Source organism: Haliotis rubra, unplaced genomic scaffold, assembly GCF_003918875.1.
Source record: "Haliotis rubra isolate DU_JTF1 unplaced genomic scaffold, ASM391887v1 Scf1561, whole genome shotgun sequence".
Lineage (NCBI taxonomy): Eukaryota > Metazoa > Mollusca > Gastropoda > Lepetellida > Haliotidae > Haliotis > Haliotis rubra.
The window spans coordinates 43,461-115,549 of NW_025765516.1; the positions used below are offsets into that span (position 1 = coordinate 43,461).

Below are 72,089 nucleotides of genomic sequence, written 5' to 3' on the forward strand. Positions count from 1 at the left end.
TATTTCACAATAAGGAAAACCTCTGCAAGCAAAAAGTACTTTAATCAACTTATTTTGATATACAATTTAATAGGGCTGGCTAAAATGATTGATAAAAGGAAATACCGTGGATAGGAAAAAATATTTATGATTATCGTTATGAAAATTGTGTTATCAAATATATCGTATATTAACTTTTGTGATGGAAAAAAAGGTTTAATTTTCTCACACAGTATGCAATTTTAGGACTTTATTCTAAATCATCTTCTTGAAGTTGTTTTGTTAATAATCCGTGCAAAACATGTTGCCACTCACGAGTGATGTGACATATATTCAGTTGAAATACATGACATTTTTTCTCAAAGTTACATCACCAATAATTATTGATAATCGATCAATATGTAGTTAACAATTATCAATATCTATCATCTCTATCCATAGCCAGCCCTACAATTTAATATCAAATGACACAAGTGTTATTTTCTAGCCACTGACAGTGAACTTAACTCTGAAAACCATGTGTCATGACGTATTTGCATATGAAGGAGTGGTCTATTGACATTTGCTATAGCTTCAGACATGTGATATATTCAATCCACTGATAAAACATTTTGACCAAAACTTGTTTGTCACAAGAATGTTTGAGTGAAATTGAGTGAAGTTTTAAGTGTGTAAAAGTTTTCGATCTATTGTTTCTTACAATATGTTTTACTTCATTTTTCGCAGTTAGTAACTCACTAAATGCAAAATATGAACATCGCCTGTAAAGTGGAAACATATCAATAGGTATCAGACATGACCTTTGCATGAAGGATGTTTTCTCACTGAAATGAGCTCCTCCTACAACCAGTTTGAAGTAAATAAAACAAACACTATGCCTTGTTGTAGCCATTGATAGGCAGAGAATATTGAAACCAGTTTCATTTGTTCAGCAATTACAAAGAGATATCAAATTTCAGTGCTAATGGATGCCAGCTGATCAATACCATCACACTGTGCAGGTCAATATGAGTCCAAAACGCACACTAAGGACTTCCAGCACATTCTGACCCAAAGATATATTAGCAGCCTCAGAATGATAAAGTTCTTGGTTTAAGTTATCAGCTGTTATGTCTGTATACTGCATATTGAAATTTCTTCTAAATGAAAGCTGGTCTTGTCAACCTAACAATGAGCAGGTGAGAGAGTGATTTGTGTTAAAGGCTGCTGCAAACACTATTACAGTTATAACATGGCCTGTCACTTGAAAGTTGGAGGTGCAAAGTGATACAACATTCACCACTCACAGTCCCTGAACCACATTATTTTCCCTACTGCCTCGCCTCCCCTGCAATGCTTTAAGCCCTAAATGAAGCAAGTGGATTTCCCCAGGTTCTCCCAACTCACTGAGGCTCCTTTTCAATTTAAATGGGTTTATTTGTTACTATCAAAATTTAATATATTTAGGGACTAGTCTAGGTTAAACCCTTCAGCTCAGATATGGTGTTGACAAAGCCAGAAACATGATCTGGACAAACTGGGTTGCAATCCCACGACCACAGGTTTCTGGCATGCCAAAGGGACGTAACTCCGCATGGCTTACTGCAGCACTCCAGAAAACTGACATATACGCCACAGGAGAAAGAAATTTAGTTTACATTTACGGCGCTTTTAGCAATATTCCAGGAATAGCACACCATAAAAGGGCTTCACACACTGTACCCATGTTGGGAATCGAACCCAGGTCTTTGGCGTGACAAGACAATGATTCATCCACTAGGCTACCTCATCACCCTTCAGGAGAAAGCAAAGCGAAATGGGGTAGAAGTATGCTCAAACATATTACACTTATACAGTAGTTGTGCATGTGTGTGGCTGCTTGCATTAGTCCAGAATGTATAGGTTCTATAGTGTTGAGATACCATGCCACAGTTTAACATGGACACCATACTCATAGTACACAGGACTTCCCTTCAACTGACTGACTGAGTTTGGTTTTACGCCGCTTTTAGCAATATTCCAGCAACATCACGGCGGGGAGCAGAAATGGGGTTCACACATTGTACCCATGCGGGGATTCGAACCCGGGTCTATGGCGTGACGAGCCAACGCTTTAACCACTAGGCTACCCCACCGCCCCTCATACAATGGAGGTGGTCATGGCCGAAACAAAAAACGTTTCACTGTCCTGGGAGATGCTCTATTCCATGGAGGGGTCCCAACATCTACAAAAGTGTTTGCATTATATTCAAATTTCATCCTCACATCCTAAAACATGCATTGAGTCATGGTGACTTTAACAAATCAGGTTACAATGCAATATGCAGTTCAGCAGTCATACAGAAAGTCTGCTGGATACCCGAGTAACAGTCACAATAGCTTCCAGAATTATTGTGACCTTAACTCTTAGCCATGAACAGTCCATATATCATGCATAAATAATTTCATCAAGCTACCATAAAGATTCAAGATACTGTGTGCACAGGCTTGTACTTCACAGAGCTGTCAATGCCATCCAATTACAGAATTTGATGCTAACCTGGGTGCTGTCATAAGTAGGAGATCCCAATATGATCATACAGCCATTTTTCATGAATGAAACTATGACGGAATAAAATTCAACATGTACAGAGAGATATCTGATGTGACCATTACCATGATTACATGACAGGTATTGAGTAAATCATTAAGACTCAGTCATAGTGGAAAATGTTCAGAATGTTTCAGTTATTAATCAATTTCTTGAAATTGAACAAAATTTCACTTGACATCTACTCATCTTAAGGGAGGTCACCAAAGAACTGATCACATCAATACTCCAATTTCAAGATCTCTGATTACAGGCCATTCATAACTTATCAAATTCAGAGCTATTTTGTCCCACTGACCCACAATCATAGATTTCTGGTATGTCCAAGAGATGTGACTCTGTACTCTGAACCACCATTGGTGACTGGGGTACCCAGCACCCTCAGAAGTTAAGAGAAATACAGAAACAAATAGTCATCTTCAAGATATTTTTTGGACAGACTGTATGAGATGGGTTGGGTTGATTATGATTTGAAAATACTTTTTATCATGGCATGGCAGCTCATTTTGGGGGGAGACTTGAAGGGAGAGTGTTACGTCAATCTGGCAAAACCCATGAGCAAGAAGACAGTGCACAAACCAACCATCACAAACAGGCTCACAATCTGGTTTTCAAAAGTTGATATGTCTAATGAGTGAGTGAGTTGGATTTTAGGCCGCTTTTAGCAATATTCCAGCAATATCATGGCAGGGGACACCAGAAATGGGCTTCACACATTGTACCCATGTGGGGAATCAAACCCGGGCCTTCGGGGTGACGAGCGACTAGGCTACACCACCACTCCGATATGTCTGACTCGGATAAAATCAACTTGGCACCAAAATTGTGGCTTCATCAACAACTGTGGGCTTTGCCAGACTACATCAAATAAGAACCAGGCTTGGAAACAAGAAGTTCCATCTTAAACATTTTTTGGCCTGACGCAGACAGGAATCGAACCACCATCCATTAACTCTACAGGCCGACATTCTATCCACTTTACCACTGAAGCAGTTGAGGTAAGGTGAAATTGGGTTTAATGCAGTGCTTGAGAATATTTCGCTCATATGACGGCGTGCATTTGTGTGTATGTGCAGGGGTGGAAATAACTTTAAAATTGCTAGTGTACTCCGGTACAGTGGCACATGTAAAATCACTTGCCCTGATAATTTTTCTACTATAACGGACGTTTCTTGTTGATTTTTAAATAAACAACATAATTAACATTGGAAAGTCAACTGGACACTGGTACAGTGTGATATACAAATTTGCTTGCCCGACAGAAAAAAAACACTGGACTCGGACGTCGGGCAATGGGTTATTTTCACCCCTGCTGTGGGGTTACACAGTTACAGTCAACTCAGTCATGGTCGGATCCAGGAATTTTGAAAGGTGTGTGTGTGTGTGTGTGTGTTTTGAACTTTTCAGGGGTTCAAACCCCCTAAACCCCTCCAATAGCCCCGCAAATGCAAAATAAAATTTCAATGTGGTCTTAATTTATTTCCACACCCCCCCCCTCTGGATCCGCCAATGTCAGTCATACACTTTGAACTCACAAAATTTGGCTGACCCCATTCACAATCGAGCTGACACACACAATAATCCAGTATCTATTAATTGGCTGACACAATTATGTAAAAAAAATAACATACTGATCAAGAGTCAACATCTTTATGAAAATATTAATGACTAAGTCAACTGAAAATGGCTGCTTCTGCCAATTGGTAATTCATCACAACTGTGTACATGATGAACAGGTGATCCCATAAAACAAGAAAAAAACAAGACGTTTTCAACAGTTTACGGGTTTTGCTGTGGAAACATGCACAAAAACAAGTCAGCAAGAGAAAACAATCCCCCTTGACCTTGGCAAAGCATATATCACCTTTGGCTATTATCACTGGATATCTTCAAATTAGTCATGAAAATAATGATTTTCAGAATTTTTTAAATTCCCAAATCAACAAAAGGCACTAGTGCATCACTCGACTCAACTGTATAACAAGTTTTATAAAGAAATATAACAGCCTTCCTATTTTCCCCCAGAAACAACTGTACTCTGAAGTCCAACTTATAAAAAATCAGTTTACCACTGCACTGAAAATTACATAAATAATTAAATATGAAAAAATTACTATTTGTGTGTTCATCTAACATGAACCTTAAGGCCAAAAACTCTTTTACACACTGGAAGGGAAACAAACTGTCATATGTCATGTGATGAACATGGGAGGAAATACCAGGGCCTTTGAAACAGCTGTTTAACCACAGGTCATTCATGGATTTGAACACCTGTGATAAGTGCCGATGTGGAGTCAATACATGAATGTGGTGATCCAAACTTCCAGGAACATGAAAATTGAAAAGTACTTGCTTTAGATGTGTGCTCATACAGTATTTAGTCAACTGTAACTTACTGTAAGGGTTGTCTTGTGACCACATGTGTAATGCGGTCATTAGTAATAAATAAACTGTATATTTAACTCCCGAAACAATAGTCGAGCAACTATATTGTGGCAGGGACATCAGAAACGGGCTTCATGCTGTATTCATGTGCAGAATCGAACTTGGAGGAGCAAACACGTTAATCATGAGGCTACCCCACCACCCCTCAACTCCCTGAAGAATATACCCAAGGAAAGGAACGTAGAACAGCCATATTCTGTTGTTCAAACCTGAACATGCTGAAACGCTCAATAAACAGGTGTGAGTGGAGCATATGATCAATCAACAGATCTCCCCTAACCCTGACAGCCATAATTTGTCTTATGAAACAGCAGACAAATCAGTCAGTAAGCACCTGTCATCAAATACATACTTGTCAAATGTGCTCCTCGGGTGTGATTTTGCCTGTCCATCAGAATAAAAGAAATCAAGTCATATTGTGTCCAGTGTACAAAACATATTGCTGTCCATGGAGCAACAACTGTGTATATTTGTTGTGTGTACTTAGGGCACAGTGTCCAACACCAATCCTTGTGGACAGGAAGATTAAATACGTGTAACCTTGTGCACAATGGTGACATGGAAATGATTGTAGGGCCCGATTGTAGTCTCTGTTCCCATACTTTGTCCCACCAAATATACCATGCCAGACATATATACCACGTATAAGACACCAAGACCCATTCGCACCCAATTTAATAATAAAAATAACGGGACTTGGCATTTTACCAATAACCCGTCTTCAAGATACACAAAACTGATATCAGTATCTTACCAAATCATTGATTTATTGAGTCATGTGGCTCATTTCAAAAAGTACAGGACATTATTTAAACGCAGAGACCTTCAGTTATGACAATAGGATAAATAAGTTACTGTTACTCATTTTATAACTGTTGATAAGATCATGATTCTTTAAATACAATGATCATACGACATGAACGTTTATTAACTTAGCAAAAGTTCACAGTCCTGGTTGATATCGTCCTCGGATGTTCAACACGCCTACCAGTCACAAATTCGCCGAACAATGGATTCTTCTGATTGATTTTCTTATCAACGTCATGATATCTTCATCCTTAACACAAAACCTTTACAAATAAATATCAATCGAAAGTTGAATGATTGTATCCAGTCCAAAATTGCAGTCCACATGCTTAAACACAAAACAAATTGTCGACGAAAGAATCAGCTTCACATAAAAATCACCCGACACCCGGTCGACCACGTGGTAACCCAAAGGGCCGACTTCCGGTTTACGTTTTAGACAGTGTCACGTTTAACTCGTGTAAAAGGATCTGAATTGTTCATGTCCATCTTGGCAATAATATTCTTATTCCTTTCCTGATTTGACACCGATAACAACCTCTTCGTCCATTGCCTTGAGTACAACAGCTATAGTAGGAATTTCATCCTTCATTCTAGTTTCAAACTCTTTCCTCATATCGACATCTTTGTCACTGATCTTCATGTCGTCGCGTGTGCCATTCTTGTCGTCCATAAGAGTCAAGTACCCATCACTATCCATATCAATCACCTGATATTCTATTCTGCTCACGTGCGGGACATTCATGTTGTGTGTGGACGGGCAGACATCTTCAAATTTTTTACTAGTAAACAAGTCAGTACCTACTATATGCACCTTAGCGTGGCCATGTTTCCCGGTCTTTGATGTAGACAAGTCCACTATCTTGCAGGGACGATTTTTAATGAGAACGTATTCGTTCTTCCTCAGGGCAGAACACTGTTTAGGATAAGATGCCGATGCTCCGCTCCCCGCTTGTTCAAAAGTCTCGTCCGCTGCGTCCGCCATCTTGTTTTACGTGGATTGGCCTGCTTGACAAACTTGAGACTGTCGTCAGCGAGAGTGGTGGATGTGTAGCGATACCGTCTTCCTTTCTACTTACAAAGAAGCAATCGATCGACCCGCACTTTTCGTACCGTGAGACAGAATTTCCTTGCTGCACACTTTGGCTGAACACATCTACGCCGAAACACACGTTAGCTGAGGCTGTGCGAACACGAGGTCTTGTGAAAAGTAGGTCGACAAAAGTAGTTCAGGTGGAGGCGGTACGTGGACTGTTACAGTGCGACAGGCGCGACATGGACAATATCCTTATTTGTGGCTCTGGGTTGATAAGGCAGGGCCCAGGACAAGCTTAATGATTTCCACGCTGCGGTGAACATGTATGGGTAGGGCACTGCTTTGGTGATAAAAGTTTGGTGAGTCGATCCTGCTGTATGGATAATATTGCGCGCGCCGATCTATGTCGCGTGATATTTTTAGGAAACGACCATATATGACATGAGTCATATATTCTTGTAATGGAGACCTGTATAGGTAATATCACTTGAATGTAGAACGTACAGTTTAACAAAGGTCCAAGGAATTTTCAATACGAACTTATTTTGAGCTAGTGTAGAAATATTTCACTCAGTGAAGTAAGAACACACAAAGTTCTGCACCTACAAATAGCATATCCTTTTCAAAATTGTAACAGCTGTCAAAATAGAATTTAAAATGTCTTGTAATTTAGAAGTATATATTGCAACAAACACACTCCATAATAAAGCATTTATTTGTATTGTTTTGACTAACTGTTATATATATTTTTTAAATACAATTTTGGAGATATTTCAATTAACTATTGAACTTGCCGATGTTTATGTCAGCAGGAGAAATTAAATGAAATATCATATATAGAGAAGCAATTAAAACTGCGGGGCCCACCGTTGGTTATTTATATAAACATGTCAAGACATACGTGTATTCCTCCCCACCCCCGACAAAGAAATTTAAAAAAAATAACAACAGGAAAACAAAAAAAAAACACAAGAAGAAAAAAATACAAAAAAAACCCTGTCCTCCATTTGAGGGCCCATGGATATTTTTTTATGTCGATTTATTCGACAAAACCAACATTTATACACACGCTGTACATAACAAGGTAGCCCTAAATAAGTGATTGCGGGTTGAAATACAATGATTAAAACGAGTCGATTCTAAATCTAAATAGAATTAATAACCGATGTTTTGATTATGGAAATAACCTCACTCTCCCCCAGTGAGTGAGTGAGTTTAGTTTTACGCCGCACTCAGCAATATTCCAGCTATATGGCGGCGGTCTGTAAATAATCGAGTCTGGACCAACCAGACAATCCAGTGATCAACAGCATGAGCAACGATCTGCGCAATTGGGATACAATGACATTTGTCAACCAAGTCCACACGACCACACGATCCCGTTAGTCGCCTCTCACGACAAGCATGGGTTACTGAAGGTCCATTCTAACCCAGACCTTCACGGGTAGACTCTCCCCAATGGTTTCAGGCATCGAAGTGTGTTTCAGTGGCATATAGAGGTAAGTGATGTCATTTGATTGTGACGACATGGGGTACCATACCAAGTTAGAAACCGATTTTCGAATCCTAGCCCATATATAGGCGGGTCCAGAAGGGTTGGTGGGTAGGGTGAGGGTGGAAACGCTTGATTCCAGGAAGAATTGTGTTTTGACATATACGTTCTCTGAAGACACCATTTCTCATGTTAAGAAAACCCCGTAAAATATAAAAAATAAGCCATGGAAACTAAAACGCAAAAAAGTCCGACATAAAAAGAAAGGGTCAATGAAAGGTATTGAACGTGAAAACGAACCATTGGCATGTTCAAATACGTGGATCGATGCACATGATGTAGACTAACAACTAGTCTCTGAAATGAACATATTTTACTGAAAAAAGTTCATAGTAAAAAAAAATATAATATAATGAAAAGGAGCCCTGAGACTTTCTTCATTTTCAGAAGCTGAGGAAATCTAGACTTGCCACATTTTCTAGACTTGTGTGGGCTTTCTTGGATATATTTACTTCAGGGTCTGTACGACAGACTACACATGATGTTGACCACCGGATTGTCTGGTCCAGACGAGATTGTTTACAGACCGCCGCCTTATAGCTGTAATATTGCTGAGTGCGGCGTTAACAACAACTAAACCAAAATCATGTACATGTAATATGTGCAATACAGTGCAATAATAAGATTGGAAAGATATTAATGCATTTATTCAAGCCCAGAAGTTATCACATTTAAGAAGATGCATTCAAAGTCCTCATTTCAAGAACCCAAGTTACTTTCCTATAGATGAATTATTCACACTGGTTGCCAATGTTGATACGTATATTCACTGTCAGAACCCTTATTGTCAAAGTGTCTTGAAGGCGTTGACAAACTAGGTAAGAAAAGAACAAGAAATTTCCCTTAATATTAATGACATTTTGTCACAATCACTATGGCACAATCATCATTTTAAACATAAATATTTTTTGATTAAACATTGGCACAGTAAAGGAATTTATTTTGTAAAAGATATATGTATCAAAAATGGTTTTATGATTATTGCTTAACTGATGAATATTTATGATATTGGCGGAACGTTTTTAGATTATCTTAAGTTACTATGTTGCATTCCTTCTAGTTGGAAACACTGTAATAATGAACAAATATGTATCAATAATTCAAATTTGGTGGATAGTGATAAGTTACTTGACATTCTCAAACCTGGTAAGGGGTCTAGATATTTCTATGATAACAGTATTGCTTGTGACGAATTTCCACATGTGTGTAACAAATGGGTTGAAAACTTTAAAGTGGTATTTCCACCCTGGAAAGATATATTTCTTCATTATAGGTATTGCACAGAGGATGTAAGACTATTAGAACTCCAATTTATATTCTTACATCGTATAGTCTAAACCAAGTCGCAACTAAAACATATGAAACTAGTGAATGATATATTTGCTCTTTCTGTAAAACTGATAGTGAAAGCTTATCGCATGTTTTTCTAGAATGTGAGCATGTCAAAGAATTCTGGTTGAGTGTGGAATTATATACTTGAAGTCTCTTTTCAATCTTCAAACAGATATATTCTTTTAAAAAATCATTGCCGGCAAGAATAATAGAGGGGCTGCGTTTGAATAAAAATGGCTTCCTCTGTCAGATCTTTATGAACAAGTCTCTTGACTTCATGTTTCTCAAAAACACTATACATATCTCGGTTTGATTATATCTATATTATGCTTTGTGTCTACAGTATATGCCCTGGGTGTATAGGCACTAACCATTTATTTATTTTTCTTATTATCTCCCTTACATTTCATGATTTCTGTGTCCTTCGCTTTGAACATTTTTGCCATAACTTTGTAACATTATTCATATACTTTGACAGCGATTTGTTATGCAATCTTAATTTAAGCCTACTAGTAAGGCCAACTGTGTTAATGCCTAATTTTATGAGAATACTGTCATTGATTGTTTCTCTGTACCTGAGAAATATTGCTTATACACTACTCATTTGACAGTCATTGTTACCATTGTCTCTGAATACAACCATGCTTGGTTGGCAAGCTTGTAATGTGATTTTGCTGGAACAAAAACGAAAAGATTGAAAATTGGCTTTTCTCTCATAAGAACCCACAATATTCTCAGAGAGGCGTCACTGTATTAAACATTAATATTAAGTGCGCCCGTAGTGATTTGCAGTTAAGAATATATATGTCAGTAACTACTTTTGTTTGTAGTAAGGGGCTATACTAAATGACTGGATCACTTGGTTGATTGCAAGTCACCGCGTATTTCCAACTGCGTTGATCGATGCTCATTATATCCATCACAGGATTGGCTGTACTAGATTTGATTATCTGGAGGCCACCGTCTCACATTTGTTGTACTGGTGATTTGCACAATTAATAGTTTAAATGATAATTTCTAAAAAATATAAATATCCCCCTAACAAACTGGCGTCCTTGGAACTGTCCCCTTATCGATAATTCCCTCTTCATTGGATAGAACTACTATACATCAATGGGCTTAATATTCAGTACAGCTTGTAGCAAGGCTAGCGATTGTTGGATGATGAGACACTTGCCCACAGAGTAGTATTATTCTCAACGAATAACTTGGTTAGGAGACATCTGTTCCCAACAGATATGGAAAAGCACAAATGTACACATTTCAGGCAATCATTTTACTGTATATTTTATCTTAGAAACTCTATTATAGTCCGTTTGGCTCAAAATCGGACCGATGAATGGCAACCTAACTCGAAATATATATTAAACATAATATACTAGATGAAACACTGATCATAATCAAAACATCAGACCAACTCTGTGATTTTTTTTGTGCAGAATTTGTGTCCTAAAAATAAAAAAAGTTGTTTAAGAAACTATCATTAAAATTTTGACACTTGTCACTATTTGTTACGAGGGAGGGGTGCAAAGGGAGGAACAGCCAGGTGTGCGAGAAAGGATGGAGACAGCACAGGTAAATGATTCAATAACTTTGTCAGCACGTGCTCCGCGCACACCTGGCTGTTTCACTCTTTGCTGTCCCCCCTCGTAACAAATAGTGACGTGTCAAAATTATAATAACTGTTAATAATAGTTTGTTAAACAACATATTTTTTTTTAGGACATAAATTCTGAGAAAGAATCACAGAGTTGGTCTGATGTTTTGATTATGATCAGTGTTTCATTGAGTATAATATGTTTAGTAGTTTTCGAGATAGACTGCAATTCATCGGTCCGATTTTGAGCCAAACTGACTATACGAACAGTTCCCAAATGCCTCTAAACTATTTCACGACTATAGCCATTTTGTATTTCAGCCGTTGTTAATGTAATGTACAGGTTTCCATCGGGATGATAGAGAATTGTGTTTCCTTTACCTCAGTGTGTGTGTGTGTGTGTGTGTGTGTGTGTCAGCGTGTGTGTATGTCTGTGTGTCAGCGTGTGTGTGCGCGCGTGCATATATACACAACTGGGCGATCATCACACCAGAATCATATATGGAGATGTGAAGTCATTTATGGGAGAATTTCCGTGCCGCCATAATTAATGAGCACTGCTGTATTATAAGCGACATATGACCTATAGTCTGTCTCACAGTCCCGGAAGCACATATTTTCCCTACTGCATAGCCCTCCCTGCAATGGTGAAGCTCTAAATGAAGCAAGTCTAGATTCCCTCAGGTTCTGAATTTCCCAGCAGGGCTCCTTTTCAATTTAAATATTCAGAGACTAAGCTAGTCTACATATGACCCTGCTATACAGCCACCTGGCCGATCACATCATTTGACAAGTCAACAGTATAGGCTATAGTTTGATGGTGTTCATATATCAGATAATACGTGTAAACCGTGGTCGGAATACACCTGTTTGTTCGTGTGTTTTATATAAAGAGTGAGTGTGTATGGTTTTACGCCGGTTTATGCGATATTAGGCAATATCCCGGCCTGGGACACCAGAAATGGGCTTCACACATATACCCATGTGGGGTTTACATGCAAGAAAGTATGGGCGACATAAATCACTCTCTCATTCAAACACCCAGCAACCCTCACTAACTCGGTACACATCTGTTTGTTGTTGGGGATTTGTACTTGTAAGAAAGTCTGGTCGACGTATTTCACACGCTCACTCAAACATCCACCAACCCAAACTCACTCACTCACTCAATAATTCAATCAGTATACACGTTTGTTGTTGTGATTTTCACTAACTCACTCAAACTAACTCATTCACTCGGCATACACCTGTTTGTTGTTTGGACTTTTAACATGTAAGAAAGTACGGTCAACTTATTTCACTCGCCCACTCAAACACCCGCCAATCCAAACTCACCCATTCATTCGCTGACTCATTGGCTCAGTCAAAATAAACGAATGATTAAACTCCGCTGTGGATAACATTCTCTATGATCGATCAGACCATTCAGTTATTAACGTTGACACATTAAAAAGCTTGGATTGAAACCTTCTCGGCTTGTAACAACGTTGGCGGCGATTTGTTTGTTAGTTTGTTTGTTTGAACATATATGTATGTGTTGAAAGGGTTTGGGGCACAAGTTATGATGTAACTTATTACCGCCCGCTCCCATCAGAAACATGAACTATAATGAATGGACGTAACAATATTAAGACATATTATTCATTAATCGAAGCGCTTACTTCAAAAATGTATTTATGCACATGTCGCGCTTTGCCTTCTTACACAGATGTGCCGTAATTTGTTGTTTTTTAAAATTCAGAACCGTTGTATAAAAATAAAGTTTTAACATCAAGTTTCTCAACGTTTCACTCGCCACAGAAGGCAAGTTTTTAGGAATATTCAGTCATTTCTCTTAATCTTTTATTTCCGTCTAGATTCCAACAGCCTGACACAATGTTAAAAAGATGAGATCATCATATTTTCGATTAGTAACTCGATTGCCGTTACACAACGGCATAGTTACCGTTATACTTTATGTTGGCCCGTTTCAAGCGTGTCCGTACATGTATGTGAATGTCGCGCTCGATCGATCATGGAACAGTACAGCAGCACAAGCGCCCGAGATGGCTGACACAAAATGGACTGTATTTCAAGAAATAACCAGTGAAGGTTTGTTAATTTCAATCAACTAACTTTCTATTATGTGTCATATATGTTTGGGACGTAGCGGAGTGGCTTGTTTTGGTTTTTGGCAAGGGGCCGAGTGTTGTGATTCACGACCCACGTAGGAGCGTGTCCAAGCACTACAGTAAACATTGATACACAACCCTCGCCAACAAAAGGCTGACACACCATATCCAAAATGTTTAACTTTTGCGTGAACAAAACTCGGTTTTTAAACAAGCATGCAAGATAATAATGAATGCATATTTAATAATTCATTTAAAATTGGTTTTATTTGTTTACCAAGACTGGGTTTGTATGACGATCACAGTATATATCGTCACGTGATCATTTATATTCAGGGTTATTCTTAGCACGTCATGCCTATATAACGCCGTACGGGGATGTAAACACAAACTCCAGAGTGCAATTCTATGTGGTAGACAAAAAGTATAGACGAATATTGGTGAAGACGTTTGATCACAGAAGGTATGTTGAGATATCATGGAAAATGTCTGTTTGAAGTTTGACTATATATATTTTTTACCAAATAACGAGAATGTGTGATATTTCAAATTAAATGTTAATTCATATTGTTCATATTTTTTAACTGATGAACATAATGACAACTAATGCTATTTACTCAGTGTTTTTATACATAACGATAAATAACTACGACGTATTATTGATGTTCACGACAGGGTATTTGTAAAATACAAACCTAAAATAATGTATCACAAAATGTAAACAAACATTAATAGAATATCAGATCTTTTAAAATAAAAAAGGGAAGGAGGTTTTGAAAGATACTTTTATAGCCCTACGTGATTACACTGCAACGAAGTCTGTCAAAGTATCATGTGTACAGTTCTATGACATAAAATTTATTTACAATATTTACAACTTGGTATTTTGTATAACCTGAATATTGTATACGTATGTTGTGCTTGATTTGTTCTAAATCGTTTATCTGATATTTTATGATCTCCAAGTATTATAGATATAGTTAAAACTATGGTATACCTGATTTATTCTACATTATTTATACCTTGGTATGTATAATAACCTGTTTATTACACATAGTTATAAACTATGTTATACTTGATTTCGTCTACATTATCTATAACCTGAATATCATATAGACAGTTGGAAACGATGTTATGCTTCATTTGTTCTATATTATTTATACCTTGGTATGTGTAATAACGGGTATTATATACAGTTACAAACTATGTTATACTTGATTTCGTCTACATTATCTATAACCTGAATATCATATAGACAGTTGGAAACGATGTTATGCTTCATTTGTTCTATATTATTTATACCTTGGTATGTGTAATAACGGGTATTATATACAGTTACAAACTATGTTATACTTGATTTCGTCTACATTATCTATAACCTGAATATCATATAGACAGTTGGAAACGATGTTATGCTTCATTTGTTCTATATTATTTATACCTTGGTATGTGTAATAACGGGTATTATATACAGTTACAAACTATGTTATACTTGATTTCGTCTAGATTATTTATGACCTGAATATTACACACACAGTAGGAAACGCTGTTATACTTTATTTGTTCTATGTTATTTATACCTTAATACGTGTAATAACCTGTTGCTCTAACCTTGTTCTATAATATTATATTTTGGCATTTGGTATAAACGGAACGTCATACATAAACCGATTTATATTACATTATATTTGTTCTACAGATTTATCATATCCTAAATGTAATTATCAGTTTATTTACCAACTAAATCAATGTATTACGAATTCACTGAAAGCTAATATGCATAAACTAAAACGTACAGTACTGTGAGATGAGCCACCATCTATTTCCTTGTCAAGTAATTACCTTTTTTGTAACTTGCTTCCAACGAGTTGCATAAAACTGGAATGTGTTGATCAAACGCAATATTTAGCAGACACTTTTCCCCTACAAACACAGATATAAGCTTGTGATTTGTGAAATATATTCCAATACTACTGGTAGAAATTTTGGCAGGACGCCATCTTTGTTTCACAGGGGGTTCGTCTAACAAAAGAGTTAGTCATTTATAACACTGGCTTGTGAACTCGATCACTGGGATACGACTATGGGTTGACAGGGTCACTCAACTTATCAGTGAATGTCTTGCTGTCAAGCTTACAGTGTTCGTTCTGTATGCCGTTACGTAATACATTATTTTATTCTGCTAACTCTAAGGTTGTTTAACAAGGTTTGTTGAATACGAGTTTCGGAAGGAATACTAGTAGTCTTTTCTTAAGGGTGTACACAAGTATTTGAATCCCACCTGCTCCTGCCTCATTTGTGGAAATAGATATGGGAACAAAAAAACGATGATGATTTTCTATTTATTCGTCCATGATCTGTAGGAAAACAAGGCAGTTTATTAGATAGTATCATCCCAAGCATGTAACACTGACGAAATCGTTACTTTAGTTCAGTTACAGAATACTTCAAAAAGAGATTGTTCAGTGGCAAACCCAGTGTTGGTAGTGAAAGGGGCAAAAAATATATACACACATAAGTTTACACTGTTTCTTTCGGACCGCCTCCGTGGTGTAGTGGTTAGAGCGTCCGCCCGGAGAGCGGAAGGTCGCGGGTTCGATCCCCGACCGCGTCATACCAAAAGACGTTAAATACGGTACTTGTTAGTCCCTGCCTGGCGCTCGGCATTAATGGGTACAACAAGGACTGGTCGGCTCAGAGTCAGTATAATGTGTCTGAGTGGGGTATTCCTGCTTCACTGCAGCATGGTATCTCAGTGGGCTAGCACTATAAAAGAAACCAGCTTAAGTCTGGGCTAGTACAAGCAGCTTAAGTCTCGTCATATGGGCTAGTACTTTGAAAAAGCAGCCACACATACACTATGCTTTCTGAACACGCATGCACGTCGTCATATGAATCGAACGAAAATATTCTAAAGCATCGACGTTAAACCCCATATCACCTAACCACCTCACCTTACACTGTTTCTGCAAAGAATCTTTGAAACATGTTGATAACGTTTGGAATTATTGTTCTGTGTTCCTAAATCTAATTTTTCAGTGTATATTTTTTGCCAGGTACGCGACATTAGTCACTGTCTTTGCTTTCTGAACGACGCATTGGTTATTTGAAGGCAACTTACCTGTCTTCGTACTGTAGGGCTGTTGCAACTTCAGTACTCGAATATAAAAATTGGTATAGCTTTTATATTGGATACATATATTAATAACATTATTTAAGATAATTAGACAGTTCAAATTGATTTTTAATACATCTATATTTTTGTTGATAATAATATATATTTTTCTTTTACTCTCTGAAAGGGTTCGAGACCACCATGTCGTCAGAGACAGGGGATGTCGTAACAGATGGAGATCAGTCAGGCGCGTCGGCAGGAGCCACTGGACGCAGCTTCATCGTCGACGAGGCGACTTTTGAGGAGCAGTTCCTCCGGTGTCAAATATGCCGGGACAAATTTGAAAACGAAGAACGACCACCGAAATCTCTACCCTGCAACCACACCTTCTGTCTTCCGTGTCTGAAGCAGGTGTTTGACCACAGTCAGCCAGCAACCAGACGTGACCGATCTTGGCTGGATGAGGGTCTACATGGAGCCTTGAAATGTCCACAGTGTAGGGTAGAGATATATTTAAGCCGTGGAGGAATCGCCCAACTCCCAAATGACCACAGGGTCATCCAGATGATGGACTTCCTGTCCCAAGCTGTTGCCAAGTCGAAGAATGTGTGTTCAAAACACGAGCGCCAGCCACTGAATTTCTTCTGTAAGAAGTGTTTTCTTCCCGTCTGTCGGGACTGCACCGTGCTCGACCACAAGGAACAACAAGGTCACGTCATTGTCGACGTGACCGACGCCGTCAGCGAAAGTTCAGAAGAGTTTGATACGATGGAAAACAAGACAAAAGAGATCCTGGACAAGATGAAATCGAGATGGGATTCATTAGCCAACGCCTCTAAACGGTTGGACATCCTCGAGAGGCAGCTCCGAGTCTCAATCAAGGATACTTTCATAGAATACCGTCTTTTGCTTGAAAGGAGGCAGGAAGCCTTGATAAAGATGGTGAAGACTCAAGTGAAAGACAATAAGCAAAAGATCAATGCTCGATTTATCGAAGTGAACGAGTGGGGGACCCAGCTGCAGAAGCTGTACGACAGCCTGACTCAATCTCGAGCCTCTAATGATCTGCGGCAGTTGTTTACGATCAATCAAAAGATCAAAGAGAAGGAGGGGGAATTCAACAACGCGTCTCAGGTCATTCGATGACGACTTGTTTATTTCCTGTACGTTTGAAGTTCCGAATGAAGGACAGTTTCTCTCCGAGATGAGCGGACTCGGGGAAGTTTCGGACAAACCAGATCTTACTTTGAAAGAACCGGTTCCGGCCCAACAGCTTGTGTTGTATGATCTGGAGGAACAGCAGGAACGTGAACGGCAATATGACAGGGAACGGCCTCTGCCTTATGATTGTGACAATCTGAATCCCCCTCACTCGGACGCTGATCCAGACTCTTTTGACGAAGAGTTCCTGAGAGCCATCACATCTCGTCTGCGGTTGGCCCAAACGCGCGAACTGTTAGCAACAGAAAGTACTAGCGATGATGGTGAGGACCCACCGGAAATATCCGATTTACCTATAAGCCAAATCCTCTCTCAAAGACGACCCCGCACAACTAGACGGCCTGTCAGGGACGATAACTCTGCTATCGAGCAGACGATACCTCGGGAGCTTCTTGTTCCTCACTCCCCAAACAGGAGTAGAGGGGATGTGGGGGAGCGGTCGAGGGCAGGTCGTGCAAGGAGAAACCAGGACTTCAGAGTCGTCAGGCACTCGCGATTCAACCAGGAGAATCCAGGTGAATCCTGAACAACCCTGCTCACCTCACCCGGCGCTGCTTCGACAGGAGGCCATATTGGATTTCGTGCATGTGACTATCAAATTACAGGACACAACCTTTGTGGGTTGTTTGTTTTTCTTAAAAATCAAAGTGTATACGTTATTTCTATCACAGAATTTGCTGCCTTCGAAACATTGCTGTCACTTAGTACGACACTTTGCGGGAAGGTCTGGCGTCACAAGATTGACAGTGCAATATCAGTTCTCCATTGCTACCCGAACTGTTATGTTGGTAGCGGAACCCCAGAGGATGTCTATTGTAAGCGTAGATTCAGCTACTGCAATCTTCACTGCAAAGTCGCATAAAATACAAGGGAAGAAACTGAGACTGTTCTAAAATTGACAGTTACGTCTGTTTTCAAAAGTTTCGTTTTCGAGGAAAAGGACGATGCTTTCTCATGACTGCTTATTTCTGGGTAGATAGATGCGAGTGACTAGTGCTGACTCGTGCCCGAATTCCTGCAAGTTTCGCTTAGTGAACAGTGTGTTGTGAAGTGTGACTGCAAAGACTGTGGTCGAGAATATGTCTTTCAGAGTTATGTTATCGTCCAGATTGTGTATTGTGTGGGCGTGAATTAATCCCTGTCAATGTAAACTTGGCTTGTGACGTCACTCGCCATCACAGCTGAGGCAGCTGTAGTGTAAATCGCAAAAAGAATGTATTTTTCCTTGTTTTAAAAACGGCATGTAGTAGACTGGAACATGGAGGATATCTACAATTATGTTGGGCTTGAAGTTGAAGTCCTTTAAGTTGACTGTAATTTTACTGAAAAAGTGTAATAACTTCACAAATATGATTCTTCTGTTGATTGTCCGTAAGATCATGGAGAAAATTGCTCTGTGTCCATTATTTGCTGACTTGAGAAAAATACCTCCAGCAACAAACACCCATGTCAGTCACACCCGTCGACACTAGTTAATGTCCACAGTCTTTCCTTGAAAAGTAAATGAGACCCCCAACCCAAATGCAATCATTTATAATTTAGACGATGCTTTGATTGATATCAAATTGATATGCATAGGCGGATCCAGGTGTGTGTGCGTGTGCGTGTGTGTGTGTGTGTGTGTGTGTGTGTGTGCGCGCACCACCACCACCCACCCCTTTGTACTGAAAGTTTGTTTAAAGACCATTGAAACTCGGCTGAAATGAAGTGTGCACCCTCCTTTTCTCAATAGTGGGCAAAACACCTTCTCAAAAAGCTGTATCCGCGCCCTGGTTATGTTATTGTCTTACACAGCATTATTCAGCGATCACGTTAGTTGAATTTGTACAGTTACCAAATGTTGTATCAGGACATAAAGAGTTTGTATTTTGGTATGCGTTCTTTATACAAGTCTTTTATAGAAACAAAGTGATGTTGTTTTATGGTGTAGCAATATCTCAGCAGCACAACGTCAACCCGCTAAAACACTGAAACCAACGTTATGGAGGCAATACGCGCACCTGTAGACGTCAGTGTGTCACGAGGAAGCCATGCTTTTCGTGAGACGACGAGCTTACAGAGGGAAACACAGACTAACGTTTCTGAATATACATTATTTTGATATAACAAATAAAGCCACTTAAGGTGAAAAGGAGCCTAGGGAGACCAGAGATTCCGAACCTGATGAAATCTAGACTTGCTTCATGCTTTAGCATAGCAGGGAGGGCCATGCAGTACGGAAAATCATATGGTTCAGGGACTGTGAGACAGACTAAGGGAAACATGACATGGCGATCTAGCGGAACGTCTCTGTGCATACGACGTATTGGGTGCCTGGGACCGAGCCAGCTTAAAGTATATATAGTGCAGGTAGAAAGACTGCACTGCGGAAACTATTATTATCAACTGGTGAAGCGACTGTGGTCCATTTTTGGTTCCAGGCGATAACCGAAGCCAATTTTTAAAACTTTTTATCGAATTTTGTTTTTAGACGTGTCTCTTGAAAAATCATGGTCTTTATTTAGCAAATTGTTCAGTAAATTATATATCTAAGTGAGAAACCATATGATTTTCATGGAGAGATGGGTTTTAGTTTAAGAACATTTTTATATATTTAGGAACTCATTTTTCTCCCACATAGCCAGGTGCTCAGTTACAATTTGTTTATATAAATGAAAACAACAAACTGTATTCTTTGGGCGCTTGCCTATAATTTGTTTCAGTAAAACAGGGGCATGGCTATATTTCACTCTTCCCGGAGGGAATGAGTTTAGTTTTACGCCGCTTGCAGCAATATTCCAGCAATATCACGGCGGGAGACACTAGAAATGGGCTTCACACATTGTAGTATGTATGTTAAGTAAGAGGTGCAGTTGAACATTTTACATATAAGTAAGCTTGTTACGATAGGCACGGAAAGTTGATTAGTACAAAAACACCTTTTAGAAAGTGGTTGATGGCAACATTCCAGCAATATCATGACAGGAGAGTTTTCGCCGCTCTCCGCAATATCTCGACGGGAGACACCAGAAATGGGCTTGACACATTGTACCCATGTGGGGAATCGTACCCCGGTCTTCAGCTTGACGAGCGAACGCTTTAACAACTAGGCTACCCCCGCCGCCCTGCCCCATGGAAATCAGATAAAAGCCTGGGCCGTATTGTGTCACATGTTCTGTCTATATATAGTATGAAAGCTAGTTTGTAGCTATAGACTAGACACATACGCATACTGTCCGAGGCGGTCAAAGATTATATCATAACGAGATTTCTGGAGTTATGTTTCAACGGCATTTAGTTTTGAACAAACAGGTCCATTAAAATCATATCTCATACTCCGAAACGATACACGTCAACCTCGTGGGGAGATTGAAACGATCACTGATATCGTTCCATTGACACAACTGATTAAAAGTTCAGCTGTCGGCAAAATGAATCAGTTATATCATTATACAGGAGGTGAGGTGAAATTGGGTTTACCGTCGCGCTGGAGAATATTTCGCTCATATGACGACGTGCATGCGTGTGTATGTGTAGGTGCGGCTGCTTGTACTAGCCCAGACTGAAGCTGGTTTTATAGTGCTAGCCCACTGAGATACCATGCCGCAGTAAAGCATGAATACCCCACTCAGACACATTATACTGACTCCGAGCCGACCAGTCCTTGTTGTACCCATTAATGCCGAGCGCCAGGCAGGGACCAACAAGTACCATATTTTAACGTCTTTTGGTATGACGCGGTCGGGGATCGAACCCGCGACCTCATTATACATGTGGTCATTAGAACAAGCTCTGTTTTGACTGAGGATGAGTTACTGAGTTTTCGCCGCTCTCCGCAATATCACGACGGGGACACCAGAAATGGGCTTCACACATTGTACCCATATTGGGAATCGAACCTGGGTCTTCGGCATGACGAGCGAACGCTTTAACCACTAGGCTAACCCACCGCCCAAAGGCTGAGGCTGAGGAAGACCGATTTCCAAAGGGACAACTTAAATAGACACAGAATGTATTTTTCGAGACGTATCTCAAATTAGAATGACAACTCTATCAATGAATTGTTACAAAGGTTAGGATATAATTGTATAATCTCTGTTGAATGTTTGGGCTATTGATCGATATAAACCTATTTCAATCAGTATTCATGGAAACAGTTATATCAGCTCTGTTTGGCAATATTGAAAGAACGAGTGATTGAGTGATATGTTTACGCCATGTTGAACCGTATTCTAATTCAATGTTGTCACACGGGCTATCAGCGTAGCAATATGGTAGGTTATACCCCAACCAGACACAATAAACTCCAAGCCGACAAATCCTTGTTTTAGCCCCTAAAACCGGGAGGGAAGTAATAAGTACCATCTTCCCGCATCTTTTGGTGAAGTGGCTGAGGGTCGAACCACTGCTCTCCGGGTAGACATCCAGTCCGCAGACGTCAGCCTAATATGTAGAACTATTGCGTGTCTTTGGCGACACCCTAGAGCACCGGTAACCAAACAGCAACCGCGATCACAAGCTGTTGTCGGGTCTACGGAGTTGCCTGTGAAATCCGTGGCCCGATTAAGATCATGATATTTATGCTAAGGATTATTGGTCGAGTGCTTTGTGTCTGAGCAGGTTAGCTGAAAGTTAGTTTGGGGACATTGAGAAAATATTTTTAAGTCAGCTTTATATAGGTAATGATACCTCGAGGTTATAAGCTTTTTAATCCATGTCCTTGATCAAACGATCTCTCGGTCCCCGCACATGTATATATTGTATTGTGTCTGAGGACAGCCCAATAATACCACATTCCGCAAGTATAAATAACGTTACTTGTTCGAAGAAACTTAACACCTCAAACTCGTCGCTGGACACCTGCCAAGCTGACGATATAGTTACGATCCCCCTTGTTTCGGGCTTACATCAGTGTGTTGGTTTTGAATAGAAACGCTGCGATAGGCCATAGTTATTTGTTAGACTTGGACATGCACGCCTGGCTAATCTGTTCCCTTCTACTCTTACTTCATGATATAAACTACCACTAGCATAAAATTCCTGAACCCCTGAATAATTATTTAAGACAAAATCTTGAAACTGTACCTTGTGAAGCAATCAAAATTGACGCTAATATATGTTACTGAATGCAATTATATACTTAACAGTTGCAAAACGCAGCAACTTCTCCTGTAAGTGTTAATTTCTGTTGAGGGAGGATGTTGCCCTGTACAGAGCTAGGAGTGAGTGAGTGAGTATGGTTTTACGCCGCTTTTAGCAGTATTCCAGCAATATCACGGTGGGGGACACCAGAAATGGGCTTCACACATTGTACCCATGTGGGGAACCGAACCCGGTCTTCGCATGACGAGCTTAACACTTTAAAGACTAGGCTACCCCACCGCCCACAGAGCCAGGAAGTTAAGCTCACTCTTGCATATGTTGCAGGTTGTTCAGTCTCAGCCAAGAGCAAAAGCCTCAATCTGTGCATTGTAAAGTTAAGAAAGTTTTTAAATCTAAAATATTTATTTCCATCTAAAATAAAAAACAACACTGGTCAATAACTTGAATCTGTAAAATATAATCCAGTGAATGATGGGTTGGTTGGTTGGTTTAACACTGCACTTGGCAATATTCCATCTATATGGCAGTGGTCTGAAAATATTTGAGTCTGGACCAGACAATCCAGTGATCAACACCATGAGCATTGATCTACGCAATTGGGATACTATGACATGTTTCAACCAAGTCAGCGAATCTCACCGCCGGATCCTAGTTAATGGGAACTTGCATACACCATGCTTGTAGACTTCAACTTTGGGAAAATGGCCGGACCAGAAAGTTACAAGGACACATGAAAAGTACATGTATGTGTGTGTGTGTGTGTGTGTGTGTGTGTGTGTGAGAGAGAGAGAGAGAGAGAGAGAGAGAGAGAGAGAGAGAGAGAGAGAGAGAGAGAGAGAGAGAGAGAGAGAGAGAGAGAGAGAGAGAGAGAGAGAGAGAGAGAGAGAGAGAGAGAGAGAGAGAGAGAGAGAGAGAGAGAGAGAGACATCGGCAATATCTGTATGTATGAAAAAAGATGTGTGTGTGTGTGTGTATGTATGTATGTATGTATGTGACTGACTGACTGACTGACTGAGTTTGGTTTTACGCTGCTTTTAGCAATATTCCAGCAACATCACGGCGGGGGACGCCAGAAATGGGCTTCACACATTGTAGTATGTATGTTAAGTAAGAGGTGCAGTAGAACATTTTTACATATAAGTAAGCTTGTTACGACTGGCACGGAAAGTTGATTAGTACAAAAAACCTTTTAGAAAGTGGTTGATGGCAACATGAGTTATATTTGGGATCACACTTTCTCAGTGAAGTACAGATTCTAGTACCTTTTTAGGGTTGTGTCTTGTCAGGGATACGAACATACCCTCTCTGTGAGAGATACCTAATCACCAGCCAAGTTAACATTCTAACCCATTCCGCCACAAAGGTTTTTACAGACAGAAGTCTGATAACTGGTAGTCATGTATACATACTTTTTCAAACACTCTGACAACTGGAAATGAAACTAAGGTTGTTCAGTAGGTCAGACCACTACTTGTGTGTTCTGGCAATTAGGTGCCTTACGCTGAGAGAGGGGGGTGGAATCCCGGATAGGACTCAACCGAATAAAAAGAACTAGAATCTGTACTTTACTAAGAAAGTGTAATCACAAATACAACATACAGTGGAATCTGTCTATTACGGCCTGGCTTGGGACCGATTCATTTGTCCAGATTCTAAAGCAGTCCGGGTAGGACAACTTTTGTCCGTTACCGTAGACACTGCCAAGATGAGTTACCGTATATTACTGTATACATTGTAAAAGCCAAATTTGAGGACCAAAAACAATAGTCTGTAGAAGGTGGTCGGCTTATCTATGTGTTACACTTTCATCAAACTTTTTTTCAGAGGGTAAGAAAACGACATCCTATCGCTTCACGTGAACAAACAACAGAAGAGGACTTTGCCAGTAAAGATGTCAAATTATATGTTAGAAAGTTGATTGTTAAAGTTCTTTCTTTCCGTTTCTCATGCCTACCCAGTTAGGCTACACCAGAAGGGCAAATGGTGGCTTGACATACACACAGTTTTCTTCTAGATTAATCATTTTACATGAACCAATGTGTTTGTGCTTGATTTGAAGTGTGACTGTTGTGACAACAACCCTTATCTTGTAGACATATCGTCTTGGGAAAACATGGTGAGCAAGGTCCAACTCCAAACAGAATAGGTTCTTGATAATCCAGAGGAAAATATCTCCATTCTCTTAATATTCTTGACCAAGTGACTACCAGAAGTAAATGTCACAGAAACTGAAATATAATTAGAGCTAACCTTGGATTCAAACACAGAAGATGCATGTATGGGACCTTATTACCAGCAGCCAAAGCAGCAGCAATGACTTAGAGAAACAGGCCATACACACACCTCAGTGTTAAGTGAGACATAAGTGACCAACATAGAACAGATGATAAGTCATCCACATAATAACACAGAATTTATTGGAACAGCAGGATGACTTCAGTGAAGTCTTTACGTTTTGCAGGTGCAATATCTCACACATACACAGTAAAAGCATTCCTATTTGATAAGAGTAACTGACACAATCCACCCTCAGAAATCAAGGGCCCCGTTTCACAAAGCTTTCGTAGCACTACAGACTGTCGTAACTCTTATACTGTAACATAGACCTACGACAGTCGTAGAGCTATGATAGTTTTGTGAAACAGGGCCCAGGGTCGAATATCTCCAATTCATTATGATAATCCCAGGTCCCATTCACTATCACACCTTTGTATTGAGTCTCATTTGAATGACATGAATCTAAAAGTTTCCGTCGAATCAACGCTACTTGTGAGGGAGACTATTTCAGTAGTGATTAACTTCAGAGATGGAGATGATAAGTTTCCAAAGATATGGTACTCAACTGATAGTGAATGGATCAAGGGCATTCATAATAATAAGCTAGATAACTGAAGATGGTGGGAATCATGAATCGTACTGCAGCATGTAGAGATCTTCATTATTTCATCCCCGTCCTTTAGTCCTTGTCACAGGATTACCTTACAGCGTAGTCGCTGTCGTGATGCATTGGAAGCCGAATCACCTGGCCTATTCTCAACAGGAAATCATATCAAATGAGCTGTTACATTCATCCTCAGTTCAACTGGAAATGACGGCAAGTCACAGGAATCTGAATCGTCAAGGTCTGAATGTGTTTTCAAAATATGTATGCAAAAATAATCATAGTTCCAACTGTCCACTTGATAAGGTGAAGTGACACAAATTCGAGCTGGAAATAGTGATGTGAGAGGTGATTTCAGTATTTCTTCCATTCCAGTCCATCTGGGGGCTTGACTTCTACTTTGTCTTTACCGACTTCTGTCCAGTTGGTACTCAGGACAGTGCCACCAGATTCATACTGAAAACAAACACAAAGAAAGAACAGTGTACTCAACATAATGGAACAGCAACGCGCTTAATAACACTATGCTGCCAGTTGTCCTGTAAAACAAACACACAGTAAAGAATAGTTTTCTAAACACCTCGGCACCACATGTACTGAAAAGAAGCATGTATTATCAAGGCAATCCAATGTTAACCCCAAGTTTTGTTGAAAATAACAAAAACAGTGGACTCACAAATGATTTCAGCATAGCTAAGATGAAGCTTGACTGTCGTCTGTCCGTCCAGAGTAGATCTGCTGGAAGAGGGAGTTGAGAGCAGCATCGCCTCCTTCTTCTCTCGTCCGCTCTTCCTCATCGAAGTCACCTCCAGAGCCAGCTGGTCCCAGTTACGTGACGTTGGGTTTGGCGACGGATACTGAGATGTTGGTGCTGCCACAGGTGCCACAGGTGCTGGGGCGGAGGAGAACACTCACAATGAATAACCTCGAGTATCTGAATGGTTTGTTTAATGCCACTTCCAGTAGTTCAGTTATATCAGAGCATTAGCCATCACTGTCTACCACTTTGGCAAAACCCTGAATACAGGCACTGAGCCGACTTATTGGGAAAGAATACAGGTGAACTGGCCATAAGTTTCAGGCACAACTCTGCATAGAGACGTTGGAGCCCTAGACAACGGACAGTAATGGGACGACCCTGCATCTTGACTCATCGAAGGTGTGAGTGTCTTAACATCAGTCTGAATATCGTAACTATGGCAACGTGATGACTGAAGATGAAAATAACACTGACCTGCCATGTATGCATTTGGTTCCTGGGGCTGGCCTTCACCTTCAAGCTTTGTCCACTGGATGCCTTCTCCCTTTTTCAACTTGATCTCTACCTGCAATAGCAATGGCTATGTGGAACTACATCCCTCGGTATGTTGTTGCCCACACATTTAATGTTTGTAGTAAAGAAAAACCCACCATAGTACATGTTCTATTTTGAATAAAGAACTATGTCAAATTAGTGTTGAAATATGGAATTTTGATTAGCTGTTGTTTTCACCTCATGAAATAAATTCTGTGTTAAGTTGTGTAAAGTTACGGTGAAGTGTATCAGTAGCAGAATAACAGACACAGTGGATAATCTAGGTGGACTAAACCTGCTAGTTACCTTGGTAGACATGACCTTGTAGTTGGACTGTTCGGACGCGATTAGGTGTGCCAGGTCCAGCTCAAGCTGTAGTCCGGCCCCCACTGCCCTGTTTGATGTAAACACTAACCTGCAACATGCACAACATCCCTACTGTGAGAGGGGAGGTATCAGGTACTGGGTGCAAACATACATCAATATTGTCATGGTCAGTTGGGCTTAATGCTGCTTTGAAGAGTGGAAAGGAATGCAAAAAGTAAGCAGGTGATGCTGACGATCTGGGATTTCAACCTACAATCACTGGCTCCTGCCGACCCAAAGGGATGTAACTCTATTCCGGCAGGGTAGTTGACCGGACAAACTGGGCTGCCTCATGTTGGCAATTAAATATTGGGAATATTTGAAATAATGTTGTAAGATAATCAGCCACGACACATCCATCTTGTCACAGATAAGGGGTCACAACTCTTCACAGCTAATTTCACAGCATTACTCCACTTGTCCGACACTGCCAAAGCCTAACTTCGCATTTACTTCCACTCAAAACAAATTTCGTAAGATCATAAAATAAACATCCAGTAAACTCCCTTTATTACCAAGACTCCCATAACAAACTGACAGATGTAACAAAGTGTTTTGGGGTCCCGCACACTTGCTTCACATCTCATCCTAAATGTGTACAACAAATTACGATTACCATGAACAAAAATTAGTGGTCCCCTTGAGTTTGAGGCAGTTGAGGGCTGAAGCCATCAGTGTTTTCACATTGAGGTCATTGATAACCAAAAACACCAGCATCAATGGAACATGATGCTGGAGACAAGCAAGGGAAAGTCAAATCAAAAGGTTGGACATAGATTGAAAGAGTTCCTGATGCCATGGGACTAAAGCCACAACTGTTCATGCCTGATGAAATTACAAGCACCTGTTCAATGTACACTTCTGGCTTCACTCACTTCCCTGCACCTGGTGTTTGTCGGCTGGTTCACACACAGCAACAAGTGACCGTGGTGACAGTTGTTACTTACAGTGTGTTCTTTTATGTCAGCAGTGAAATCTTCTTTGGCCACATTCTTAATCAGCAGAGTAACTATGACATGGGTAGCAGTCTGGTACCAGTCATGTCTGAAACACCAACAGACACACGCCACTACACCAACGAGACGCGCCATCATACACTACGCAGACACCAACAGACAACGCGTCAACATCACTACACCAACAGACACGGGTCACTACACCAACAGACACGTCAAAGGTCACTCCACCAACAGACACGTCCCAACATCACTACATCAACAGACACGCCAACATCACTACACCAACAGACACACACGCCACTACACCAACAGACACGCCAACCTCCTACTACACCAACAGACATCGCCAACATCACTACACCAACAACAGACAGCACGCGTCACTATAACCAACAGACACAGGTCACGCTCCACCAACAGACACAGGTCACTCCACCAACAGACAGACGATCGCGCATCACTACATCAACAGACACACGCCACTTCCACCAACAGACGCATCGCTTTCACTACACCAACAGACATCGCCAACATCACTACATCAACAGACACACGCCACTACACCAACAGACGACGTCACTACACCAACAGACACAGGTCACTCCACCAACAGACACAGGTCACTCCACCAACAGACACGTCAACATCACTACATCAACAGACAGCCACCGCCACTACTGCCAACAACAGACGACGTTCACTACACCAACAGACACGCCAACATCACTACATCAACAGACACACGCCGTCACTACACACCAACAGACGCATCGCCACTGCAACCAACAGACACGCCACTACACCAACAGACACGCCAACATCATCACTCATTACATCAACAGACACACGCTACTACACCAACAGACACACGTCACTCCACCAACAGACACGTCAACATCACTTCACCAACAGACACAGGTCACTCCACCAACAGACACACGTCACTCCACCAACAGACACACGTCACTCCACCAACAGACACGTCAACATCACTACACCAACAGACACACGTCACTCCACCAACAGACACGCGTCACAACACCAACAAACACGTCAATATCACTACACCAACAGACACATGTCAATACACCAACAGACACACGTCACTACACCAACAGACACACTTCACTACACCAACAGACACATGTCACTACACCAACAGACACGTCAACATCACTACACCAACAGACACGTCAACATCACTACACCAACAGACACACGTCACTACACCAACAGACGCACGTCACTACACCAACAGACACGTCAACAAAACTACACCAACAGACACACATCACTACACCAACAGAAACACGTCAACATCACTACACCAACAGACACTTCAACATCATTACACCAACAGACACGTCAACATCACTACACCAACAGACACACATCACTACAGTAACAGACAATCAAAATCACGACACCAACAGACACGTCAACATCACTACACCAACAGACACGTCATCACTTCACCAACAGACACGTCACTACACCAACAGACACATCAACATCACTACACCAACAGACACGTCAACATCACTACACCAACAGACACATGTCAACATCACTACACCAACAGACACACGTCACTACACCAACAGACACGTCACTACACCAACAGACACGTCAACATCACTACACCAACAGACACATGTCAACATCACTACACCAACAGAAACAAGTCACTACACCAACAGACACGTCAACATCACTACACCAACAGACACACGTCACTACACCAACAGACACACTTCACTACACCAACAGACGCACGTCAACATCACTACACCAACAGACACATGTCAATACAGAGCTACAGAAAACTTTTTTGGTCATTGAGTTATGTACTCGCTTGTCTTCATCTCAATTGGGTATCCTAACTTTCCTTTGAGTAACCAAATAAATTGTACTCACCTCACTCACACTCAACTTGGGTATTTTACCATTTTCCATTAATTTCAAAAATATAATAAGGTTTAAATGTTAGTGTTTGTGATTTACATTTGATCTGTAATATGAGAAATGATAAGAAGACTGCAAGAACCTCTCAATATGCTTCAGTTATTTTATCTATCCACCGGTACTCAAGCTACAATTTGACATTTCTGTGTGTACGCATGTAGATCACATTGAGTATTTATGAAACTTCAAGCGTACTTGTACGCAATAGACTTAATAGTAACTTGAGGCAAATTGGCTGTCCAAGCACGTTTCAAGGCTAATTCTAAAATTTCACAAGAAGTGTTCCACCTTTTGTCTGGTGATCTCACTCGCAAAACTGTTTCTGATCCAAACGAGTTTAAAGAACAAAGTCTTCATGAAGTCGGATTTAAATACGTGTCCAATTGGAAACTTTGATACATTTCAATTACACAATTTAATGGTTTGTCAATGTTGACAATAACACTGATGTCAAGCATCAGAAAAAATATATGTTGATACAGATTTGCCTACGGCAAAAGAACTGACATTGTCATTACTTCACAGAGTTCTGGAAACATAATTCCTTCATCACCTGCAAACACACAAAAATATTTGGCACAAAAGTCATTATTTTGAAGCAGTGAATGAAACCATGCGAGACAGTTGCCGGTGACAACACACATGGATGATGAGTTATAACATATCACACCAGTGTTTCTGGACTCGTATGCACAGCATGAGCCATAGCCTACTGGAGAATCTAGTGGATGCTGTAATGTCAGCTTATGGTAAGTTTGCATAATGTTTGAGTAATGACAAGGGCTGATCTGATTTTCATGAGCTACACACAGCCAAATTCTGGCTAAAAACAGGTCAGTAATGTACTTTAGGAGATGTTCACAGACATTAATGGAATGTAGTGTGTGCAAAACCTGTGACATATTAACAGTGAAGGACTGAATGTTGAGGCTATAAATGCTGACATACTTTGCTTTTGGTTTTGATGGCATCTGGATTGGCTCTGCTGTTGACTTTGTTGGAGGCTCCGCTGTGGGCTGCGTTGAAGTCTCCGTCGTAGGCTTTGTTGGAGCTAAGGATGCCTCTTCTGTTGAGGACGAAGTCAAGGGAGGCAACTCTGCTTCACACTTCTCAAGCCACTTTGCATAGTTAGAATCTGCTGCTGTAAAACCACCAATATCATACTTTATTACCCACAAGAATAGAAATTACTGAAAAGTTTTCAGAACAATTCAGAAAAGTGACAGGAAAATGCAGAAAAACATCACTTCATGTGCAATAGCAGCAAATCCTTCATTTAACCATTTCAGTTTGTCTGGACAGGCAGTAAACAAATACTGTAATAACTTTTTGTTGAAATGCCCATGAAGCACAGTAAAAACAATCAAATCAAACTTCAAAATCAAAGCTAGATTACCACACCACCCTATGGAATATCTAACAGCACAGCAGCACCTGGCTGACCCCTCTCACATCTTTGCTATCACAGCAACATACGTTTCACACAGGGTTATTAATCCATGACTAAAGATCTAAATAACATATAGTAGCTTAGCCACAGACATGAAACACTGTAAACAAAGATACACAATTACTTCATTACAGCCCCTTTGGTTTTATGAAAATCAAATTTTAAAGAATTGATGACATCTGTTCTGCAGGCTTCAAAATTAGGATGACTGGGTGTCTCTCTGGTGTGCTGTTACAGTACTGAATACAGAGGTCTCCTAAACTTTCATCCTGTATCATGAGGACTTATGACAAGGACGCAATGACTTTCAGACTAATTCTACAACTGTTCTTCATGCAGAAGTACTTACGATCTAGGGACTGTCCTTCTCGGAAAGCATCAATAGCATTTTTGTAATCTTTAAGATGGAAGAGTGCAATTCTGAAAAGAAAGCACACAAATATTCAGCTACATGTGTGAGGAACCAAAGGAATGTAGCTTGGGGTTGAGCATTGATATGATGCTGGCACACCCAGAATCATGTACTCAATCCAATGAATAAGAGGATACGCTGACCTCCTGACATGGTTTAAGTACATGACTCACAAGCAGGGAGGATTTGGTACATTAGACATCTTAGCCACCCATGCAGATGTTATGCCTATCTACATAGTGAATGAGTTTAGTTTTACGCTGCACTGAGCAATATTCTAGCTGTATGGAGGTCGTCTGTAAATATTCTAGTCTGGACCAGACAATCCAGCGATCATCAGCATGAGAATTGATCTACTCAATTGAGACACCATGACATGTGTCAACTAAGTCGGCGAATCTGACCACCCGATCCTGTTTGTTGCCTCTTGCAAGAAGCATGGGTTACTGAAGATCAATTCTAAGCCGGATCTTCACAGGTTCTATCTACATAGAGATGGGGTGAATGTTATGATATGCTGCACACACATCCCAATCCTATCAGCAACCTGTAGATATAAGTCTGGGCCTAGATTTTCAAGATCTCTGAGAGCAAAGATAGTTGTAATTTAATGTTAATGTATGGTACTTACGACCATCTTAGCGTTAAGAGACCTTCGAAAATCTAGGCCCAAGACTAGACATACTTAAAGGTCACAAGCAACGTAAAACACAACTTTGCAGATTCTGATACCTTTCGGTATGGACATACCGAAACAAATCGTCAAAAATGCAAATTCAACTTATAAAGTTGAAAAATAACGCGATGAAAAAAAACGCGCGAAATCGGAGTTCAAACGTTTCACTAATTTTCCCCAGACTTTTCTGGGGAAAACAGGTTTCAACAGTTGGGCTGCGCTCATAGTATGTGCGCAAGTAAATAGGTTCGCGCAGCTTGGAAGCGGGTTGTCGGGTGAATACTCGTTGAAGGTTTTGGTGTGAGCTATTTTTCTAATGTTTTGTTGATATCTAACAGGCGCGAACTTTTTACATGTTATGACAGTAAATTAACTGTTTATATAATTTCATTTGTCTATTTCACCACACGTTCTTCTTACCGCCACACTCTCTCAGTTCGATACTTAAAAGCAATGTCACTATTTAGCGTTGACAGAATTTCTAACTGTGATATAGATATGTCGTTGTCACAGACAAAACTCAATGTCTTGTTTTATTGACACCTGTGTGTCTGCCTGCCTGTCTGCTGATGACAATATTCAATACACAACTGCAATCACTGACCACATGCAATTCGAACTTAACACAATCAGGCTATACACCACAAACAAAACGCATTGATTTATGGCCCGAGTTCGGTCTCTGTCACATTATGTAATTACACAGACAGGCAGGTGTGATACTTGAACACATGACATGTTATGATGTCTGTTGATTGCAAAATGTTATACACAAAAAATTAGCATGTATTTACAAAACCCAACATCTCTATATATACACACACAGTGAGCGGCATCTGCAAATGAACCAGCGGTTACACTTGAGTGCACACCCACCCGCTCTGACTGGGTTCGGTATCCCGGCTGCTTCGTTTCGAGGGAGGTAAACCCAAGTACAAAATATTGCACTTTTGATTTGCGATTATACGCTTATAATTTTGTTTATTTGTTTTTTCATAATCAGCAATGCATATTATATGTCATGAAGAAGTGATAATTGTGTTTTAATTATGTTTGATTTTTTGGTTGCATGTGACCTTTAACACTGATGAAAGGCACTGATCCACACTGTAATGACACAATGACCCTCATCAGCCATCCATTCCCAGTCACAGATGTCATAATGTATACAAGGTGCAAATAAAGTCAGTTGGTTTCATTACATATTTAAGAAATACTGTTCGCTCTACCACCATGTATAGTGTAATAAAGCACACTTTCGCCCTGAACTATTATAGTTAAAGTACTAGGATGCTTGCGTCCAAGTGCCTTAACGTTATAATAGTTCAGGGCGAAAGTGTGCTTTATTAAACTATACATGGTGGTAGAGCGAACTGTATTTCTTTTCTAATATGCCAAATTTAATACTTTCTAAGGATAATTACGATTAATTTAAGGCAGAAAACAAATACGGTGTCGGTGACCTAAATTAAGAATCCTCGCACAGGGCTAACTGCCTCGCTGTTCTATTGATGTGTCTGCCCACCACTCCCCACCCCCCCGAATTGAGACATTTTAACTGTCATAAAACATAAACGTAATGTTTCCACCAGTGATGTTAGCTCCGTGAAGCAACTGCAAACCAAGAAACGAGATGCAACGGAGTAGTTTACTGTAGGAGGCCGTATGAGGTGATGACAACTGACATGCATCGTGACGTCTCTTACATTGTGACGTAATGCAAAATGGTTTGATTACAAGGGGGCAGACTAGAATGGCGCAGTGATGCCAATACATTGTGACGTAATGCAAAATGTGCACATTATCGTCTGATGAAGTACTGTCGGCACCTTTGATCTTTCACCGAAGCATTTTAGAATCTCTGACAGAGTGAATTTGACTTTACACTTGGGTCCAGCTCCACCCATTACCAGCATTCTCGGAAACTGCTTCTCCCATCTCAGGCTGTATAGTGTCATTCATCCAATCACCTGGATAGTGACTCAGGTATACAGGTTCTGTTGCTTGGTTCATGGTGTGTCATCACACATGGCACCATGGGTTGTTGCTGATATTATCAATCACAGCATCGTCTGGCCCTGACTCAATTATTCACCACAGGCTGCTGTCATACAACTCCAATATTATTCAGTATTAAAACATAACAAATCCTTCTGGAAACAGTAAATGTTGTTCAATGCCTTAGTCAGCAATTGGTAGAAGCTATGGGATACCAGTCAATCTAGTGAGTGAGTGAGTTTAGGTTAGGTTAAGCTGCACTCAGCAATATTCCAGCTATATGGCGGCGGTCTGTAAATAATCAAGTCTGGACCAGACAATCCAGTGATCAACAGCATGAGCATCAATCTGCGCCATTGGGAACCGATGACATGTGTCAACCAATTTATTTCTTCTGATAAATAAGAGTACATACCCTTTCCGGAAATGTGCTTTTACATTCTGCGGCCTAATCGTACATGCCTTGCTGCAGTCATTATACGCCTCTGAAAATCAAAGTTGAAGATGATCATTAAACCTAATTTCCTACACCTGCCAGGAAACCAGGCTCCAAATGCATCTATCTAACAAACACTACAAGAGAAATGTTTAACTACTTTAAGTGGCATTTAGAAGCTGGTATGATGAGGAGGAACTCTTTGTATGGATAGACAACTTCTTAATAAGTGTTCCTGTTCAAGACAAACGTCGTACTTCAGCTTCATCATCAAAACCAGTTATCCTGTTCTGATACGATATAAGTGTAGACCTGACAAATCCTCCTTCAATCATGTGACATGATCAAATCAACCAATCAGCAGGCTTAAAACCTCAGTGCATAGATTAGATAGATCTAAGATTTTGGTGTCTTGAAACACAGTATGGTCGAACACCCTTGTGTGAAACTTTGTGTGCCTTGAAGTGCCCAACCTACTATAGTCAAGAAGTAAAATCTTGGTAAAAGCATAACCCTTATTTAGTCATCATTTTGCAGTTGAGGTGAACTTCAGATAACTTTAAATATTTAAAAAGGTTCCTTCAACTTTGACACAACAGCATCCAAATGGAAATAACAGGCAGCATATATACTCCTCACAAAAGTTAAGCAACACAAATTTTTAGTCTCATTACATTTTCATTTATTGAAATTGCAAATCATGGAATGATGCAATAGAAAGGTGAAACATATATACACACGATTAACAAAATGATATGAAATGGAATTGAGCAATAATAGACTTAGAAATCATCAAAAGCATGTACCCGTGAAACAGTCGTGCAAAATGTGCTGCATTGATGGAGCAAAATGTTAACATTAAGGTTCAAGTCAGTTTGGGACAGTGACACAGTGTTCAGCAACGCGTATGACCACCACGAGCACAAATGCAAGCTTCTACACGTCTTTGCATTGACCACATGAGCCTTTAAAGTTGCTGTTGTGGAATGATTTGCCATTCTCTCTGTAACGCCTGCTGAGTCTGGGGGTGAACATGGAGACCGTAAACACAACTTCCAATAATGCCCTAAGCATGTTCAATGGGATTAAGATCAAGTGACCTTGCAGCCCAGTCCATATGTGTGATGTTGTTGATCTAAACAACATCATTAAAAACTCTTCTCAGGCATTATCATCCATGGCCAGGCATTATCATCCATAAACAGGAAGTCAGGACCCGCTTGTTGTGCCAGGGGAATGATCACAGGTGGGTTTACGCCGCCGATCAGAGTGTGTAAAAAGTGGAGCACATCCATGCCACACATTTTGCATGTTGATTCTGAGGGTGGTTGTGTTCGGGTGATGTTGTCAATGTTATCAGCTAAATCAATTTGACAGTCACTAAAGGTTATGTATTCTTTGAATATTTACCTTTCAGTAACGTGTCGGCAAAAATCGCTATGCGAGTGATAAAGATATTACACTGAAAATACTTGTTGCTTAATTTGTTGTGAGGAGTATATTTTGTAGACATATTATGTGCATTGTCTTTTTGAGCTGTTGTTCCCATGGTGTTCTTTCTGAGTTTGGCGTTTAATTAGAGCAATAGATCTGATTTTAATGAGATTAGGATCGTATAACAATACAACATCTGTTTTTAATGAGATCACTATGATGACAGTACAACATCTGTTTTTAATGAGATTGTTTACATATGAAACTGATGGCTCAAGTCGCTAGAGCTACAGTACAATGAATCAATATGACACATATCAGGAATATTGGGCAACAAATACAAATATTGAGTAAAGAATACAATAACAAATCAGCAGTTGATGTACTATTCAATATATTCAGTGAAACAATAACAAAATTCATTCACGGATGGTTTTTGACCATTTAGACAGTGTAAATTTATCACGACAATCACCAGTGACCACATTAATGTCAAATTACATTGACTACCATCCTGCTTGTTTTGGGATATATTCCATTTTACATATTTCACTTTGATAAATAATACCAAATTCAAGTAAAAACATTCTTTTTAAAAAACATGCATGAATATTTGATTCTAGAATGATGATTGGAATTCATGAAGGGATACGGGTCGATTCATAGAATACGCGAGTGAATTGTAGGAGCCATACAAGTCACAGGGATAAGATATACAGCAGAATTTTGACAATATTACACCATGGACATGAGTTCAACAAATCAGGACCATGGTAAACCCATCTCACCTGTGTACTTCTCAAGCTTAAGATAAGCCTGGGCTCTGTTCACGTAGAACTCATCTCTCTCCCCTTCTGCCTGGATGGCTTCAGAATAGAGCTGAAGAGATACAGAGACAGCTATACCAACATGACCAGATACTAAAGGCAAACATCAACACGACTCATTCATCTTTTATTCAACTTTTGGCAGGGTACACTTCTATTTCATGAACAAATTTGAAAGACATATTTAGACTGTTTGGATGACAATCAATATATGTTCTAGAAAATGAATTTCTTTTGAAAATGTGATGTGTACAAAAATCATATAAAAACAGATGGCATATTCTACATAGTTCACACTTTGGAATGGAATGGACTTTTTTAATGCAAGCTGATTAATTTCGAGTAAAAAGTGACAAAAAGCTTACTTTTTCCTTCAGTGAGTGAGTGAGTGAGTTTAGTTTTACGCCGCACTCAGCAATATTCCAGCTATATGGCGGCGGTCTGTAAATAATCGAGTCTGGACCAGACAATCCAGTGATCAACAGCATGAGCATCGATCTGCGCAATTGGGAACCGATGACATGTGTCAACCAAGTCAGCGAAATTGACCACCCGATCCCGTTAGTCGCCTCTTACGACAAGATAGTCGCCTTTTCATGGCAAGCACATGGGTTGCTGAAGACCTATTCTACCCCGGATCTTCACGGGTCCTTTTTCCTTCAGACCAAATACAATAACAAAATGAAACTAAGCTTAGATTTTTCAGGACCTGGGTGGTGAAAAGTATTCATCCAACCTGGGTACTCAGGTAACCTGTTCCAGACCCAGTTTATATAGCCTTATAACAGGACTGTAAGGGTCCTTGGCAAACTGACACAAGATATATGCATGGCCTGTATATATTCGGTTTTGCATATCTCGCTTTGATGAATAACACCTGTTTCATTTAAATGTCACTCATAAAAAATATTCGTAAATAGATGTTATCCATTCTAGTCACCACAAATAACAAACTGAATTAATGAAGTGATACAAGTCATCATTTCACCAAACATGCAAGTGGACCTAGTAAATATCTGTAAATTTACTCAGATTTCATTGTTATATGGGTTTTGTGTAGATTGGGTTGATGAGCCTAGTGAAGACTTAACAGTAAATTTCAACACACTGTACACATCTTCTCTGTATCTTGTGTAAGGGTCTTGTACAGGGTACACATGGGGCTCACCAACAACAAGTTAACACTGTTTTTACGTTTCCTACATTGTTATAGACATATCAACATGTTGGAATTTCTCAACATTCTCCATCAATGTCGCTGGAAAGAAAAATATGGATGCTTGAAAGGCTCACTTAATAATAATAATAATAAATGTGAACTTATCATGCACCTTTTCCATGCACAAGGCCCATGCTCAAAGCGCTAACAAAGTGTGTGGATAATATACATATATAGTAGCTAGTCATAACGCAGTGAAAACAGATGGGTCTTGAGAAGTCGTTCCAAGGAATTAAAGTCAACTGCTGATTTAATGGTGATAGGGAGAGAGTTCCAGAGTAGAAGGGCAGAGCAGGCAAAGGATTTCCTTCCAAAAGTTTGCAGTTTGAACCAAGGCACAGAGAGTAGGTTCAGATTCTGAGAAACTGTGTTCATCATTTCATTTAGGTCACAAAGATATGACCATGCCCTCAGTTTGCGGTGACCTCGCATGTTCCCTTGAGGTTTGTGTTCAGTCGCCTCGCATGTTCCCTTGAGATTCATGTTCAGAAGCCCAGAAAATTAGAATATGCTAGAGTGTAACTGAGGTACAGCTGATGTGACACAAACCTGTGAGATTCTTTGTAAGAGAAGGGGTGTAGTATAAGAAACTGTTCAGTCAAAGTTTGAAAAAGGTCAGCAAACCTGTCAGAGGAAAGGCCATTACTGAAAATGGCATCGAAAAACTCATCTGACATAAAAGCAATAAAGAACAGAAGAAAAGGCAACCAAATAAAACAGGTGATGACAGTGCACCAGGCATGGAGGAGCGGAGACGGAACAGCCGTTGGGGGCAAGAATGGGCCATATTAGAGCATTCTCTTTATGCATTGTTCTCTCACAATGACACTGGTGTTTGTGGCAAGTTTAGGAAATTGCACAAGTGTTACTTTTGTTCAATGGGCCAAGTGCACAAAACCAGTGTGTGGGCATTGGGTCCACCTGAAATTCTACACTACAGTAATAATAATTTGGTGTCATGTGAATTTCTGTTCACCCACTACCATGAAACTGCTACTCTGAGAGAGGATAAAAACAGGTACAACCTTTGTACAAATGTTGCAGCTACTATTTACTGCATCGGATTGGTTGTAGTCCTTTCATGTTGTGGGGAGATTGAACTTTCGTCTATCGACTAAAAACATCTTGTTGAATACAATACACATTACTTGACTGTTTGTATGTGAATTATGTGGTTGTCAAATATTGGTGGCGTTGTATGTATTTGCAAAAATATTGACTGATTTCACTACTGGCTAGCAACCAGTTATCGCTGAGTACCAGTTATGGCCAACACCTGGCTGTAGCGCTAGCACAGACACCTTGATTTTAACTCTCGTAGCCTATTGCTTGTGTGATGTGTCAATGTGTGAAGTACTACGGAAGTACAAGTCAAGCTGTCTGTGCAAGCACTACACCCATGTGTTGACGATAACTGGTATGCTGCGATAACTGGTCGCTAGCCAGTAGCATCCGTTTTAAATACTGTTACCACCTGACAAAGTATGCACTTTAGTGCACTTGTTCAGTTAATTTATGATTTAGTATGATGATATTCTTTTTCACTCATGACAGCTGACAATACCTTGTTAGGTCATCGAATAGGAGAAACCAAGGTATTTTGTGTTTAAAGCTGACAGTAGAGTCTATTCTTTTTTGGGAAACGATGAGGCAATGGACTACTTTCAGTATGTGGAAGGAGATTGTTTCATTTTCAGTTTTAACTGCTGAATATGTTCAGTGACAATCATCTGTCATCAGAGACCATATAATTATATGGTCTCTGCTGTCATGTAGACGATAAAGGATACCAATAACCGTGTCGAAAAATATCGATTCATAAAATTCCACGGGCTCGGTCAAATTTCACCAAATGTGCATGTCACAAGACACACCATTCTTTCAACAGTTCACTAAATAAAAACATGACTTAAAAACATCCAGTACATGCCCACACGAGTCACAAGGTTTGTTTACCTCGATTGCGCGCTGATAATTCTCACTGACGAACTCTTCGTTTGCCTTGCTGCAAAAAAGAAAGCATAAACATTTATTACTCCTGCATAAATAGCTGCATTGCCAAATTCATAAGTGACAACAAAACTGACAACAGCGGTGTGTACATGTATCCAATCTACCTAAACAGCTCAGCCGCCATGTTCTTCCAGAATTTTCTGTGCGACTAAACTCATGTGGCGCTTTCATCTAAATATGCACGCACCGTTTTAGGATTTTGTATTTGGGTCGCAATTATGTAATATAATCTGGTCCCAATATGTTAAAACTAGTCATCGCGCGTTCACGCGTGAGTGGAGAATGACAAAGTCCAATTAAGGACACTGTTGAATTTAACGATATCGGTTTCAACTTATGTTTTAGTTAAGTAGATTAAATTAACTTAGTTGTTCAAAACAGAGACCATATAATTATATGGTCTCTGTTCAAAATCACTGAAGTGACTTACATTATGCCCGAGCGTAAATTGGAGTAGGTACGCCATTAGCTTGCTAATTAATAGAACATCTCATTTCTGTGTGTTTATATTCTTGTTTGTAGAAACAGACTTCGTGTGAAGTACAAATTCATGTGGCCTATTTCACGTTGAGACTTTGTGGCCTTTTCACAAAGTGATTTTGATTTGTTTATACCAGAGACCATATACCGATATATGGTCTCTGTTTATACCAAGGCCTATCACTATCACTCTGGTGCTGACAAAGATAACGGATTTTACGACCTGAAATTTACCAATGTAGTTGCATCGGTTTCAGAAATGAACCGAGTGCTCGGGAACGTAAGCCTTCGGGAGTTAGCTCCCTTCTCAAACACATGATGTTGAGCAGGTAGACAGGTGAAAAAACGGTCGTCGTCTCTATTTTACTGAAAAAAACAACGTAAACCTTGGAAGCTTTGAAATGGCGCTAGAAGACATTTTTGCTAGAGGTATTCTTCTGAAATATCTACTGCCAGTTGTCACTGTCGTGGTTGTCGTTGCACTTTCAAGAAAGAAACTGCGTCAATTTCGCTTGCGTTTCACAGCATACATGGGGAATAGGTTCTTAAAGAAGACACATAAGCGGATTCGAAATGAGAAAGCAGTTGTGTTTTCTGAATTGAAATCACAAGCAAGCAAAGCAAACCGTCCTTTACAGCTGCTAGAAATCGGCTCAGGAAGTGGCATGAACTTCAAGAACTTTCCTTCAGGCTCAGAAATAATTTGCTTGGATCCAAATCCTTACAACAAAACTTACTTAGAAGAGAACGTGCACCTTCGGAATCCAAACGTGAGCATCAAGAAGTTTGTGGTGGGGATTCGCCGAAAGTATGCCCGAGGTTGAAGACAACAGTTGTGATGCTGTGGTCTGTACTCTGGTGTTGTGCACTGTGAGGGATGTCAAGGCTGTTTTAAGTGAAGTCCTAAGAATATTGAAACCAGTAAGTGCTGAACTGATGCCAAGATTGGGAAATAATTTCTGCCAAATTTCTTTGGTGGACAGGGGTTTACTTAACCCAGATTTTATTCATAGCTGATTCACTTTTATATTGCGTTTAAGTTTTACTCAGATATGATATATGTTTTTAATTAACAATTAATAAAAGTAATACCATTTAGTAATTAAAGTCTTACTCATGGTTTTCATGATACTAATTTGGCACCTATCTACACTCTGTGTCACTGTCACAAAGCCACACACATCCATGTTACTGTTTGAAAAATCAGTTGAAAATGTTCAAAATATATGCAGAAAAAACGTGACAGGGCTTTCATTTGTATGGCTTAATCTAATATGATTACACCTTGAGAATAAATATCAAATTCTTTGAGAGAAAGCAAGACTTTAGATATAAGCATGCACCATTTCTTTATTCCAATTATGAGCAATCTTTTGGTGGATGTTGTAACACTGTTTTCAAGCAACTGATGTGACATGCTCGACAATGGTGTCAGAACATACCGAAATTACATCGTGAAATGGCATTGCATAACCATTGATCTGTCTGTAATTACAGAATGGAATCTTCTATTTTGTGGAACATGTGGCATCAAAGAAGGGTAGGTTCAAGAGGAGGATCCAGAACTTGATCAACCCAATTTGGAAGAAGATGGTGGATGGTTGCAACATTAACAGGGAGTCTTGGAATGACATCCATCAAGCTGGTTTCTCAAAAGTTGACCTGACACATTTTGATATTCACATGTTCAAGACTAGCACTCCAGGTATCTATGGAAAGGCTGTCAAGTAGACTGGAGAATGAAAACCTAAGATAATCACTTAGGCCACATTTGTTTAAACCGCCAGTTGATTTCCAAAACTCACTGACATGGCAAATATTTACTGCTACTTTGCCTCTAGTGTAATCATTTCCATGTGCCTCCTTAATACGGAAAATAGTATCAGACTTGATCTCAAATATTCGAAAATATAATTAATTCAGTGGGATGAAATATCCTGGTCACAAATATATTGCTGAAAAATGGCATTGCAAAATGTTGCAGTATTGTGCAGTACAGAATTTGTTTGTTTGTTGCTTAATCATGTTAATGCTGCACCAAGCAATATCCATACTATGTAACAGAGGTCTGTTAATTATCAAGTTTGTATCGGACAACACCATGATGAACTGAATGGGCATTGGTCTATGCAATTGAGGTGTTCATCAACCACATCAGCGAATCTGACCATCCAATCCACTAGTTGCTTCTAATGAGTTCAATTCCAACCTAGCTCTTCATGAAGGTGTATTACATAAGTGGTCTGTCGTAAGGACTTCCAAGAATTTTTGGCTTTTAGAGATATCCAATAACCAAGACATTATGGAAAAATTCTGGTCAAGAATTTACAATTTGTTTGTTTTGGTGTTCAAAAGAATCAACATTGGAATCTTTGCTGTTATTGTATTGTTAACAGATTTTTACGCCCTTAGACTACAATATTGCAATCTCTGTTAAGAACATATGTTAGTTCTCATTATCACTGAAATTAAATCTGGGGACATCCAATCATGTGTCATGTCATAACACCATTCCCTAGGCCTCCAGTGAAGCAGGGTGTTTACTAGGTTGGGAAGGAGACCGTTGGTATGTGTTTCATATTAATATAACCTCAAAAAGGGTTAACACTGGGTATTCAAAAAGACAGTTATGTTGTACAACTGATTCTGTTCAAGTCATTGTCTATCTTTCACTTGTGATAAATGGGATATACATTTGAAATGAAAGAGAATTTTCATAGCTCATGGGAAGTGCTGACATAAAGCCATTGTCATCTATTAGACATTACACAATGTTCAGCTCAGTTTTCAAATTATGAATCAAAGAGTTTGTTATATTTTTCAAAGTATAGTCGGGATTGGAAATCACCAGTTTGAAAAGTGCCATCAAATGTAGGTGGCTACTTTCTGATCTTTAGTGCAGACTTCTTATTTGTCATTTCAATGGTTGGTTAAAGTTTAAGAAGGCAGAGAGCACTCGGATATGTTCTAATGAGAAAACCTGTTTTAGCTCAGTTAATTTCTTACACAGGTTTGAATATTTGTTGAATAAGTTTATCATTGATTTGTTTAAGAAATGTTTTTGCCTGTATACTTTTGGGTGTTTTACAACATACACTTAGTTAGCTTCAGTTTATTTACCAACACAACATATCCAGCCAAGAAATCTGTTGATCAGATACCATCCACATGGTGTAGCCATTTTGTGAAGCCATTTCCATTTAGGGTATCAGGATTCACTGATGATATTATTGATATATTTAAACATGACAGATGCATTATGCTGTTTTTTTTCTATTTTAGAAAAAGCACTGTTTCAATAACCTGGCGTGATATCTACCCTTGCCATCTGTCTCTATTTAAGATGCTTTATATTGTGTTCAGAGGTCAATAAGTGCATTTTTCTGAATATGTTGTGAAATAAAATTAAATGACAATTTCAAATAGAAATTCATGTTGTAGTAGTAGTGAGCACTGGGACATCAGTTGATGAGATTGCAAGGATGTCAAAATAACTTTGAGTCTGCTGCAATAATGCTTTGATTTGTAGGGTAAACTCGTGAAGAACACTGAAAAATATATGTGATAAATAGAATACCAGGGCCTATATTTTCTAAGCTCTCTTCGTGCTAAGATAATCGTAAGTTCATGTGTAATGTTAATGTATGGCACTCACGACTATCTCACAATGAGAGCTTTGAAAATCTAGGCCCTGTTCTCTTTCCATACAAACTGTTTATCACATCTCCAAACACAGTGGATATTTTCACCATGGCTGTACTTGTCATGAGATTTAGTCAGTTGTATGTGTAATAACAGTGGCTGAGACTCAAGAAAATATTATTTGACAATATCTTTTTAAGATCGTTTTACATATGATCATCATCATAGTATATGTTGTCTCTCAATACATGATTTACCTTGTGATACAGTATGAAGTTGAAGCCTTGAAGTTAGTCAGCTTGTTTCACTGTCACATGTTACAACCAAGTCTAACTATACTGTGTACAAATGGGACCATGACATGATGACTTTCTAACACTTTTTGTTTGAGCTAATATAAAGATTTTCTGTACAAGGGAGATCCGTCTGAAATATGATGTGACTGTCTTTCGCATGTGCCTTATAGGGTATAGTTCATAATTAAAGGCTAGTGGGGGATGATTTTTATGGAGAAGCATGTACAATGTGACACTCGCCCCCAATCCAAAAATAAAAAATAAAATAACAATAATAATTTAAAGACAAAGTTAGTGACACCCCCTGTATGTCATGTACGAAATGGCTAGATAAACTAACCTTGGATTGTAATAGGGTTAGGTGAAATCCCACTTAACGGTTAGGAAAAATACAATTCCTCAGGTAACTATCACAAACTGCCTATATAAAAAACATACAATATGTATCTTATCAGTTCTTCATGTAATTACGGGTTTTAGTGCTTATTCCATCATAATCTTGACAGAAGTTGATGAAATCCAATGAACAACTAGTCATGCGTAGTCAATCATTTAGTTATAAAGAATATCTTATGGCTGTGTTTAGCCAATGATCAAGTACGTGTATACCATCAGGTTTTATTACTCAGGTCATGGCTTAGGGTATTTACATAGTTGTGGTCACAAATTTGTGTGATGCTATACTTATATCATACTACATATTATACATCTTTATTTTGTTATGGATTTACATGTTGATTATGCTAAAATTACAATCTGTACCATATATGGTATTATCAAATAAAATGAAGATGAAAACAAGAATTATGTCTCTGGTGTTTGGTTATTGTGTTCTGAGTGAGTGAGTGAGTTTATGGTTGTAAGAGGCTTCACAGTCCTGTGCACTCAGCACCAGTCTGATATAGCATGAGTAATTATGTCTGATGAAAAGCGGTATCCACTCAAACAACCAGGGGCTCTTGACGTGGGCAACTCTCCACAGTAAATTCTCACAAGACAGGAAGCAATGTGTCATGCTGGTAACAGGCAATCTTGAACATTGGCCTGGATGGATGCACTGGGGCCTTTGGCTTGTAGCTGCTGTTCAGCAAGGTCCACACATTTCTGTAGAAAGTTTCCCCCCAGCACTGTAATATACTACCCATCAAACGCTTAGACTCACTGGTGTACATTTAGCCTCTTACTCAGGCAACTGTTCTAAATTAGATTTTGCAGACTATTCTATACTGTTTAAAGGTACTGTTTATACATGAACTGATGTATTGTAAAACAAATTCGTAACGTTCAAAACATTACTGTCATGAGTTCAATAAATGATGAAACTCAGTGAAAATTGGCGATTTCTTAACACAACTTTACACAAAAACGCAGCTGTTCACATGCACGATATCTGCACGTTTTTTCTAGCAATTTGATGCTTGATACTCGTGCATTTAATCTGCACAAGGTTTGCAGTTGGTTCCCCCAAGTTAGTTGAGAAATTCATCTTCGATGTAACCATATGTATATACTAGTATATACATAACATATAGCGAGTGCTTTAAGTGAGTCTAAGCTTTTGATGGGTAGTATACATCCCCTTAAGCAGACTGACACGTTTACGTAATGGTTTTGAAAGAGGTGGAAATCTGACAATGGCAAATCTGGTTAATGCGAACGATGGTTAGTGGCAACTTAGTGAGTTAAGGCCACGATTTTTACAGGATGTTTTAGCCCTGATAGATTCTAAGCAGTGTGCTTGACAACGACATTAGAATCTATGTCGAAACGTCGCCTCCACAGAATTAAAGAAGTTGTATATCCATAATAATTGTCATTATTCTTCTTTTCGGAGGTAGTCCACCATTTGGTCTGACAGAAAACCCAAGTCGTCACCTTCACAGCAGTCTCAGGTTTGATGGTTTATTGACGCAGAGTCCACCAGCCAACCACGGATATACATGACAGTATTTCGTACATTTGTACATTTGTTGGTGTTAAATGGAAGTGTGTATATGTTACAGTCAATCTGTCAAACCAGTTATTTGACCAAATGACTGACAATTTCAGTCATTTGGTCAAATTACTAAAACGATCAGTCATTTGGTCAAAAGACTAAATGTTTCAGTCATTTGGTCAAATGACTAAAAAGATAGAGATCTAGTTAGACTGATTGCCTGAACAGTTTTAGTCAATCCATCAAAGTCAATGCAAGGTATTTGTTTTGAATGTCGTCTCCCATGCCAGCAGTGGACAGTGGTTGTGGTTATGCGAGAAACATTCAGGGTGTGATCACCACTGTGAGTGACAACGGACAGTATACAAGCGCCTGCACTGCTGGTGTCCCCCAGGGCAAGTTCTCGAGGAACCAGTTCGATTTGTGCCAAAAGAAACTCTTAACTTTATCAGAGGTCAACACTGAAACTACAGTATCCCTTCGTACTGCTGTTGGAGCCGAGTCTTTATCAGGAGGCCAGGGTTTGGTAAAGTGTAACTGTGCTGGTAGCAAGAGATGTGGGAACAAGAAATGCAAATGCTATAAGAACAATCTTCTGTGCAACAACCGGTGTCATTCAAGTCTCAAGTACACATAATGCAAAGCGGTATGTTGAAACTGGATAAATAAAGTGTTCACTTTATTTTTGTGTGTGTTTCATTTTATAGCTTAAACGATTGGTTTGGCAGATTGACTGTAACACTACATACAGATCATTTGCATGTGCAGTCTGCAGGAATCAGACGATTTTTGTATAATCGAAGGTCTCTTCCTCCACTGCTCACAGACGTAGAACGTATTGAACATAACACGCGCACACTGTCAAACCTGTACCACATTCTTTGTTTGCTTGGCTGTTCACTTCTTACCCAACCCTAAGTCGCGCGGAAGGTCAGCCTCGGTGACTTGGTTGATTCACAGTCATGATTTAACTCACTGGATTGTCTGGTCCAGACACGATTGTTTACATAACTACGTCGTGCAGGTGAAACATTCGCAGAATACATACGGCGTTCAACAAACACATCAGCGTAGTAATGTTTCTCCGGGTTAGAATTGATCTTCAGTAACGTATGCTTGTCGTAAGAGGCGACTAACGGGATCGGGTGGTCAGGCTCGCTGGCTTTGACACATGTCATCGTATCCCAGTTGCATAGATCGATGCTCATGCTGTCAATCACTAGATTATCTGGTCCAGACTCGATTATTTACAGTCCGCTGGCATATAGCTGGGATATTGCTGAGTGCGGCGTAAAACTAAACTCACTCACTCTATGTGTGTGTCTGTGATAGTGGTGTTCCGATTTATTGATATAATCGAAGATTGGTCGCAGTGACAAAACGGCCAAGCAATCGATCACATTTTCTCATAATCGAACATAAACGATTTTGGAACTACTGGTTTAGTCTTTGAAATACTTGACAATGGAACGTATCTTAGAAGATGTCAGGACCTGAAAACGTGTTTAATTTACTTCACTATCTGAAAAGTCATGACTGAATATTTCTCTAAGACTCCAGGAAGTTTATGTTCATGATATATAAGTCATCACTTTAACGTAGCAAGTTGCATCATGTTATACATATCTGCAATAACAACCTGGATAGGAAAATAACCAATTTTTTTCGATGATTGTTCGTTGGTAATGAAGCAATCATCAATTGTGAGATTTCAACCAATTCCATACACTAGTCTGTGAATTTCCCATCCGAGAACAACACAGCGTGTAATACATGGACAAAATGACGTCGACACTGATACGCCGTGACATCATATATAGAGAATACTACACGAGGTCTCATTACATACGAATTATACGAAACGAGTGTCCTTCCTATGGTATCTGACCGAGCGAAAGCGAGGTCACAGATAACATAGGAAGGTCACGAGTTTCGTATAATTCGTATGTAAATAGGAAGGACACTCGTTTCGTATAATTCGTATGTAATGAGACAGAGTGTGGTATTTTATTTATTACCCACGTCTTACATGCATTAATTGACAAAATAGCGTATTTTGGGTTTTTTTTGGTTTCAAACCGAAACCGGTTTCATAAAGAGGTTGCGGAAGGGTTTTGTACTGTAGTACAATATTTGCATGACGTCACACTGTAATGACGTCACTGCCTTGGTAACCGACGTCACGATGCATGTAAGTTGTCATCCCCTCGTACAGCCTCCTACAGTAAACTACTCCGTAGCACCCCCTTTCTTGGTTTGCAGTTGCTTCATTCGGCTAACATCACTGGTGGAAACATTGCGTTTATGGTTTTCGACGGATATAATGTCTCAGTTCGACTCACAATTAAACAGCGACACGGCAACGTTCGCAATGTTTACATTCCCACAATGCATTTAAGTTGTAGAATGAATGAATTCACGTGTTTGTTATGAATGAAAAAATAGTTTAGTCAGAATGTGACCTAATTGAGAGGTCATCGGTTATCCAATCAAATCGTTAGAATCTCAGGTCAAGTCGTTACGACACAGGTCAACGCGATACGACGCTCGTGTGACGTACGAGATTAGTATGCAACTACATATACGTTGACCATGTGGATAATAATGTGACGTCATTAATCAAAGAGGAAAATACACAGAAACGCACCTAGTATATCAAATATATCAACACTATTCAATAGAAGATAATAACATCGGGGATTCATGGGGAATTTAAAACTTTATGGACAAGAGCTGATGATTATGTATCAGATGACTCGAACGTGAGCTTCTATTCATCATCCAAAATGATCTTTTCTTGCTTTTATGGTTGGAAACAGTTATATAATCAGTGTTGAAACCAGCATCAGATGGAGTGAAATTTCTTATGTTTTGATTGTGACGTCAAGGTAACAATGACGTCATAATGGTCTGCAAATCATTGTGAAACAATTTTATTCCAGTATATCGTTTGATCTCGAACAAGCACAATCTCATATAAAAGCTAGTTTTGGAAGATTAAAATCTCACTTCTGACATTTATATACTTTCCCGCTTTAGAAACGCCATTTGAGATTGTTTGTGAAATGCACATACGAATATTTGTATTTTAAATATCTTCAGTTTTAATATCACATTATTCATTATTTACACATCACACAATTACCTTAAACATGTATTTACATTTTTCATGTACAGCGACAACCCATGATAATTGAAAAAAAAAAATTAATTAATATCTTTGAAGTTCATAGAATTTGTCCTAAACCATCGGTCACTAATTCTGTTACGACAGAATGTAAAAGAGGAGATTGCACATGGGTGACAGTGATTTCGTAGACAAAACCAGTTCGTAGACGCGGTGAATTCGTAACCAAAACCGGTTCGTAGACGGTGAATTCGTAGACGTGTATAAATAATGGAATATATAGTTTGAATTGTACTTAGATGTTACTGAGAATGTTTATAACGAAGTTGTTATGCTTTTTTTTCAGTGATACGAAACTAAGGGCAGCTCAAGGGCAGCTCAAGGAAATTATGAATGAATATTTTCCCGTATGCTTTGTTTTCAGTGATACGAAACTAAGGACAGCTGAATGAAGAGTCAACGAATATTTTCCCGTCTCTTGTCTACACTTGTTTTAAATGTATTTTTATATATCGGGTTTTCTATTTTCAGTGATACGAAAATATTGTTACTATGTGACTGTATGTGTAATAAAGATGAAGCGTCGTAAAATGTAAAAAAACAGACAACATTGTTATGGAAGAGTGATAATGTAATATATTTAACAACAATGTTCAAAACAGCACATATCACAGTAGTAACACAGTCACTCAGTGACCATTGGCCCATTAAGTTTCGACACCTCCCTCAGCAGCTGGGACACGGTAATAGTTGTTGCCTGGAAATCGTCCCATAATCTAAAAAATTTATCTGCCTTGGCACGCTGGCCAGCATGCTGCCTTCTGTCCAGCTGACCGTCTGTCACAAGGCGAATCTGCAGGGGAAGCAGGTCAGCCTCTCGGAAGAGGAGGGGAAGCAGCCTGTAAAAAGGTAGGCAACGTCGCCCGGAGAGTTGATTTAATCGCCTGTGCCAGCTTTCCAGGTCATTGTTCGTGCGGATGGCCGTCCCAAACACGCTCCAATTTGTGATGGTCCACACAGAGCTTCGAATCCACGTCGACTCAAAATATTCACAGAGGGCGATCAGATTCTGTGTCACAGCTTGTTGTTTGACCTTCATAAATGCTGGCTCGATATGGGCTGAGTCGAGGAACTGCAAGCCCATAAGCTTTTTGATGAATCTAAAAAACAAATTATAAAAATGAGAAATGCAGATAATTTTTTAAACAAGATCATCTGAAAGATAGTAAAAAGAAACAAAAAAATATTCACCTGTGTGTTCCCACGTCCTCGTCGTAAGCCGTAGCCAGACCCAAGTTCTGCACTTTCCTATAAATCGCCTGATTCATATGGAAGGTGCAGCCCTTGATCTGGACGGCCGGAAAAACTCTGTTAAAGCCTCTCCAGGTCGCCGCCTCAAAGTCTGTGACCATTTTTTCAACTGCTACGTTGTCCATTATGTCGTTCACCGCGTCGAAGACCTGTTAAACAGATAATTACATCATTAATTGATGACAATGAACAGAGTACAGTAATTAGATTAGCTATTATTTAACTACTTACGGCCACGTAGTCCTCTATCTGGCGCCGCGACATCAATGCAAACAGAAGGGGCACTTGTTTCATCGACGATCCGGAGACGAGGAAGGCATGTATTGATAGCAGCTGATAAAAAGGTGGTGACACAACACGGAATGTTGAGTCGATGTACCAAGTCTTGGCCGTCTTTAACGTCTTTAATTGTTGATCGCTTGCCAATACCAGATGACGCTGACCTCCAGTCTTTACATCCGCTTTTAGAAAGCCACTCGGGAGGAAGCGGGAGCAAATCTACAGAAGAAAAACATGTGAAAATGTTAAATTAATTTAATAATAATTTAAAATGTAGTGAAAACCATTATTATCCAAATGATAATTATTAGAGGTATGGGCAGCCATTACACGTCACGCCAGACGACTTGTAATAATCGCCAGATATAAAGAATGATACAAACGTCGTCATAAATAAAACGACAAAATACCTTCATGTTGATGGTGGCCTTGGTAAGAAGTCCTGTCGTCGGCTCATGGTTGTGGTCGGCTGCTCCGCGGGTGAAAGTTTCACCTCTCTGTGAAACCGCGGCAGTGCACCGACCCTCCTTTGGCCGCACAGAGCACCACCAGTACACACAATACGATCTTGTCTTCTGTTAAAGAAAGAAACATATTTTAGTATATACATTTTTTGTAGTCACATGTGTATACCAACGTCGTTCCAATGTAATCAAATACGTATGACTCATTTCATTATTCATTACCTGGATGGTGTAGGAAAATCCTCTGCTATCAACTAAAAGGGGTTTGCCACGTTTGCTGCCGGTCGGCAGAAGATTCCATTCGGCTTGAAGCTGATGATCGTCGGGCATGGGTTGGGGGTCCGGGTCAGCAATAGAACTAAAATGATGAAGTATCAAATTTAAAATTTAAATTGAATTATATTAATATGGTTAATTATCTAAGTGAAATGAAATAGAAATAATTAATAATAAAAATTAATAAAACTCACTCCTCGAATACATCATCTGTTGCGATGATGGTGGCGGAAGTGAGGTCGAATGATGAGTCGGGCGATGTAGGTGATGTAGGGTTCGGCGACGATGGTGGAGAGAGAGGCAGGGTCGGGGACAGAGGAAGAGTCGGAGAAATTGGAGACGGCGGGGGGAGTGAACATCTGCTACAGAAGAAGTCCATCTGCAGGTGCCCTTTTTGTCATCTGTCGGTAGGTTGTGATATCTATCCCTGTGTCGCAAAGGCGATGCTGCCACTGATCGCAGCTGTCGCACTGGATGGCATGTTGTCTCGGACGCACTTCTTTCGCACATGCAACGCATAGAGCCATGGTTGATGCAGAATGATTTCTTCTCACCTTCTTGAGGTTTATATACCACAAGTGTGTGTACAGGTAAACTTTGTCGGCGGATTAGACAAAATTAGTCTACTCATCATAATTTCCCGACCATTATGTGGATTAACTGGTTTCACTGAGTTGTTGTGAATGTTAATTAGGAAGTGGTGAGTTGTTTTGATTGCGAAGTACTCTGTGTGGGAGATGTAAGTGTTTTCCTAAGATGTGTTTTCTGCTACTTCTCTGACGATACTTACCTAATACATTTCTTTTAATTGTACACAACTTTTAATTTTACACAACTGAATTTAATATATTAGCGGTCTTAGATGTGTCTGAATTTGTGACCACGGTGAAGCATATTTGGGTTTTTTATTATTTATGGATATTTTCACCGCCGATCATACTTACCTGATATATTTTATTTATTTCAAAAAATGAAAACACCTTTCGTCGATTTTCTTCATCATTGAGGGTGAACTATTCCCATTTTAATAACGTCTACGAATTCACCGCTCAATCCGTCTACGAATCCACCGGATTTTGACGTCTACGAACCGGTTTTGGTTACGAATTCACCTACACCTGGACCCCTTGATTTTACAATACCGTAATTACTGCAAGGTTATGTCACATGAGATAACTGAACTTCATTCATCGGGATGTTTATGTCAGGCCGTTCACTTACTCATTGCATAACCTTAAAGTGATAAATCTGTAGTTTGCTTGTTGGTATAAATGTCGCTGCAATTGTTTGGGGTTTGTTAAACCTCAAATGAATGAATGGAGAAATGCAAAGAAAAGTAACGTGTTATTGTTTATTTTTTCAGCTGATGATGAGTCTGCAGACTGTATAACGAATGACCAAGGATGGTCAGCTGAAACATGTGTGAAGGTAATTTTGACCTATCTGTAGTGACTTTCATTATAAGTAGTAAATTATTTCCAATTAATAGAGTAGAGACAAGAGTTTATGGATGTCAACTTTATTATGTGAAAACATGTTTCCAGAGTGAATGCTTACCCCTTCGTCAGGTGTAAGCATTCACTCCGAAACATTGTGTTTTCACATAATAAAGACCTTGACATCCGGAAACATTCGCGTCTTGTATTATTCACTTCTAAATACACCTCAAAAGACGTAATGGTGTAAACATACAGTCACTACTGGGTGAATATACTTGTGCCTTCAACAATACAACTGCCTGACTGAGTTTGGTTTTACGCCGCTTTTAGCAATATTCCAGCAACATCACGGAGGTGGACACCACAACGTTGATGAAAATCTATTACTAGTACCATTATTACTACATAGAAATGCAATAAATGTTCAGATATTATATATAACATATTACTACCTCTGGTCTGGGAAGCATGTAACTCCAGAGCAAAGTTTGTATAGATTCTGTGTCCTCTTTAGAAAATAAGATATTACATTCGGTCAATGAAGTGTGATGAATTGCATAATTTGAGTTTTGAGAAAACTAGTGCAAAGTGTGATTGTTCAATTTAGTTCTCTTTTATTCAAAGTTACTTGTGGATTACTCATTTTAAATCATCCTTGGCATTGTCAGTTTCTTTGTTGATTGATGTTTGTGTAATTCATCAAAATAACCTAGTAATTCGTTATAACCTGCCATTTTCAGAAACTTGCACAACGCCCAAACAGACTTGCATCTATTGATTGGCCAGATAGACGATAGAAAAAGGTAGCGACAACACTCACCATAGACATGACATCACCAGTCGTGAGTGACGAAGATGACGTCAATTAGTTGCATTCCGTCCCTTTGTCTTTGTGAGTCCAGCAAGTTTATGGCATACACGACGACACTGGACTTGGAAAGAATCTACACCTCCACTGCTCTCGTCAAGGCCAACAGGAGGACGAGGATGAGGCATCCAACCAAAGTAACAGAGGGATCTCCGCCCAGGGATGCCCCTTACAGGGCCCACTGACCAGCTCTTGCAATTTAATTGAATTTATTTTCAATTTCATAATGTAATTTTTATTTTATTTTTGTATTGTAAGCTGTATGTTGTTATTGTATATCATAGTGGATGTTTGGCGATAGTTGTGACTTAGAGTGTGTGGCTGAATGCCAAGGCGTGCAAATAAATGTCCGATGCAACTATGTTTTATCACTGTGTTAAGTTGTATGTTATTGTTATTTTTCATCATTAGCCTGATTTTAGAAATAAATTTCGTATCTAACATGCTATTTCAAGATAATAAGTGAATGAAAGTTTAACTGATGAAAAATTACAACTTTGTTATAAATGATATATGATTTCTAAAACTGGATTGAGTTATGCCAACATGTTTTGCCCTGTTCTTTAGTGCTATATTACTAGTTATATGTATGATCTTTATTTGCCTTAAATGCTAATCCATACCATGTTGAGAAAATAAAACAATGAATCTTATTATATATTCTGTTTTTCTTTTAGTAAATGTCATGATAATAACAAATTGCTTATATTGTTTTGAACAAGAGTTTATGATATAAATAAAGAAGAATGTTTACATTTAGCTCTTTGAAACGCATATGAAAACCCGTGAACCTGAAATTGAAACCGGTAACTGAAACTATGCGGAAACCTTGTCGGATTGTTGGTAACTGAAACTATGCGGAAACTATGTCGGATTGCTGGGAACTGAAACTATGCGGAAACTATGTCGGATTGTTGGTAACTGAAACTATGCGGAAACCTGTTGGAGTCTTAATAACTGAAACCTTGCGGAAACCTGATGGATTCAAAGTTAACTGAAACTCAACGGAAACTTCTTGGAGTGTTGGTAACGGATACCTTGCGGAAACCTGTTGGAGGTGGGTAACGGAAACCTTGCGGGAAACCCTTTGAAAGTGGGTAATTGTAAGTTTCCGTTATTGCGGAAACTCAATGTAAAAGAACGGAAACTCACTGGATTCTAGGTGGAAACTTTAAGTTTCAGTCCACTTTTCTACCAGGTTTCCGCATTGCGGAAACCGAGTTATTTTGCTGTGCATGTATGATTGTGCACGGAAAACAGAGACCTGTATAACGTGATTATATACCTCCTGAATGACGTTAATTAACCAATCACAATCCGGTGTTTACTGAAGTCATGGTAGAATACATATTATTAGGTACCAGTAGGATCGCTGTATCCATCCTTCTTTTGTTTCCCTATGAGCTTTCCCAGGCAAATTAGACATAGGAATAAAGTTATTTGTATACCACCCAATACTGCAAAAGAATAATGCAGCATCTGAGGTCCGAAGGCAAACATTAGTTGTCCTACCACAAGAGAATTTAACGACATCCCCCATAATCAACCAACATGATGATGGTGTAAACAGTGTCGTTTACTGTTACATTTTCAACCGCCCACGCTATCAGTGAGGCGAATAGAGGTGAATAGAATAGACCGAGAACATTAGAACCAGCCCACAAGAACACCAAGCTTCTTTCTGCAGTGAATACCAGAAAAACAGACGTGGCTAGGACCCCAACTAAACACGCAGTGATTAGCAACAGCTGTGATATTAGTAGACTCACAAGCACGCCACCTAAACGCCCAAACATCGTGACGGCATAATACGATGACGTCATAAGGGCCATTATCTTCTCAGATATTTTCAGAGCGCTACGAGTTCCAAACAGGAGGAGAAAACTCCCATACAGGACATGGGTGGCAGCCGTTAAGAGCAGTAAACATGAAATAAAGATGATAAAAATTAGTTCCACTTTCCCAAACGATTCCTTATTGTTTTTCTCTTTTAAGACCCGCTCAATATTGTTGTCCAAGCATACCCGTAACACAGTCAGAAGAATGACGAGTATTGCTCCCAATGACGCAAAACACAAATATGCATAAACTATACTCGACTCGGAGTCTCCACATTCGGATGATGTCATGTGCATGTCCTGTAAGATAGATATGTTGCCATGGCGGACTGTGTCGTTGAGAAAAGGGGAGATAACCAATGCTCCAAGGACGTTTCCGGTACATAACGCCAGCGCCATCATGTGAAATGGGAGAGCACTCTCTCGACTTAAATCACCTATTTTGGCAGTGGTGGCTGCAATTATAGAACATACAGGTATATGAATTACGTTATTACATACGGATTGATATTACGTTAATGATATGTATGCATGTATACATAAACACGGCGGAATTTATGCTCTAATTTGTCTTTGTAATATCTTATCTTGCTATGTGCACAGAGATATCGCAATATACTTATTCTAGAACACAAATGACGGCACAAGTTTATGTAACCGTAAATATATATTACTAAGAGACTGAGTGAATGTTGTTCAGGACTCTTCCAGCGATAGTAGTGAGTGCGTGAGTGAGTTTAGTTTTAAGCCGCTTTTAGCAATATTCTAGCAATATCACAGCGGGGAACACCAGAAATGGGCTTCACACATTGTACCCATTTAGAGAATTGAACCCGGATTTCGGCGTGACGAGCATAGGTTTTAACCACTAGGTTACACCACCGCCCGTCCAGCGATAGTATCAGGCAACCTGCCAAGGTCTGTGTATGTCGACCAAACCAATGAGCTTGATAACGGTCCTAGATCCTCATTTCTTCCCATACTGTGAGGTACCACATAATGTCAAGAAATATGAAAGGCCAAAATTATACAGACGTGACATGATCAAAATTGGATTTGCAAAAGATTAAAATGATCGTACTGTTGTTTCCGTCCCACTAAGACACACTTATTACTCACCAGTGACTAAAACCCTCCAGCCAGTCCCGTCCCCGAAGTTGCAGCTGCAGCCAACCAGAATGAGGAACACAGTGGTATTGCCAGCATTAAGGCCACTGATGACGACAATGACACACACACGATCATCAGTGTGTATTCATTGACCGGTGTATGTAACGGGGGCGTAGAGCATACAGCCCTGCTGTCTTGAGCCCGGACCAGAGAGGAAGCAGAATGCTGATGGTCTGAACACTCACGGAGTAGATACACCGAAGGTCCCTCTAGACTCGGTCCTAAGAAGCTGTCAGTGATGCCCTGGAAGGAAGACACACCAGTAATGTAGTAATGTTTTTTGTTTGTTGATAATGCCGCGCTCGGCAATAGTCCAGCTACAGTGCCTGACCAAAAGCAGCGTTTAAAATTCCCCTGGACGACCGTCCGAACGGTCTATTTCTCATCTCGGACGGTCAAATTTCAAAAGTAGCCTGTCCGGTTTTTCTGGTAGATATTTTTAAATTGAGTTGAAACATATTAGGTAAGCTGTCTGGTATATCTGTGGTAATCCAAACAGGAAATAAGACTAAAGGGAGGTTACAAGTTAAAAATATTCATGTCGTCTGCTAGCCATGGCTGCCAAACTTAAACAAATGACAAACTGATTAAAATGAAATCGCTGTCAATTTACATCTAGATGGCCAAAGTCAAAGATATATGGCTGATATATTAGGAGTAAGTCAGTCTGGTGTCTGTAAATGTTTGAAGCGATTTGTTAAATATCGAAAACGGGTCACGAAGCGGTCAGGCCCTGTTTGTGAGATGATCGGGTGGATCGGAAAATCTTCGTTGTGTTAGGACAATCGAAGAACACCTGTGAGTGAATTGACCAATCTTGTGAATCAGTGTTAGGGGACAATCGAAGAACACCTGTGGAGTGAATTGACCAATCTTGTGAATTTGTGTTAGGGATAATCGAAGAACACCTGTGATTGAATTGACCAATCTTGTGAATCTGTGTTCGGGACAATCGAAGAACACCTGTGTGTGAATTGACCAATCTTGTGTGAAACTGTGTTCGGGACAATCGAAGAACACCTGTGGAGTGAATTGGACCAATCTTGTGAATCTGTCATTGCCCTCATAAATTATCTTCAAAGACTAATAGACGTCGTCTTAGTCTTCATGGATTTTCTCCTGTAGGAAAGTTATCAGTCCAAACAACAGAAAACTTCGTGTAGCATGGTGTAAAGAATGATTAAATCGCACTCCGGATAATTATCGGAAAAGCAAGTGATATTTTCCGGATGAGTCCCAAGTTGTAATTAATCGGCAGAAGTGTGTCAGTGTTTGGTGCAAGCCCAACGAGGTGTGGCGCCCGGGTGTTTGGGCCAAAGAGGCGGCCGTAAAAATATCTGTGATATGTTTAGGGGTGTCACTTTCAGAGGTGTGGGGACTCTGGTACCGGTTGAAGGTACCCATCAATTCAGCCAAATATATCGGTGTCCTTTGAGGACAATTTGTGGCCAGTTATCACAAAGAACTTTGTCAATAACGAGTGGATTTTCCAAGACGACAATGCGCCGGTCCACTCGTCTCGAAGAACGGAACCGTTGAACCTGAAAGTGATGTCAATTGTAAGGACTTGGTTTCAAAGAGCCCTGTCATCAATATTATTGAAAATATATGGAGGACATTGAAAATATATGGAGGACATTGAAAAAATATATGGCATGGAAATTGAAAATATATGGAGGACATTGAAAATATATGGAGGACATTGAAAATATATGGAGGACATTGAAAATTCAAGTGGAAAAAGAAATACACAACATCAAAACAGAGAAGACTTAGTGCAAACGGTCAAATTCGACTCTGGACTCGTCTCCCACTTCACTCATATTCAGAGCTTATATCAGTCGATTCCTAGGGGAGATTGAGACACGTAATTCTCGCAAAGAGTCATATAACCAAATACTGATCACCAAAGGTAAGTGTACCTACCCTTGTATATACTGATCAACAAAGGTAGGTGTACCTACCTTGTATTTCTTTATTTCCAAAATAACAAGACATACCCACACCGGACGTAAACGTAGCGGCGGCCATTTTGATGATTCACTTGTGGCCAGGCACTGCATATACTAGCTTTTGTGTATGTTTTATGACGGGCTACCGGTGGGGCAAGATAGGCTCCCCTTTTGCGAGCACCTGGTCTCATCACTCATGTAATACTGATTCATAAACACATGCTCTGTCATCATATCGCATAGTGTAAATCACCTACTTGTCTGGTCCAGACCCGGGTGTTTCTATATAGACCGCGTTGTACAGCTGCAATAGTGCTGAATACGGCGTCAAAGAGTCAGGAATTGTACAATCGACTCTGCACTTAGTAGAGATTTCTTAATGGATGATGCGGTCTGTAAATACACCAGTCTGCAATCCAATGAATGACTTAATGAGCATCGATCATCTGGGATACGATCACATGTATCAATGAAATCAGTAAATTTGACCTGATCCTCTTTCCACAAGCATGGGCTGTTGAAGACAAGAAGACAATAAAAGACAAATGTGTTGTCAGTATCTTTCTTACAATGTATTTAGCTGAGAATCGACAAAACAGAATCAATTATTGGCGTGACTCAAATTATTCATTACAAATCTACCTCAATCATCCTGTGTAAAAACCCAACCATATCATTTTTCAGATGATTCAGGTTAACCTTAGGAGAATGGAAAAGGGCGAAGGAGGTCCCGCCGGTTTCAAATTTATTATTTGCAGTGTGTAGATATTGTAAAAAAATTTTTTGAATGGTTCTGTATTTATTTATTGAAGATGTTTCCAACAAAAACATTGAGTTAGAGAGGCATAGGGTCGTCAAACCCGATCTGCCAAGGGAAAAGATTTTCTCGAGGTGAGGTGAAGCCGAGCCTTGTTCCCGGTATCGCACCGAGAGTTGGTCAGATAACCGCCCTTGGGGTCTTTATGGTAACCGACCTCTGAGGAACGTTGGTTATCTGATAACCAAGCCCTTGAGAGGTCGTTCACAAAAAATTAATAACCCCAGATATTGACCCTATAATCAAGCCACGTGCGTTGATGAAATGTACCATCCATGTCAGCTGATCCATAGAGGAAAAGACTAACATCTTTTCGTCGTATTCACCATCTGCAAACAACACGTAAGGTTGGCCATCAGCTGTCTCTGTCCACTTTCCGTCAAGTTCCACACCACCTCTTGTCTGGGGGAGTGCTGGTATGGTGTGTCTCATATGTCGGTAGAGGGCACTGCTAAGGCTTGCATAGGATGGTAGATGAGGAACCACGTCAGGATCTTCTTGGGCAACTGCTTCCTGATACAGGGTTGGAACTGTGGTAATCTCTTCTCTGGCCCTCTTCCTCATGTTGCTGATGAATCTCACCGTGTCAGGTTCTTGTGGGCCATGGTTGTGAGGAGTGGAGTTCCTGACATGGTTTCCAACTGTAGTAACTCTACCACGGCAAGTCTTCGCAACACACCTCCAGTGGATACAGTGTTCCTTTGTAGAACCTGTTGTGTACCTCGTCTTGTTGTGTTCCAGGTAACATGATCAAAAGAGTACCTAGAGTGTATAAACCTGGAACTGTTAGGTGACTCGTTAGCACTAGTTTATGTTTCTTTATGCAGAGTTTGACATTGATTGTTTTGTTTATCAACGGTTGTGGTGTGCTATGGTCATATTAACTCAATGTAATTTAATCTTTAATAATATTCGTTCATATGTTTTTCATTACCCAAGACTGTGGCATTCTCAGTGTTAGAGATTAAACTAACCTCAAGCTCTCCAATTAGCGGGCTAGTCCATTTTGCACAAAGGGTATATGCCTGTTGTTGTTTTAATTAATCCCTCATATGACTAGTGGCAATTGGGGAGTATGACTTTAAGGAATATGACTACTGGGGTATGACTAATGGGAGTATGATTACTCCAAGACTGTGGGAGTATGACTAATGGGTCATAGGCCATAAGAACCTCATAGTCCCTGAACATCATTGTCTCTCCCTTACGCCCATCCGGAATGATACATAATTTTACCAAAAGAAGTTAAAATATGGTACTTGTTGGTCCCTGCCTGGCGCTCGGCATTAATGGGTTCAACAAGGACTGGTCGGCTTGGAGTGAGTATAATGTATCTGAGTAGGGTATTCATGCTTGACTACGGCATGGTATATCAGTGAACTAGTACTATACATTCTGGGCTAGTACAAGCAAGCACACACATACACACGCATGCACACAATCACATGAGTGAAAGGAGGCAACTGACTTCCGCTGCATGAGTTTGTTAATGGTGAAGCTGGTGGGGCTTGGCATCATCACTATTTGATAGCCATTCGTAATCACATGTTGATGATATAGCTGGAAACGTACAAGTGACTGTTTTAGTAGGGATTTATCATGGTTTTGTAATTGGTTTTGTCGCTTTTATAGGCACGAATATAATTAAATTGCGCTGAATCACATAATTTAGGTGTGTGACTACTTGCTTATTTCAGGTTGTATCAGAATTCTAGATTATGGGATACAGTGCACTGGCAAAACGATAATTACTCCTGAAAACCACTGCGAAAATTACTATTGCATAGCCTTTAAATCTGACAATGAAACCACATACCTATTGCATATCCTACCGAGCCTGTAAATCTGTATGGAATGAAGGATGTGACGTCATCGATATTGACTATTACATAAATATAATATTAATAAATATATATAAATATATATCCCTGACATCAAATACAAATACAACAATTCTCTAATATAAGTAGTCATAATTAGAGAGTTACAGCAGTTTCATGTAGGAATTAAACCCGAGGTGTCGCCATAACCAGCCAACGCTTTATTCTGTAGACGTAACCTAATTCCCTGTTAGATATCGGAACAACACATGCCGTTTGCAACTCAGTGTTAATTATCGAGCTTCTTGCATTCTTCGACTGAACAATCCAATTTCACAATTTCTTGTGGAAACAGTTAAATAACGTTTACCTCCACTATCATACCTTTACGTAAATATAAATTTTAATTTACAAATATAGATCAAAATGTGCAATAATAGCAATATAATAATAATATATTTAGGTTTGTCGGTGGAATAGCCTGGTGTATGTAGATACATTCTATGATGACTCGTTACATCCCGTTTTATCTGGATGTGTCAATAGTAAATAGTAATATGTATTCAGATGTATCAATAATCAGGAGAATAAACAAAATTTATTTATGTGGGTACACAGAATTTAGAATGTTAAAAACCTCTGTTTACTTAAACACTCTTTACACATTTTCGCGTTCATGATCTAATACAGAACCATTGATGCCAAGACACGTCTGATTTCGATGTCATTGCCTGTGCTGCCATGTACTATTGTATCAGTCTTGAAACGTTACATACATATTTCCACAAACAGGACCATTTAACCGATAAATTGAATTTAACAAACACATAACTTAGGTAACATCCGTGTTTTTCAGTTACGAAGACTATTAACAGAAGATATACGGCATACATCAGTTAACGATATGTGCAGCTCTGCAGACGCTCTCTTGCCTACTTTTCACATGCACAATCGAGCATCGCTTTCGGCATAATTCGCTTAACGAATAGTTTATGCTCTGCAAAATTCATTTAAGAATCTAGTTTAGTATCATTTTATGCATCTATTTCATTAGACATTTGTATAGATCTATATTTAACTGATATGTGCACACGTTTGCGAGTATGTGTGGTTGTATTAAACAACCGATTATGGGCAATTCCCCTCACAGACAATTCCCCACAGGACAATTCCCCATCGGACAATTCCCCACACAGACAATTCCCCACCGGACAATTTCCCACACACAGACATTTCCCCATCGGACAATTCCCCTCAAAGACATTTTCCCACCGGACAATTCCCCACACAGACATTTCCCCACCGGACAATTCCCCACACAGACATTTCCGCACTCGGACAATTCCCAACACAGACAATTCCCCACACAGACATTTCCCCACCGGACAATTCCCCACACAAACATTTCCCAATCGGACAATTCCCCTCACAGACATTTCCCCACTAGACAATTCCCCACACAGACAATTCCCCACTGGACAATTCCGCACTCGGACAAATCCGCTCACAGACCATTCCCCACTGGAATATTCCGCACTCGGACAATTGCCCACGCAGACAATTGCCCCACAGACACCTACACGGACAATTCCGCACTCCACACAGACATTCCCACTGACACCCCACACAGACAATTCCCCACTGGACAATTCCGCACACAGACAATTCCCCACACAGACAATTCCCCATCGGACAATTCCGCACTCGGACAATTCCCCACACATTAAAAAGTGATGTTGACTTTTTTAAATTATATATTTATTCATTCTTTCACATTCCTTAACAATAATCAGTACGTCCAGTTTAATTGTCAGTATCGGACACTTTTGTAATATATTTCACATTCTTTAATAACAGTAATTGTCTTGTAACTACTTCTCCAGAACTCAACTACACAAATCATGAAAAAACTAAGGTGTGGGGAATTGTCACTCAAGTGATAGGGAATTGTCTGGTGGAGAATTGTCATGTGGGGAAATGACTGTGTGGGGAGTTGTCTGTGTGGGGAATTGCCCTACACCCGGGGAAAAGTATATTGTCCCCGAAATGCTTGAAGAAAACAACAGCTTGTGACTGTTAACCCCCCAAAAATGACCGTCAGAACTGTTTAAAAATAATGTCTAGACTCAAAGTTTTAATTAAAAGCTCCCCTGTGTTGCGGCTGTTGCTGAAATATATCAATAATAACCCAAGCCTTCAGCCATGGCCAGTGTTTGCAATACTTTCATTTCCCAGTTGGCCATCAGGGCCAGCTGCCGCCTGAAGGCTTTAAAATCTACAGGCCCTGAATGGAATCTGCAGGCCTGTTTTGTTAACATCAAACCAATAAAAACAAAATAGACTAAACTGCTTCAATTAGCGAAGCCTATGGCACTGAGAGAGTTTTTTATTTGTTAAAGACTGGTGTTGACATTCCTGCGCTCAAAAGCGCTGAAATACCAGGAAGTGAAACTATGAGTATCGTAACAAGATGGATCATGGATGATTCCCGAACGTTAATAAGGAAAAACAATATGGTAAAGATTCCAGTTGAAAAAATACATTGACAGATATTTTACTGAAGGCCGCAAGGGCTGGAAATATTGAAAACTGCCGGCCCGATACAATAACAACCGGCGCTGGGCCTTCGGGACGGCGATTATTCCGAACGCTGGCTATGACAATTACATCGTCATCGTTGGCTTCGTCAAGGCCATCTCGGGCCGACTCACGGCCACATCCAAGCCAAATTCCCTATATAGTCCGTTAGTCGCCAAATGAGAACAATCAATTGCAAGCTATCTAGAAATCGGTAACAGTGAAGATTTTGCACCCAAATGCTCACTTGTGCGTCATACATTTTAGCTGTTATAAGCGTCTGCTTATGAATAACATTTCATCGACTGGTATAAATACATGCAACAACAAACTTTTCATATTCTTAAGTTTTTTAAAATCCAAACTCATTAAAGCTATGTACTTAAAATGTCCATGAATGCAGACTTGGTCTCGTCGCTATATGGCTGAGATAATGCCGATGCGACTTAACACACAACTCAACTCATAAGATCGTAAGACTGTTTTATGTGCACGTTGTTTGAATGCTATCAAACAGTAGTGATATACGGGTGTCCGCCAAAGGATAAGAGCACTCTGTCTCATGTGCGGCACCCGTTACAAACACATGCAAGTTCAAGGCAATTCTTCAAACTTAAGAAACAACACACCAAAACACAGGAACAAATGGTACAAGTCAAAATAGGGGATACATAACTTTAGGTTCTGACGCGTCAGTTTTGGGAAGAACTACAGTGAACCGTCTGAAATCTTTACTGGTGGCTTGAATGTTGAAACCTTGATAAAACACCCTCTGAGCAAGAGTTGTAGAAACTAGACAGACATGCTCCAATATACCCTACAAATGTACCCTGAGGAATGTGAACATACATGTCCGTATATCATTCCGTAACTGTCGCTTCAAAAAGGGCTAGATCGTGTCGACTATTTTGTTAGTATACGACAGCTGACAACCACTGGACTCTGCTCTCCTTATCCCACAAGAGAAGTTTCTGCCCCAGTAACCACCCGTAACTGTCGCTTCAAAAGGGCTAGATCGTCGACTATTTTGTATACGACAGCTGACAACCACTGCATCTGATCCCACAAGAGAAGCCCCAGACAACCACTGGACTAACTTGACTGCTGACTCCTTATCCCAATAAAGAGAAGCTTCTGCCCAGTGTACAATTTAACTTGACTAAATAAATATGGGTATAAACAAAATGGTTGGGCACATGGTATTCTTGGCCATGAGGCCGTGGGTAGCCTTAGTGGTTGAAGCGTTCGCTCGTCAAGCCGAAGACCCGGGTCTGATTCCCCATATAGGTGCAATTTGTGAAGCCCATTTCTGGCGAATATAACTAAAAGCGGCGTAAAACTAAACTCACCAACTAACATTTGGCCATGTTAGTTCCTGGTGACATTCACTCAGACTATACCCGAGTTTGATATATTTTGGCAATTGGTCGTTCTCTTCTAGCGACTAGAGGGAATCCAGCTTGGTTTGGGTCGTGAGTGGTGCCCGAAAATGGCCTACCCCAATCATTCCCTATGCTGCACGACACTGGACATATATGTCGTTCTCTTTGGCTCTTAAATTCCCCTCGTTTAGAACTTCATGTCACCGTTTTCCTATAGAATGAGGTGACTGGAACACAATTCCCCAGAAGAACGAATATGTAACCTCTGTGACATATGTGTTGTTGGCAGTGTAATTCCTTATATTTTTCTCTGTTCTTTCTCAAACGCCATCGGAAAACGTACATCCCAAACCATTATGTTATACACAAAACCTAATGTGTTAAACATATATTAAAGAATTTATGTACTGTAAACAAGTAAGTGTTTATAAAAGAACTATGTACATTCTGTAATAACTGTACAATCTTTCATGTAAACCCTCCCGTCATCCTATGTATTCTGTAATAGAAGTTCTGTTCTATTCTGACGATGGAACTGCGATGGTTGAAACTGTTCTGTAGCGTGGCCGCCTGCTGACGGTCAACATACACATTACCGTTTCCGCTACATGGAGCAGATATTGCATCTTCTGCCTTATTTAGTTTTGTTCGGATGGTGTCAATCTGCCATACTAGCCATTACTTTCTGACTGACATGAATGAAGTTGTAGTACAATTCAGTGCAGGCATCCTTAAAGATTCAAGACGCGTTCTCCCAAAAATATCTGGTTACGTGTTAATTCCCAAGATGAAACTAAATTGTTGACAGGACCAGAAACCATATGGCCTCTGGTCCTACCTTTGACTGCTGTTGAGTGGGTGTCACGTGCCTAACGTCAAACACGGATTTGGAGTAAAACCCGAGGAATCTATGGGAAGGACAAACCAAACACACACACACCCCACACACCCCACACACCCCACACACCCAAATCGTTGCAAAACGTATATAAGCTCTGTGGGTTATCTGCCCGTGCCAAACATAGACCATTCCTGTATTGAATAACTTTAACTAACTTCAAGATTTTCCCTGATGTAGTGATATGTACACTTATCAGTCATCTTCAACATCATACATACAATGCCTATCCCTGCTAACACACACACCGTTTTCGCAACGTTGTGGCAAGGTTGTAGCTTTGTAACGTCATGACACAACGTTGTGGCAAGGTTGTAGCTTTGTAACGTCATGACACAACATTGTGGCAAGGTTGTAGCTTTGTAACGCCATGGCACAACGTTGTGGCAAGGTTGTAGCTTTGTAACGTCATGACACAACTTTGTGGGAAGGTTGTAGATTGGTAACGTCATGACACAACGTTGTGGCAAGGTTGTAGCTTTGTTACGTCATGACACCACGTTGTGGGAAGGTTGTAGATTGGTAACGTCATGACACAACGTTGTCACAACGTTAGTATTACGTCATTTTATAACGTTATGTCACAACGTGATGACAACGTTGCACATTTACGTTGAGGAAACGGTAACCTTAGGGCTCCTCACAATGTTATTACAACGTTTCTCATAGCTTGGTATCACGATAGAGTTTTCTGTAAAATTAAAAATGTCCAACTCAGTTCTAGAATGATTCGGCAAGTGTAGGTCCCCTCACTTCCAAAATAAAGAATTTTTGTTTTCTCCTGAAATTTACTAGATTTTATTCTCGTACATATATATTAGTAAGTAAGATAAATATGTTTCTGGGAATAATTTCCGTGTCAAAAGCGAATGGCGGCTAACCGGTTAAGGAAAGAAACGATATGTCAGTATCTCAAATTACCCGTTTGTTCGGCATGTCACAGAAATGTGTAATTTCTCAACCATATCTAAACGTGATATAGTCATTACGTGAAACTTATAAACATATTAAACTTCAACAATATTTAGCCAAATGAGAATAGAAAAGAGATAAGATTAAGGATTATTATATGTATTCCTCAAAACCACAGCTCTATACCTGCGGCTGAAATTGATGACATAATTACGTGTAACACATCAGTGCAATAGAATAACCACTGTTGACATCCTTCACAAACTAAATCCATTTTGACTGAAGGGCAAAATAACTGTATTTAATGAACAAATCGCTGACAATCAGCAATGACACCAGATGTTCGCTAAAGGGGCAGCATATACACCATTAACACAATTTGAATCCAAATGTAAATGCCTACAGTCTGACGGGGCACAGTATTACTTCTGCCATCCCGCGACGGTCTCACACAGACGCGAGAATCCAGTGATCGATGGACACGAATAACTCAATGATTTCTTGTTTTGTTTTAATAACGTTTATAAATGGCAGTGGTAAAATTATAAGGACGACTAAAAATGCCTTTTTCGCCCACACACATCCCCACCCCCCAACCCCACCCCATGAAGGTCTCCCACAAAACGTTAACACAGTGTATAGATGTAAGTTACTTGAGGCAACCCCCATGAAGGTCTCCCACAAAACGTTAACACAGTGTATAGATGTAAGTTACTTGAGGCAGTCCCCATGAAGGTCTCCCACAATACGTTAACACAGCGTATAGATGTAAGTTACTTGAGGCAGCCCTCATGAAGGCCTTCCACAAAACGTTAACACAGTGTATAGATGTAAGTTACTGGAGGCAGCCCTCATGAAGGTCTCCCACAAAACGTTAACACAGTGTATAGATGTAAGTTACTTGAGGCAACCCTCATGAAGGACTCCCACAAAACGTGAACACAGTGTATAGATGTAAGTTACTTGAGGCAGTCCCCATGAAGGTCTCCCACAAAACGTTAACACAGTGTATAGATGTAAGTTACTTGAGGCAGTCCCCATGAAGGTCTCCCACAAAACGTTAACACAGTGTATAGATGTAAGTTACTTGAGGCAGTCCCCATGAAGGTCTCCCACAAAACGTTAACACAGTGTATAGATGTAAGTTACTTGAGGCAAACCCATGAAGGACTCCCACAAAACGTTAACACAGTGTATAGATGTAAGTTACTTGAGGCAATCCCCATGAAGGTCTCCCACAAAACGTTAACACAGTGTATAGATGTAAGTTACTTGAGGCAACCCCATGAAGGTCTCCCCACAAAACGTTAACACAGTGTATAGATGTAAGTTACTTGAGGCAACCCCCATGAAGGTCTCCCACAATGCACGTTAACACAGTGTATAGATGTAAGTTACTTGAGGCAACCCTCATGAAGGTCTCCCCACAAAACGTTAACACAGTGTATAGATGTAAGTTACTTGAGGCAGTCCCCATGAAGGTCTCCCACAAAACGTTAACACAGTGTATAGATGTAAGTTACTTGAGGCAACCCCTCATGAAGGTCTCCCACAAAACGTCAACACAGTGTATAGATGTAAGTTACTTGAGGCAGTCCCCATGAAGGTCTCCCACAAAACGTTAACACAGTGTATAGATGTAAGTTACTTGAGGCAACCCTCATGAAGGACTCCCACAAAACGTCAACACAGCGTATAGATGTAAGTTACTTGAGGCAGTCCCCATGAAGGTCTCCCACAAAACGTTAACACAGTGTATAGATGTAAGTTACTTGAGGCAACCCTCATGAAGGTCTCCCACAAAACGTTAACACAGTGTATAGATGTAAGTTACTTGAGGCAGTCCCCATGAAGGTCTCCCACAAAACGTTAACACAGTGTATAGATGTAAGTTACTTGAGGCAACCCCCATGAAGGTCTCCCACAAAACGTTAACACAGTGTATAGATGTAAGTTACTTGAGGCAGTCCCCATGAAGGTCTCCACAAAACGTTAACACAGTGTATAGATGTAAGTTACTTGAGGCAACCCTCATGAAGGTCTCCCACAAAACGTCAACACAGTGTATAGATGTAAGTTACTTGAGGCAACCCCATGAAGGTCTCCCACAAAACGTTAACACAGTGTATAGATGTAAGTTACTTGAGGCAACCCCCATGAAGGTCTCCCACAAAACGTTAACACAGTGTATAGATGTAAGTTACTTGAGGCAACCCTCATGAAGGTCTCCCACAAAACGTTAACACAGTGTATAGATGTAAGTTACTTGAGGCAACCCCCATGAAGGTCTCCCACAAAACGTTAACACAGTGTATAGATGTAAGTTACTTGAGGCAACCCCATGAAGGTCTCCCACAAAACGTTAACACAGTGTATAGATGTAAGTTACTTGAGGCAGTCCCCATGAAGGTCTCCCACAAAACGTTAACACAGTGTATAGATGTAAGTTACTTGAGGCAACCCTCATGAAGGTCTCCCACAAAACGTTAACACAGTGTATAGATGTAAGTTACTTGAGGCAACCCCCATGAAGGTCTCCCACAAAACGTTAACACAGTGTATAGATGTAAGTTACTTGAGGCAGCCCTCATGAAGGACTCCCACAAAACGTTAACACAGTGTATAGATGTAAGTTACTTGAGGCAGCCCCCATGAAGGTCTCCCACAAAACGTTAACACAGTGTATAGATGTAAGTTACTTGAGGCAACCCCCATGAAGGTCTCCCACAAAACGTTAACACAGTGTATAGATGTAAGTTACTTGAGGCAACCCCCATGAAGGTCTCCCACAAAACGTTAACACAGTGTATAGATGTAAAGTTACTTGAGGCAGCCCCCATGAAGGTCTCCCACAAAACGTTAACACAGTGTATAGATGTAAGTTACTTGAGGCAACCCTCATGAAGGTCTCCCACAAAACGTTAACACAGTGTATAGATGTAAGTTACTTGAGGCAGCCCCCATGAAGGTCTCCCACAAAACGTTAACACAGTGTATAGATGTAAGTTACTTGAGGCAACCCCATGAAGGTCTCCCACAAAACGTTAACACAGTGTATAGATGTAAGTTACTTGAGGCAGTCCCTCATGAAGGTCTCCCACAAAACGTTAACACAGTGTATAGATGTAAGTTACTTGAGGCAGTCCCCATGAAGGTCTCCCACAAAACGTTAACACAGTGTATAGATGTAAGTTACTTGAGGCAGTCCCCATGAAGGTCTCCCACAAAACGTTAACACAGTGTATAGATGTAAGTTACTTGAGGCAACCCCCATGAAGGTCTCCCACAAAACGTTAACACAGTGTATAGATGTAAGTTACTTGAGGCAGCCCCCATGAAGGTCTCCCACACAAAACGTTAACACAGTGTATAGATGTAAGTTACTTGAGGCAACCCCCATGAAGGTCTCCCACAAAACGTTAACACAGTGTATAGATGTAAGTTACTTGAGGCAACCCCCATGAAGGTCTCCCACAAAACGTTAACACAGTGTATAGATGTAAGTTACTTGAGGCAACCCCCATGAAGGTCTCCCACAAAACGTTAACACAGTGTATAGATGTAAGTTACTTGAGGCAACCCCCATGGAGGTCTCCCACAAAACGTTAACACAGTGTATAGATGTAAGTTACTTGAGGCAGTCCCCATGAAGGTCTCCCACAAAACGTTAACACAGTGTATAGATGTAAGTTACTTGAGGCAGCCCTCATGAAGGTCTCCCACAAAACGTTAACACAGTGTATAGATGTAAGTTACTTGAGGCAACCCCCATGAAGGTCTCCCACAAAACGTTAACACAGTGTATAGATGTAAGTTACTTGAGGCAAGC

General features: G+C 40.0%; 6 protein-coding genes and 1 long non-coding RNA gene across 7 annotated transcripts; 2 read left to right on the top strand and 5 right to left on the bottom strand.

The window, feature by feature from the left end:
• Nucleotides 1-5,743: 5,743 nt before the first annotated feature.
• On the bottom strand, nucleotides 5,744-7,156 carry LOC124270977 (eukaryotic translation initiation factor 5A-like). Its single transcript, XM_046706048.1, has one exon. It carries the CDS (start codon nucleotides 6,783-6,785, stop codon nucleotides 6,306-6,308), a length of 480 nt encoding a protein of 159 aa, XP_046562004.1. The 5' UTR covers nucleotides 6,786-7,156; the 3' UTR covers nucleotides 5,744-6,305.
• A 6,208-nt stretch (nucleotides 7,157-13,364) lies between these two features.
• On the top strand, nucleotides 13,365-18,975 carry LOC124270978 (tripartite motif-containing protein 55-like). Its single transcript, XM_046706049.1, is given in 3 exon segments — nucleotides 13,365-13,408; nucleotides 16,731-17,680; nucleotides 17,682-18,975. Coding segments are annotated over 2 exon segments (1,545 nt in total). The 5' UTR covers nucleotides 13,365-13,408; nucleotides 16,731-16,744; the 3' UTR covers nucleotides 18,291-18,975.
• A 6,888-nt stretch (nucleotides 18,976-25,863) lies between these two features.
• LOC124270973 (protein SGT1 homolog) lies at nucleotides 25,864-26,593 on the bottom strand (the record flags this gene model as incomplete). The annotated part of the gene is given in 4 exon segments (XM_046706043.1): nucleotides 25,864-26,183; nucleotides 26,404-26,421; nucleotides 26,424-26,534; nucleotides 26,537-26,593. Coding segments are annotated over 4 exon segments (288 nt in total), but the record flags the coding sequence as incomplete, so codon positions are not given.
• A 1-nt stretch (nucleotide 26,594) lies between these two features.
• On the bottom strand, nucleotides 26,595-27,370 carry LOC124270979. Its single transcript, XR_006896914.1, has 3 exons — nucleotides 27,328-27,370; nucleotides 26,962-27,052; nucleotides 26,595-26,619 (listed from the first exon to the last, which is right to left on the bottom strand). It is a non-coding gene; the product is annotated as an uncharacterized LOC124270979 (long non-coding RNA).
• Nucleotides 27,371-27,388: 18 nt separating this feature from the next.
• Nucleotides 27,389-40,934, bottom strand: LOC124270974 (protein SGT1 homolog A-like). Its single transcript, XM_046706045.1, has 8 exons — nucleotides 40,881-40,934; nucleotides 40,720-40,768; nucleotides 37,506-37,596; nucleotides 35,263-35,332; nucleotides 32,111-32,181; nucleotides 31,260-31,452; nucleotides 28,335-28,431; nucleotides 27,389-27,436 (listed from the first exon to the last, which is right to left on the bottom strand). The coding sequence occupies exons 1-8, from the start codon at nucleotides 40,898-40,900 to the stop codon at nucleotides 27,389-27,391; spliced, it is 639 nt and encodes a 212-aa protein (XP_046562001.1). The 5' UTR covers nucleotides 40,901-40,934.
• A 1,132-nt stretch (nucleotides 40,935-42,066) lies between these two features.
• On the top strand, nucleotides 42,067-42,987 carry LOC124270975 (methyltransferase-like protein 7A). The gene is made up of 2 exons (XM_046706046.1): nucleotides 42,067-42,177; nucleotides 42,754-42,987. The coding sequence occupies exons 1-2, from the start codon at nucleotides 42,067-42,069 to the stop codon at nucleotides 42,985-42,987; spliced, it is 345 nt and encodes a 114-aa protein (XP_046562002.1).
• Nucleotides 42,988-50,427: 7,440 nt separating this feature from the next.
• Nucleotides 50,428-53,605, bottom strand: LOC124270976. Its single transcript, XM_046706047.1, has 8 exons — nucleotides 53,568-53,605; nucleotides 53,142-53,144; nucleotides 52,782-53,039; nucleotides 52,534-52,669; nucleotides 52,258-52,422; nucleotides 51,800-52,066; nucleotides 51,509-51,717; nucleotides 50,428-51,417 (listed from the first exon to the last, which is right to left on the bottom strand). The coding sequence occupies exons 3-8, from the start codon at nucleotides 52,964-52,966 to the stop codon at nucleotides 50,943-50,945; spliced, it is 1,437 nt and encodes a 478-aa protein (XP_046562003.1). The 5' UTR covers nucleotides 52,967-53,039; nucleotides 53,142-53,144; nucleotides 53,568-53,605; the 3' UTR covers nucleotides 50,428-50,942.
• Nucleotides 53,606-72,089: the final 18,484 nt, after the last annotated feature.

What these genes read in the sequence shown, in the direction of transcription:
- LOC124270977 (XM_046706048.1), bottom strand. Translation starts at nt 6,785, where the DNA reads ATGGCGGACGCAGCGGACGAGACTTTTGAACAAGCGGGGAGCGGAGCA.
- LOC124270974 (XM_046706045.1), bottom strand. Translation starts at nt 40,900, where the DNA reads ATGGCGGCTGAGCTGTTTAG. An exon ending in ATGGCGGCTGAGCTGTTTAG is followed by an intron (nt 40,769 to 40,880) that starts GTAGATTGGATA and finishes TCTTTTTTGCAG; the next exon opens with CAAGGCAAACGAAGAGTTCG. An exon ending in CTGACATAAAAGAACACACT is followed by an intron (nt 27,437 to 28,334) that starts GTAAGTAACAAC and finishes TGCATGTTGCAG; the next exon opens with GTTAGTGTTTACATCAAACA.
- LOC124270975 (XM_046706046.1), top strand. Translation starts at nt 42,067, where the DNA reads ATGCCCGAGGTTGAAGACAACAGTTGTGATGCTGTGGTCTGTACTCTG. An exon ending in TCCTAAGAATATTGAAACCA is followed by an intron (nt 42,178 to 42,753) that starts GTAAGTGCTGAA and finishes CTGTAATTACAG; the next exon opens with AATGGAATCTTCTATTTTGT.
- LOC124270976 (XM_046706047.1), bottom strand. Translation starts at nt 52,966, where the DNA reads ATGGACTTCTTCTGTAGCAGATGTTCACTCCCCCCGCCGTCTCCAATT. An exon ending in ACAGATGATGTATTCGAGGA is followed by an intron (nt 52,670 to 52,781) that starts GTGAGTTTTATT and finishes TCATCATTTTAG; the next exon opens with TTCTATTGCTGACCCGGACC. An exon ending in AGATAGAGGACTACGTGGCC is followed by an intron (nt 51,718 to 51,799) that starts GTAAGTAGTTAA and finishes TCTGTTTAACAG; the next exon opens with GTCTTCGACGCGGTGAACGA.